Source organism: Phragmites australis, chromosome 17 (genome assembly GCF_958298935.1).
Source record: "Phragmites australis chromosome 17, lpPhrAust1.1, whole genome shotgun sequence".
In the NCBI taxonomy this organism is placed as follows: Eukaryota; Viridiplantae; Streptophyta; class Magnoliopsida; order Poales; family Poaceae; genus Phragmites; species Phragmites australis.
The window spans coordinates 7,687,751-7,759,839 of NC_084937.1; the positions used below are offsets into that span (position 1 = coordinate 7,687,751).

Here is a 72,089-nt window from a genome sequence, read left to right on the forward strand (position 1 = left end):
GGAAATCCCCCATACTTAAAATTCTTATACATTATTTATGAATTGATAATTATTTGTTGGCATTCGAATAGGGCCTACAAGTGGTACGTAACGAAAGGTGGGATACACGATACGGACAAGCCGGATGCGATGACGGTCCGTACACATTTTTCGGTAATAACACAACTTCTAATTCTTGTATCCCACTATTAATGACGAAGAGTTTTATTGAACTAACGAATACGTTGCGTTTTTATTTGTAGTGCCACAAGCAAGGTTTCAATACCGTTCTTTGTGGATACTATGCTTGCAAATTTCTTAGGATAAACGGGAGGTACACAACGAACCCTGAGGACGTAAGTCATCATTGCGCCTGCACATTCTTATTTGGTTATGTTTCCGTTGTCAGTAGTGTTTTAACTCTTTTAGTTGTGTTTTCGAACCAGGCAAGGATGATCCAATGTGCCAACCAAGCTCTCACCGACAAAGAAATCCAAAACGTCAAACGTGACATGTGCCGGTTTATTATGCACGAAGTCATCCACAAGAACGGTAGATTCTTTGATCGCGGAGGCGACTTAGCTAGCCATCCGAGACTTTGTGTGTGGGACAGCGACTCTTAGCTATATAGGCTTGTGATGTTGTAAATATTGTTTTGAAAATATTGTTGTACTTGTGTTAAATGTTGAAATATGGTATGCTATTCATATTGTTATTGAAACTGTGTGAAATCTGGATGGACTAAAATATATTCTAATAATTTTTTTGAAATAAATACATACCACAGACGGTTCTCATACGGTTGCCTGTGAAAATCTTTATATCTAAGGTGGCAGCTAATGTGGACTGCCTCAGGCGGTTGACATAAAGAACCGACTGTGGAAAATTATTTCCACAGGTGGTTTATTAAGACAACCGCCTGTGGAAATCGATTTCCACAGGCGGTCACTTTTACGCCTGACAGACCTTCTGTCGCAGGCGGGTGCGCCAAAGACGTTTTCACCCACCTGTACAGTATCGTTCTGATTCCTGGCACTCATATATAGGTCTCTTATGAAGGTCGGACTTAAGCCCTTATCTAAAAATTAAAAAAAAAAAAGCAGCAGCATATGCGATATTCTTCAACTCACCCAAATAAATCTTATTACTGCTCATTGTCAAGGTTACATACAGCTCATCTAACCCCAGGCATCAATGCATAGACCATAGATCCAACCTCCCCCATGAATAGCATGTTCTAATCACTGTAATTGAAGATTTAATCACTAAATTCTTTTTTTTTGGGAGGTGGGGAGGGGTCTGAAATGTTCAGAATTTTGTAGATTTCAGAAACCCACTAATCAGCTGCTCCCAGCAGCTGAGTTTGGCCCCTTGCCATTCGAATCTATTAGAAAAATTTTATTACACTCTTCGTATATAGATCCATGTTTTTGTGCACGGAAATTCCAAGACCCATGTCCTGCACAGGTTTCCAGACAGATCAATTTAAACATCAATTGAACGAATCATGCTCTGAACGGATGGTGAAGTTTAATAAAGTGCATTTGTGCAAAACTAGAAAGACCCAATTGTGTACATTGATCTAAAATATGACCAGAATGAAAGCTCAACTTGACGAAGAAACTACAACAAATAATTTTCTGCGCAAACCATCCAAGTGTGCTCCACATTTCATTGTTGTCACTTATAGTATGTATCCATCCCTCACAAAGGTAGCACAGATCATGTAGGGGCGGAGCTAGGGTTCTTTACCCCCACGGGAAATCGGTGCCAAGTCCGAACAAGGAGGAGTCGGCGCGTCGGGGAGGAGTCAACGCGTTGGGGGAGGAGCGGCGTCGGCGGTCGAGGAGGTGGCGATCGGACAGGAGGCGACCGTCGGGGAGGAGCGGCGACAGCGGACATGATGAGCGTCGGGAGAAGAAGCGGGCTAAAATGGTGAATGGAGCGAACGAGACTAAGTGTTGATATATATATATACAGAAGCATCAGTGTCGGTTCTAGTTTCTAACCGTCACTGATACATCAGTACCGGTTCTAGTTTCTAACCGGCACTGATGCATGTATCAGTGCCGCTTCTAGTTTCTAACCGGTACTGATGCATATATCAGTGCCGGTTCTAGTTTCTAATCAACACTGATATGTGGAGTATCAATGCCGATTACTACTTAGAACCGGCACTGATAAATATTTTTTTCACTGGAAATATTCTTCTATTGTTAAATTCGGCTGAAAACTTGAAAAATTCATAGAAAAATGATTAGAGTTGAGAAAAATATGAAACCAAATTTGTTGAGTTTGTATTACTGTCAACTACATGATATAAATACTTGCTTACATGAAATGTGCATTGAATTATCTTTATTTCATTAATAAGTATGAAATTTGTTAATTCTGTAATGAAATTATGAAATATCCGTATAAAAAACACGTGAAACTAATTATGTTAAACTTAATTTTTCATACTCTTTATATGAAAATTAACATTAACCACTTGTTATTGGTTAACTTTGTGATTTTTAGCTCTTCATTTGATTTTCTCCTTTTAATCCAATTTGAATTCTAACCAATTCACATTTGTAATATTAATGTCAAAGTTGATTTTGTATACTTTAAATTTGTAATATTAATGTCAAATTTGTAATGTTAATGTCAAATGTAATATTAATGTCAATTTTGTAATACAAAAGGTAATGAATACTTGCATGCATGAAATTTGGACTAAATTTGAATTTTAACCAAATCAAATACACACAAACTTAATAGTTTAGATTTCCAACAAGAGAAAAGTGTGGTGTCACATAAGCCTGATCGCCTAGTCTGACACTCAGATCTGAACTTTCAAAAAGTTACTCCTTATTATGGTCGCCAAATACATGAAAGCTGTTTTCATTAAACGATTAATGTTTCATTATGACCGCAGCGTATGTAGGTAGCTTCCTCAGTGTCATCAATGGGAGGAAGTTCGACATTCTCTCCAAAAGGAGGTAGGTCATCGAATTTGTCACAGTCTTCTTCGTCGACAACATCCTCAACATCGATAATCTTTCGTTTTCCTTAAAGAACCACATGACTCTCCTCTTTGTTAGCTGGATCCAGGTCCTTTACATAGAAGACTTGTGCAATATCCTTAGCAAGCACGAATGGTTATTCTCTGTATCCAACGAGTTTGAGATCCACGGTAGTCATACCATACTTGCCGATCTTAACTCCCCTGGGAGTCTGACCCATTGGCACCAAAACAGAGGGACCATCAATTCGCCATATTCAAGCTCCCAAATCTCCTCTATGAATCCATAGTAGGTCTCTCCGTTGCCAGTACGGTCGTAGGCATCAATACGGACACCGCTATTTTAATTGGTGCTCTTGTTATCTTGTGCTCTCGTATAAAATGTATAGCTATTGATCTCATATGCTTGGAATGTGCGAATCGTAGTTGAGGGGCCATTAGCCAGCAATTCCAACAGAGTATCGTCGGTATCCTTACCCATCATGTGTTGACATAACCAATTACCAAAATTATCTATGTGCTCTCTTGCAAGCCAAGCATCTGACTTCATTGGATTTGTGGAGCATAGTATGCTCATGTGCATATTAACATACAAGCTCACTACAAGTGACTATTGCAGAGCTGCAAAGTGTGCTTGAGTGAATGAAACACAATTTTTGATATGGATTGAAGTATGACCTATCATCCCTTTCCCCTTTAGCCTTCTCTCATAGCGAGATATAGGCATACCAATCGCGTTCAGTTTCATGTAGTTAATGCAAAACTCAATGACCTCCTCCGCACTCAACCCTTGGGCAATGCAACCTTCTGGGTGACCTCGGTTACGAATATATTTCTTTAGAACCCCCATGAACCTTTTGAAAGGATACATCGGATGCAGAAACACGGGGCCAATGCTCTTTATCTTACCCACAATGTGAACAATTAGATGGGTCATTATATCAAAAAATATCAGAGGGAAAATAGTCTCAAACTAACATATATTATGGACTACATCTTCCTGCAGCTTTGCCAATTTGTTCGGATCAATGACCTTCTGTGAAATTGCATTGAAGAACGAACATAACTTTATGATTGAGTTTCAGACCTTATCCGGCAAAATACCTCTAATTGCAACTGGAAGCATCTGCATCATCATCACATGACAATCATAAGACTTCATTCCAACAAACTTGTTATCTTTTATGTTTACTAAGCTCCTGATGTTGGAGGAGTAACCAGTCGAAACATTGACATCACGCAGACAACCATACAAGTGGATCTTCTCTTCCTTGCTCATAGTGTAGCAAGTTGTGGGAAGTTTCTTTTTGCAGTTGTCTAATTGTATGTAATGTAGGTCCCTCCTGAGGTTCATTTCTTCCAGGTCCAGTCATGCATTTAGTGTATCTTTTGTTTTGCCGGATATGTCTAATAAGGTACCAATCAAGCTATCAAACGCATTCTTCTCCACGTGCATGACATTGATTACGTGTCGTACCATAAGATACTTATAATAAGGCAGCAACCAAAATATTGATAACTTTTTCCACATAGGAGCATGGTGCCCAGCCAGGATTTTTGTACTGCCTGGTCCCTTTCCAAGTACAACTCTAAGTGTCTTTACCATCTTAAATACATATTCTCCAGTGCGAATCTTCGGAGCTTGACGATGCTCCATTGTCCCGTCAAAAGCTCTTTTATTCTTGTGGTATGGGTGATTTGGACGAAGAATCTACAATGACCCATGAAGATCATTTTCCAACTGTTCATCAGGTACTGCCCCCCCCCCCTCGTTTCCTCCAAGCACTAAACACATCCATTGTACCCTTTTATAGTCTGCCCTGATAGGTTACCAAGAGCGGCCCAATCTAAGATCGTTACGAACTGCATTGCGCGTAAGGTGAAATTCTCACATTTGTACTCATCACATACCCGTACGCCATCTTTCCACAATACAAGAAGATCTTCAACCAATGGTTTGAGGTACACATCTATATCGTTGCCTGATTGATTCGGCCCACTAATTAGCAAATGCATCATAAGGTACTTCCGCTTCAGGTATATCCAAGGTGGAAGGTTGTAGATACAGAGAGTCACGGGCCAAGTGCTATGAGTACTTCTCGTGTTGCCGAAAGGATTCATCCCATCCGTACTCAACCCGAACCTTATATTTCTCACTTCATCTATGAATTCCTTGTATTTTGAATCGAATCTCCTTCATTGCATGCCATCAGCAGGGTGTCTAAGCATTCCATCTTTCTTACGCTGTTCGACGTGCTATCGCATCAACTCGGCATTCGTTCAGTTAGCAAACAATCACTTCAAACGGGGGATTATAGGGAAATACCAAACCACCTTAACGGGAGATCTTTTCTTCTTTCTCTTCACCCCCACACCATCGCTCTCGATGTCATCAACGTTGCGCTTGTGCGGTGGTGCATTGCAAATGCGACATGCTTCCAAGTCTGCATCCTCACTGCAAAATAACATACAATCATTTCCTCATGCATGTATTTTCTCTACTTCCAATCCCAACAAGCTTGGCACGGTACGTATTTTTGGGCAACATGTTCCCCCTTGGAAGCAATTCCCTCAAGAATTCTAACAATTCATTGAACCCCTTACCGGCCCAACCATTGCTAGCCTTCATTTGCATAAGTGTCAGCACCATATGAAACTTGATGTGCTCATCTTTACAGTTCGGGTAAACTGGTGTTTTAGAGTCCTCTACCATGCGCTGAAACTTTTGATGTTGTCTTTCACTGGTGAAGTCCCACTCCCCATCGCACAACATTTGCTCTAAGCCGTCTTCATTGTTGCCAACAAAAGTGTCCCCTCCATCATTATTGACAAAAGTATCTTCAAATACCGACATATCAAACTCTTCATTAGCTGTCATATCGTTGCTTACGTCTTCTTCGACTGTTGGTTGCCCTTCATGTCCAACATCTTCAAGTTCACCGTGCTCAGTCCAACGGGTATGGCCAGCCTTGAAACCCCTACGAATCAAGTGTGCATGGATCCGCTCTATGTTTGAAAACTGCTTCTTGTTCTTGCAGTCGACACACAGACAACATATATAGTGATCGGCACGCTTCCTTTTTGGCTTCTTGTACACCGCGGCAGCCCTCAGAAAATCCTCAACGCCAACAAAGAACTTTGACCCTCGATCCTTTTACATCCATGACCGGTCCATATGCAAATCATTATAATTAAACACATTCAACTTACAATCATTACACATTTGAAAATCTAGAACAAATTCATTGAATTATCTTGTATCTTGATTGGTCCCTATTTGAGGGCACATCTCCTTCCGGTACTTGGGTCAGGTCGGAAGACCTGCCTTCCAAAGGCTGCCGTGTCCAATTGTGACCCGTGGGTGGACATGCCATCCCTACAAAACAGTATTCTATCAATTGTGTTAAATTGACTATGTTGATTAATGAACAGTGAAAATTCACTGGATTATTATTTAAATTCAAGAATTAGAAAATATACACAAACCACATACTAGAAAATTGGAGCTAGATTTTCGGGGCATTTGCAAATATCTCCCTGATTTTTTTATTCTTTGCAAGGATGCTACTCGAATGAATGTTCTAGTGGTATTTTTGTAATTTTTTAATAGCAATAACAGTTCTTATAGTGGCAAATTTGCAATTGTCCATAGATTAATATATGCACCAACATCTATTTACATGTGACTATCAATCTACTTCTTAAATCATCTACAATGACAAAATATCGATCTTTCTCTAATTTATATCATATTGAAGTTCTTGCTAATTCTAAAATTCAACACCAAAGAACAACCATCTAAATTCAAATCTAGAGATATATAACAACTAAATCCAACTAAGAATTAAACGTAGATCATCTCTATACATCTAACAATGACAAAGTTGCAAACTTTTCCTAAATTAGATCTCAATTGCATCTCTAAATCCAAAATCGTAGAACAAGCACCAAGCATCAACCCTAGAGCAATCTTGTAAGGAACCGTCCAAATAATATTCTAATTAATCACCAGGAGGATCATTATTCATAATCACAACCTCGATGATTAAACAAAATACTATCTCGGTAGTCCCGGTATGTGTTTTGCATCCAAGATCGGAACACATGCCTTCCAACGGTTAGCATCACAACATAGCTTAAGAAAGAGCAAGTAATTAATATTTATATTACAAGTCTTTAGCATGCAACCATTTCCAACAATTTACAACAAAAGGTAGCAACAACTACACAGCAGAAAGTTAAACTATACAACAAAAGAGAACGGCGCCGCATGCCCTTAGGCACCGTCTCAAAACGTCACTTTTAGAGTAAGATGCACTACTCTTACCCGCCACCCTGATCGGTAGGCACGAAGTAGCCAAACATCGGCTCTTCCTCACCAGCAACACCTGAAAACGTAGGCATGAGTACAAAGGTACTTGCAAGACTTAAACCATATAGAGCACATATACATAGCTCGACTCCAAGGATTATGCATTGAGCCATTAACAAGGAAAAGCCGCATGGTTAAGTTAAACGTAAGCGGTAAGCAACCTAGACACATACATGTGAGCAACTAACTTAACCAACAAAACATAATCTACCCTACTATAACCGACTGAACATAAATAACTGAAACCATTAGAACATATGAGTAACAAAGACCAACTCAACCATCTCCCACATATCCAACCATCAACCACAAGCGAAAACTCTACGACTGATGCATATGGACAGAAGCATGCACATGACCGAGAGTGTGGTATTTTGAAATGTGTTTACACCCTACAGGGATACTCCTAGACCCACACGACTTGAGGATCATACGGCTTGTATGACCACATAGATCCATATAAGGGGGTAATTATGTCAATATTTTCCAACAAGCCCCGATCATTTGAAATATGCATCGCTCGGCGCAGCGATACTAGAACTACTCCCGGAGCAAACTAGTACTGCTACAAACCCACCCGCTCACACCGTCGATGTTCAGACCCCAAATGACCACAACTACAAAGGTATTCGGCTCGCCTTACCATTAGATCGGCATGTGGTGAGTATGATAAGTGCTAAAGTGGACTACACCGACCATCGGTGCTTAAACGACGCAAGCGGTCTACGGTGTCCAGTTTCCTCTCCCGCCCTACCCAGGGGAACTCCACATCTGGGCAGGATAAACACCTCCTAGCACCGCCCACATCTCGTCTCATACTCATCACTCATACAACCATCATCATCTCAAATCAAATATTTGCTATCATTACGAAAGTAAATAACACCTATGATCGCGAACGATAGGACAATTCACCGCTCGACTTCTACCAAATGACCTATGCATTGCTAAGCATTTTGATTTAACTTGTAATCTAGACATCAACAACATACTCAAGGCTACAAGGAAAGGATAAAAACATTTTAAGGTAAAAGTAATGCATTCAACATAGGATCTACCCACTTGTAACCAACCTCGACTAGACACATGCAAACATACATAAGCATAGTTTATCAATTTTAGACTTTATTTAATTGAACAAATGTGCAATATGCTTAGTTGCTTGCCTCGATGTTCAGGTGCCTGCCTATAATTACCCACACAACACTTGAAGAAATCTGGAAGATTGGAGTTGTCTTCAACTGCATCCGCGCCACGCTTGGACCCTCCGGGTGAACCTCCAGAAGAGGCGCTCGGTTACTGCTCTTTTATTTGACTGGCCCGGAGTATTCGGGTGAATCCGGAATATTCGGGTTCCGGAGTATTCGGGCCATCCTCTGGAGAAGGCTCTCGGTTAGCCACTACTCTAGCTTAACCTAGAACCTCCGGGTTGGTCCGGACTATCCGGGATGCGCCGGACACTCTGAGCGAGGCTCCGAACGAAGCTCTCGGTTACTCGATATCACAACTACCCGAAGTCTCCGGGCTTAACCGGATTATCCGGATGATACAGACTTGGGTTCTTCACAACTTTCCCTCAAGTGATTCGACTCACTTTACAAACCTGTGCTATACAAACGTGCATATGCCCCATCCAAAGGATTCTAAACCAATCTCGTCACATAATTCAACGGATAATTTCTGCTGAACCCGGAGTATCCAGTGAGTCCGGAATATCCGGGTAAGCTCAGAAAAGCTGTTCTTGAGTGGATTTTTGGTCGATTTGAGTTGCGATCTTTTCCAAGCCAAAAAGGAACATGTTAGGGGTAGTCTAAGGGTCCTGGAACTTATTCATCAACTAGCAACACGACTCTAGAACTCATTTTCGACCAAAACTCTATTTTTGCTCTAAAAAGCTCAAGAACGCCAAGAACTTCAAGAACTATTCGATTCTTCCATGAAAATAAAAATGGATTCAATAGATTAGTAGCTAATGAGCTAGAGAATGCAATGGTACCACATGCACACCTTGAATCCTCCACTTGAGCTCGGATTTTGGGAGAAAGGGAGAGGGAGCTTGAGTGGGAGAGTGAGAAGGGCTGCTGCAGCTGAGCTGCTAAGTGAGGATGTGTGGAGTGAGGGAGGAGAGAGAGGGAGCAGGTGGGGCTGTCCCATTTGTTGGTTGGAATGGTGGACCACTTGTGGGGTTCACATGTTATAAAAAATGGGTATTTTCAATGCAATTTCTATTCTTTTTCCCCCAATTTTCTTTCTCTCATCCAAATAATTTTAAACGAATTTCTCTAATGTGCCAAAATAATTTCTCTCGAATTTAATTATAATATTAATGACACATGATTAAGTTTAATCACACGATTACGGAATTTGAGACGTGACAAATCTACTAAGTAACTCTATCTAAAAAAGAAATATAGAATATCTTATTAACCTTAGAGTACTTGACTACTCCAAATCTTGATTCCTCCCACCGTAAAGATGGCAAAAATGGCAAACGTCGTTATTCTGGTGGGCATGCGGCGGCTTTGATCGCGCTTATGGGAGAAGGAGGGCTTTATAATGTAATGCCCCATCAGTGTCGGTTGGTATATGGAACTGGCACTGATAGTGTCTATCAGTACTGGTTCTTAACTCCTCAGTGGTTGTTCGTCCGCGGGAATTTAAGAATCGGCACTGATACATCAACAATACCGGTTACTATTGAACCAACATTGATAGACTGGCACAAATGTGGCATTCTGTAGTAGGTTAATGTATTTTTTAACTACATTTTCTAAACATTGTTGTAAAAATAGACATGTTGCTTTACAAAACATAGAAAATATGATATTACCAATTTAAAGGATAAAATAACTATTTTAACAGTCCAAACCATTTAAATTTATTGGGGTGCTAGTCTAGAAATGAATTTTCAAAATCCATAGCCCTTTGCCATACAATTTTAAATAATAAATGATATTATATAGTCTTGATACCATTCACTATATGCTTTTAATAGTTCTTGTTCTTTGATTGTTAATAGAAAAATGGTAGCCCAAGCGTCACTTTCGAACTGCCCTGACACACATTTGTTTATATGAAATGAGACGTAAGAAGAAGTGCACGAACGCATATAGCACCATAGTAATTTCCCTTGCTCACTTTACAAATGGAAAACCAAAAACAAGGCAAACAACTTAAAAAAAAATAGAAAACACTAGGAACATAAAATCAACTTAAACCAGAGCAATCAGAATGCAACATGACAAAGAACACACGCCCTCGCATACTTTGCTTTGCTTGTAATCATGCACGTGTTACACGCACAACATGTACGTATAATCAATAATATTACGATAGGATAATAATTTTAACGGAACAAAGATGCATCCCTAAAACTTCTCAACTTAAGATAGCGAAAAGATGAATAAATGACACATAAATGAAGGAAAAGGAAATGACATGAGATCAAGCTAACCTTCGATACGCAGCATGACGAAGCGGGCTCGGTTGAATGAGATCATGCGAGACATGAGAGGTAATTGGTTGTTGCCTGGGGGAGACAACGAATTTAAGCCGTGTGATTAAGGCTCATGAACAATAGATATCAAAAGATAATGCACAACTCTTGTATTCTATATTTAATTATTACAGACGATATAGATTGTGTGCATTTAGCGCCAGCACTAGCGTCGCATCCTTAAGCAGCGCCTTAAGGTACCCCCAATGCTCAACCGGTTCACCCGCAACCTCAATAAGACATGACGTGGATTAGACAAAATGCGCATGGTGACATTGGAGGTATTAGATTCTATCAAGAGAGGTTAGAATGAGTGCTCAACATCAAACGCATTCGTGCCTTTATAGTTAAGACTAGCATTCTGCCATCCTATTCTCTATCCCTTCTTATGGCAAGGTAAGCAAGTATGAACCTAACCTCACTCTCTTTATCTTACGTCCCTTCATGGTCAATCGAAATTTGTGATGTCAGTGTTAGAAATTTTAGTACTCATCAATTGTTAGCTTGCTAAAAAAACACCACTTCAAAACCGACCCTACTTTCTCCATCTCTCCAACACTCAGACTTGTTTGAAAAAAAAAACACCACTTGTTTATCTAGAAAAGAAAGTCCAAAAGAATACTAGCAATATTGATTTCCATTTTCCACTTTAGAATAATATCAGTACAGGAAGGCTTCCAAATCACCCATTTGATAAAAAGCACATACATGAAAATTCAAAATAATCAAGAAAGCCCTTGCTTAATTGGAATAATAACTAATTCGATGCATAGCTAAGAAGCTTGACCAAAACAACTTCTTGTTCCTCTAATAAAGAAAAAAAAACAATGGCAGTTTTAAATATCCAATATCTGTTACATGGATGGAAAAGGGTGTAAAATGTTCCAAAAATATTTTGAAATACTGATTTTTCTCCTTGAAAAAACATTTTTCTTTCTCCAAAAGGAAAAAGGAAAAACCCACGTCAAGCAACCTTTCAAAAAAAGCCATTCATTTTACAGGGCCATATAGCAAAACTTCCCTAAAAATCACCAAGAACCGATTTAACACATGGCTTAGAACCTGTTTGACATAGCTGAAATTTATAGGCTTTTGCTAAAAAATGGTATTTACTAAAAGCTGCTTATAACTTGGTTTTTGACTGTTGTTTTTTATGAGAATTTTTTAAGATCTCAACACATCAAAAGACACAAAAGTCACTATCAACCAATTTATCAATTTTTAATTTATTTAATTAAAATCAACATTTTAATTTTTCAAAAATCAACAATAAACAAAAGCAAACATAACCTTAAATGCCCAAAAGCTAATCAAACATCTCCTTACACCTCAAGGAAGCAAAAACCAAAACCCATGTAAAATAAGATGCCACTCACATCATCACCTTCATCCCCCACGCCCAGCTCTCTCGCTTTCCTCCTCTCTTTCTCTCTCTAAAACGACAACACAGCGGCACAAAACCCTCCCACACCATCGCGAGGCGATCGATCCGGCCCCCGTTTCTCTCTGCTAGGGCTCCGCTGCCTATCGGAGATCCCTCGCCATGGCGGTGGCGGAGATCTCGGCGCTGCTCGACCTCCTCCTCGCCGCCGCCGGGGAGCGGGACCCACCGGCGCGCCGCCTCCGCACGCCCGCGGCACTCCCGGGGCTCGAGGACCTCGCAGGGGCCCTCGCCACCGGCCCGCCGGCCGACCCCGCCGCTGCCCGCGCCGTCCTCGCCGCCGCCCGGGCCGTCGTGTCCGCCGTCCTCGCTGCCTCAGGTGAGCTCCTCTGATCCCGCGCGAACCCCTTCCGCCTCTTCCGTCTTGGATGTTCCCCGAGGGTTGTCGCGTTGCTGCTATCGAGGGTTCTGGATTTGCTTAGCAGGTTGTGATCTCGCAGCTGTAACCTTAGGGTGCGAGATGCAGCTGCTGCTACTGCTGCTACTGGCTTGTGTTACGATCCTAACTTTGCTTATGCTTGTTGGGGACTAAGATAGGTGTAGTCTTTCGGTTGGTCGGTGGATGATAACTTTCATGTCTCATCTTTCATCACCTGGTTCAGTTGCTGTGTTCTTGCTTATTGGGCAGGTTCGACGGCCTTTAGTTACTTAGTTTCCCCTTCTTTATTTTGGCACGATATTACTCTAGACTTCGGATTATCTACTGTGGCGTTTGGTTTCCCTATCACTGTTTGAGCTGTTCCCTTTGTAGCTCAGGCTTTTGTTTACTTCATTGTTGTATCATGCTTCAGTCTTGAATTGTTCATCAGGAAGGTTATGTTGTATATAATGCGATAAAATGAGCATTGATATAATTTCACATGTAAAAATACAAGAGCATAATAGAAAGAATCTTTTACACATGACCTTTGGATAAGCAGCCAGCAAACCAAAGAAAACAGTACTCATCATCATGTGTATAACGAGTATCGGACAACACGTAAGAAACATGAGTAAAATTGCTCTCAGGAAGAAACTAACAGTTGGCCCCAGGACATTAGAGAACCTGCTCCCTAACTGTTCTATTAGAAACAACATAGACTGGGAAGATTTCTAAGATAACAACCAGTTCAAGAACCTGAACAAGATTTCTCTAGATTTATATCATCATTCTGAACAGTGGTGCTGTCCAACAACAGAGCATACAAAAACTAACCAGACGAAACAAAAATATAGCAAAGACAGTAATAAAACTGAACAGCTAATTCAGCTACTAACTCTAGAATCAAAAAGGTTGAGTAAACTCTGCACCAACAGCAGCACTGAGATCAGGAATAACAACAAGCAGCCCACTGGAGCATCAACCAACATATGTTTTTATCAGTGAACAAGAACATACCAGAGAAGTTCACCGATGATAACCCCAGGGGATATCACAAATAGCCAATCAACTAGAGAATGCACAAGTCTAACTATTGTACTAAAAAATATGCCTAGTTTCAGCACAATCATTCATCATCGAGCAAGAATGTGAATCTACCTGATCCGTCCAGAACAAGGAAAAGAGGAGCAATACTCATAGTGCAATCCGCAGAAATGCACTGACAATAGGGGCAAGGCATGACTCTCTAGCCGCTATCCTAGAAATCCAATCACCTGCCAGTTGCCACCGACGAGAGGGAAGACGGAGATACAAAGCCTCAACTGCACAACCACTGCAAATGCGGATGAGCCTCGACACACGCAGCTCCAACCAGAGCCAACACAAGTGTTCCCCCAACCAATCTCTTCCAGCTCAGAACCACTAGACCAAAGCCTGTGAAGAGATTTGGCTCCAGCACAATAGATGATCCCAAACCCACCTGTGAGAATCAAGAGGATGGATGGATTTTTCGATTGTGCACACATAGAAGAGGGAGGCGGCCTACATATAGAAGCAGCCACGCCATCCAGCACACCTTGACCCCCCTGAAGGGATCGGGGATGCGGTTACGCTGCCGCCATTGCCAAAATGGGTGCTGCCGCCGCCTCTCTCCTCTGCTCTCTCCTTTTCCATCGCCAACCCTAACTAGATCCCCCTAGCTCTTGTAAGCATCACCGCATGGGCCTAGGCTCAACCAAAGCAAAAGGGCCAGCCGGTCTAGCATGGAAAAAGGCCCACGAAAACATTAAAAATTCCCATTTTTCTCAACAGGTTAAACCATCATCAACATCCTTTCTGTTTCACGTATATGGCTGTGCTCGACTTCTGCATTCTGTTTCAGTTCCTTATGTTTGTGTAATGGGTGTACAAGTTTGCTTGTTCTTGTTATCTTCTACCATGGTTACTCTTAGTGCTGCAAGGTCATGATTGTTTGCACTTTCTGTGTGCAATTTTTGTGAATCTTTTGGTACCATGAAGAGACTCATTTGAGTTAGTTGCAGTCACTTGACAATTTTCTACCATTGCACATTTGCACTTTAGATGCACGCATGCATGCACAGACTAGGTTCACTATACTTCCTTCCCTATAGCCTAGTGATGTATCAAGTCTTATTCTCTTTTTTCTAGTATTGTACTGGTTGTTGCTGGTTGCTCACTTGACAATTTTCTATCATTGCACATTTGCACTTTAGATGCACAGACTATGTTCAATATACTTCCTTCCCTATAGCCTAGTGATGTATCAAGTCTTATTTTCTTTCTTCTAGTATTGGACTGGTTGTTGCTTGGTTGCCAGTATCAGTTCTCAAATGTACAGTGTCTGAATTGCATGACTGTCAGTCAGTGGGGGTTGGTCACAGATTTGCCTTTTGCTGTTCTTAATAATTTGGTAGAAATTAATGCAATGGTGAGTTGTAGTTCCAATTTATTTTCAAATAAGGAGTAAGGTCTTTATATTTTGGAACACTGCAGAGATTTGCATGAGTATGTAAGAATCATATGTATCTTGGAGTAACTTGTGGTTTAAAGCCAGAATGTTCCCTAAACAACCAGATTATCCCTAGTTCCGGTTTATGGCTGTAATTGTCTAGTTGCTGTTGGATTCAGAATAATACATCCAATACCAGATTTGTCTTTCAATACATCGTTGCTTCTACGAACGAGCAAAACAAAAATATTAGTTTCCTTGTTAGCTGGGTTAATTTCCTTGTAGATATATACCACATGTTAAGAGATAATTTTCCTTGGATTAAGAGATTGTTCATAGGGGTCAAATCATCCAAATAACAGGGGTAGCAATGTATTTATTATGTGTCAAGCAAGAGTAATTAATTGTCATTCCAATATGTGTGTATCCCTCTCATCTATAGACCCTAATCTCTTTCAAGTCATGCTGTTTATATGTGTTCTATACAGTAGTTCACATCATTCTCATTCATCCACTTTTCTGCTTAGGAGACAACATTGAAATGTGAATTCAACCCTGCAGTATTTTTTATTCACCCTTTTGGCATTATTTTATTAGCTTGTGGATTACCCCCTTGTTAATCTGTGTCTTATTTACTGTGTGGTTTTCTTTCTCTTTCTGCGTCAGGTAACCTTTAGAGAGGGAGTCTGATGTTTTCCTTCATCTCTCTTGAGAATAGATGTCACTTCAATGCATTCCCTTGCCTTATTTTGAGCTTTTGGATAGGTGCCTTCTTAATTCGGTGCTCTTCAGTACAGAGTATCCTGCTGCCTTTAGTGTTATGTCGGTGTATTGAGTAAAGGGGTATCTTGGCAAACGGGTCTCATGAGGGATGTAACGGCCAGAGGCGTATAATTTCTAAAACTGGTCGGTCCGTGACCAGGGTGTGGTTCCCACGACCAGTACAACCAGGGTGTGGTTCCTATGACCAGTATGAGGCGTACGCAACTAGTCTCCCTGCACCATCACATAAACCCTCGATAGGTCTCACTGGTTGCAGGGCCGGATCTGATACAACCTGTCCAATCACATTTATTGACATCTACTTAAGTGTTTTTCTTCCCCAGAAGCCAACTCCAGTGGGTGAAGTCATGGACGGCGTAGAGGGGCCTTGTCCCATCTTCTAGCATTAAATGCTACGGAGTGAGACTTTTGCAAGTCGACGTGGCGCTGCACGACGGATGAGGCGTTGTCAGCAGGTCGATCAAGCAACTGGTTGGGGACGATCCTCTGTAATGATGGCTTGGGTTAGATATTAGGATGAGTAGAGTCTTTTGTTTGGACCCACACGTAAGTTCTCCCCCTTTCTGCTATATAAAGGGATGAGAATCCTGTTTGTAAAGGAAAACAGATAAAGTCTGGTAGTCAACTAGAATTACCTCTGTAATCAATTGAGATCCTCCATAACACAACACACAGGACGTAGGGTTATTATTCTCCGAGAGGCTTGAACCTGTATAACTCTCTGTGTCCCTGAGTTCATTGTACGCGCACACATCGATTCTTGAAACGCCATTGTCCATCATACTCCGAAATCACTGTCAAGGACTAACCCTCGACTTTTGGCGCGCCAAGTAATGGGGCGTGTTTTCGTCGTTTCATCAAGTTTGAAAAGCTTGATCAGGTTACCCATGGCCGGATCCACGACAATCACTCAGTCCCGTTCCGAGCACTCGGATCGTCGCGAGGCATTCGTCATGGGGTACCACCCGGATGAACCCGTTGTGCTCCAGGCATGGGATACCGAAACAGAGTCTGGGAGCTTCGAGATCCAACGTGAGGTCTGTATGGTGGACAATGCAACAGAGGGTGCTGGAGGCCCTCACGTCCCAAGCGCCGATGGCGAACCCTCGGCTATACGCCCAGAAGGAAACCAGTCCGGCGCCGGACAGGTAGGTGCTTCGAGACAGCCCCCACATCCCTAGCGTTGTCTTGAGGAGCCCCTACACAGGGTGCAGTCTAGGGTGGCGTCATAGCCTAAGCCATCATGCTGCCCAAGTGTTGAGGGCGCCCCCTCGCGACTTATCACCGCTCCGCGCCCAGCGTCTCGACTACGAGACCATGATGCCGGCGTAGAACCTACAGACCTTGCGAATGCTCCTTAGCCACCCATCGGTACTTGTACCGGAGGGCTCGCATGTGGCACCGTGGCTGCGTGATCTCGCCCTCCTGGTTGAGACCGCCCGACGTCAGACTGCGTCAACATGCATCGTGTCCATCGCAAAGGCTAGTGAGGGTCACAGTTTTCAAAGGTCACGGCAGGGCCCGCGGTGGAATAAGTCTCGTGCTCCCTCAACCACAGGGGGTACTCATGGACCACCGCCACGTTGGGACAGTCAACCTTCCGACCTACGCGACTCTCTGCGCCAACGTGACCTCTGTGGCGTGATCCAGAGCCAGGTGGCCACTAAAGAGCAGGTGGCCTGGGCTAGGCGGGAGCAGGAAGGGGTCAAGTAGAACTACCGCATGCCTTCCCGTGCAGGGAGGCATCAGACGGCTCCACCTTGTCGCCGGGACCCTGAGACCGCAACCTCTCCCCCCGGGCGTGTGCCGCCCGCCCAACAACGAATGGCTCCCCGTTACGGGACAGGGTGCAACGCCCTATCCGCCCGGTTATGGGAGGTGCGCTGGACGGACAAGCTCCGGCCGGTCATAGCCGAGAAGTATGACGACTCGACCAATCCGGAAGAGTTCCTGCAAATCTACACCATGTTGCAGACTGCGGGAGGCCATGGGAAGGTCATAGCTAACTACTTCCTACCGTCTTGACTGGTTCCGTCCGGTCCTAGCTGATGAACCTCCCCCACGGATCAGTTCACTCCTAGAGGACCTGCGCGACCAGTTCAGAAGTTGGCCATTCGGGTGATCCAAACCACATCTGAGCTCTTCAAGCTCGCGGACAAGTGCGCGCAGGCTATCGAAGCCCGAGAGCAACAGATCGACGCTAAGCCGCGACCTACTTCTTACCAGCTCGCCTCTTCCAAAGGGGTCGGCCGGAAGGACAAGAAGAGCAAGCGCAAAGCCGGACCTCCTGAGGTCTTAGTGTTCAAGCAAACCAGCCTAACACGTTGGCGCTTTGAGAAGAAAGACGGGAAAAAGGGTCGGGGCTACTGCCCGATCCACCGTACAGACGCCCACAACCTGACTGAGTGCAAGATCGTTCGAGGCATCATCGACCAGGAGCTCGAGGAGCGTAAGCACAAGCACGGCAAGGACGATGAGAACAGGGCCGCCCCCGACCAGTCGGTAGTAGGATACCAGTAGGCCGATCACATGGTCCACATCTTTGGAGGCGCCGCGATATATTACTCTAATAGGGAATACAAGTCGGTGGTTCGGGAGGTGTGGGCGACCGCACCGGACCCAAGCCCACGAGTGAAGTGGTTGGAGGTCCCACTCACTTTCAGCCAGCCCACCATCTCTGTGCGTCAGATGCCCTGGTCGCTACCCCATCATGGTCGAATCCACAGTGCAGAACGTCTGGCTGGGCTGAGTACTCGTCGATGGGGGGAGCTTGATCAACCTCCTCTTGGCCGACGCGCTGGACGCCCTACAGATTCCAAGGAGCTCGTTGAGGCCATCTCCACCCTTCTTCGGGATCACCCCAGGCTCCTCGGCTAAGCCTCTAGGGCAAATTGAGCTGTCTATTACCTTCGGCTCGCCGGACAACTTTAGAACCGAAAGGGTCCTGTTCGATGTGGCAGACTTCGGGACCGCATATAACGCGATCCTCGGACGACCAGCGATGGCCCAGTTCATGGCCATTGCCTACTACGAATACTATGCGATCAAAATCCCTAGGCCAACAGGGGCCATCACCATTATTGGCAACGCCAAAACGGCCCTGCACTGCGACAAGAGTAGCCTCGACATGGTCGAGCTAACTCCCGGATCGCAACCTGTGACCGTTGAACCTAGCAGGCGACTGGTAAAGGTCCATGTCGTCGCCAGCCCAGACGATCGGCTTAAGGCAGTGAGCCTGGATGACACCGACACGACCAAGTCGGTCCAAATAGGGGCCTCACTGGATCCCGAATAGGGACTCACGCTCATCACCTTCCTTCGGGTGAATACTGACGTCTTTTCATGGAGTCCGTCTGATATGCCAGGAGTTTTCAGGGATGTGATCGAGCACAAGTTGTCTGTGTGTCCAGACGCGCGACCAGTAAGGCAAAAAAGCGTGTCGATTCGCAGTAGACCGGAAGGAAGCGCTTTGTCAGGAGATCAACAAGCTCCTGGAAGCAGGCTTCATCCAGGAGGTGTAGTACTCAGAATGGCTGGCTAACCCATTTATGTTCCGGAAGCATAATGGCAAGTGGAGAATGTGCGTCGACTTCACCTACCTTAACAACACGTGCCCAAAGGACGTTTTTCCTCTTCCTCAAATCGACCAGCTAGTTGACTCAACGGTTAGCAATGATCTGTTATGTTTCTTAGATGCTCGATCGAGGTACCATCAGATTAGTATGTTTAGGGAAGATGAGGAAAAGACGACTTTTATTACACCCTTTGGGGTCTTTTGCTATGTAAAAATGCCTTTTGGCTTAAAAAGCGCCGGTGCAACTTACCCAACAGTGTATTCAACTCATTCTTTGACCACAGCTCGGAAGAAACGTCGAGGCATGTGGACGATGTGGTTGTCAAAAGCATGACCAAGATAGACCTGGTCGCAGACCTTTAAGAAACGTTCGACAATCTCCAGAAGTATCACATGAAGCTGAACCTGGAGAAGTGTACATTCAGGATTCCGTCAGGGAAGTTACTCGGATTCCTCGTGTCTCACCGAGGGATAGAGGCGAATCCTGACAAGATCAGGATCATCGACCAGGTTAAAGGAGGTTCAGAAACTAACAGGATGCATTGCTGCTCTGAGTAGGTTCATCTCAAGGCTAGGGGAGAAAAGACTGCCGCTCTTCAAACTCCTGAAGAAAAACGACCATTTCCAGTGGACGTCGGAGGCAGAGATGGCATTCCAGGAGCTCAAAAGGTACCTCTCCTCCCCTCCCGTTCTAACCGCGCCTCGACCTGATAAGGAGCTTTTGCTCTATGTTGCCTCACCACAGGTCACGAGCGTTGTCCTTGTCGTCGAGCGGCAAGGTCTCCAGCGACCAGTGTATTACGTCAGTGAGGTCCTGCATGACGCGAAGTCTCGGTACCCACATGCTAAAAAACTACTATACGCCATTCTAATGACCTCTTGTAAGCTCATACACTACTTTCAGGCTCACAGAATTAAGGTGATTTTCTCGTTCCCAATTAAAAAAATTCTCCATAATAGAGATGGGACAGGAAGTACAACAAAGCGGGCAGTAGAGCTCAGGGGATTCAATCTCCAGTTCATCCCTACACCATCACATAAACCCTCGACCGACCTTACTGGTCACAGCGTCAGATCTAACACAACCTGCCCAATCGCGTTTATTGACATCCATTCAGGTGTTTTCCTTCCCCAGATGTCAACTCCAGTGGGTGAAGTCACGGACGGCGCAGAGGGGCCTTGTCTCGTCTCGTAGCATTAAATGCTATGGAGACTTTTGCAGGTCGACGTGGCGCCGCACGACGGACATGATGTTGTCAGCAGGCCGATCAAGTGGTCGAGGATGGTCCTTCATAATGATGGCTTGGGTTAGATATTAGGATAAGAAGAGTCTTCTGTTTGGACCTATACGTAAGTTCTCCTCTCCCTGCTATAGAAAGGGATGAGGACCTTGTTTGTAAAGAAAAACAAATAAAATCTGGCAGTCAGCTAGAACTACCTATGTATTCAATTGAGATCCTCCATAACACAACACATGACGTAGGGCTATTATCCTCTAGGAGGCTTGAACCTGTATAATTCCCTGTGTCCCTGAGTCTATTGTACGCGCACACATTGATTCTTGGAACGCCGTTCACGCACCCGCTATCCAGCATACCTCGAAATCACTGGCAGGGACTAACCCTCTACTGCATACTTTCTAAAGCAGCTCCATACAATAAGTTCTCTCCCTTCTCTTTCTTTTCTCTTTGGATAGACACTGTTTTCCTCTCCAATGCATATTTTTGTCATGTATTGTTTGTTGGATTTTGTGCTAAGCAATGCCACTTGAAGACACTACTCTCTCTCTCTTCCTCAACTTTTTACTTTTTGCACACCATCTTGGATCCCATGTGGATAGCTTATTAATATCCATAGACACTGTCTAGCATGGAGCATTGGGAGTGCCCTTAGGAACACAGGAGGGACCTCTTGCATGTCACTGAAAGAACTGAAGCTTCAAGTCCTTTCTGATGCATGTGTTGAATAAATAAAATGGTACAACTTGTCATCCCGTTGATGCAAAGTTGTATTTCTGGGAAATCTTTTTCTTTTTATTGCTTATCATGATTGGAGTGCTCCTTTACATTTCTCAGATAATAATCAATACATTTTCTCCAATGTTATTCCCTCCTTTCTGCTGTTTCCTGCCTTTCCTTTAACCATTAGAAACAGATCTAGCACATCTCAAAGAAAATGAGTATGCCTACTTAGGATTTGATCTGTTTCTCACTTCTATTTTCTCCTCTCACTTTTTGTTATCAGTGGAACAAGTGGAGCCAGCAGTTGTGGAGATTGTGGAGAGATCTTTGGAATTCTGTCTCTTGTATCTAGAAAAATCATCATATGCGTGTGATGACTTTGGCTTACTGGTAAGTTCTGTTGGCTTGGTTTTAATTCATGAGAGATGATCGTTCTGACCTATCAAAGTTTACAATGTTGTGTTATCTTAAGAGTACTTTGATATGCTATCACCAATCATGTTTCCATCTTGGTTGAGTCAGCATTTTGCAAAGATGCTTAGAGTTCTCTTAACTTAGCATTCTTTATATGATAATTATGTTTTGCATCTTTTCAGAATGAAGTTGCTTGTTTTATGGAATCTGTGCTACATAAAGGTACTCACAGCAAGGTATACTCATTGGAGCCCAGCATTAAAAATGACATCATTGAGCAGTGGACATCTGTTCAAATTGAAACTGAGCGCTCGAGCCCACAAGAGAAATATTTCTGCTATCTAAAAGGTAAACTCCTGGGGTCTTTGCCGTGTAAATGTGATTTGATATTTTATGTGCTATTCTTCTTCATTTGATGACTTCTCACTTATCTTTGATACCAGGCTTCAACTGCTCGAAAAGTGGAGATGACCTGAAAAGGTTTTGTTTGGCCTTATCACCAGAATACTTGCGACGAGATTATGTTATTCCAGAGAATACCGAATCGTGCATTGCAGCATCTCCAAATGGCATGGTGCCATTAGCGCAGCATTTTGCAGTTGTTCACTTATATTGTATACCTCGCCTTCTTACACTGGTTCAGAAGCTTTGCCAGTCTCCTGCTTTGGAAATGGTTGAGGATATAAATATTAACTTGAGGTTGTCTTTCACCCAGAGAATTTTGAAGTTAGTCTGTGGTCTTGCTATGGAGTTTCCTTCTGATGCTTCTGATGCCATGATGTTATCCTCAGTAGCAAGATGCACCAATAGTCTGCCAGCCTTGTTCAGACTGAAGTTTAAGTTCTCTAATCATGACAAAGTGTTTTCTGTGGATGGTGTTGGCACTACCTTGCTGCAGATACTTGAAGAATTTCTACAGCTAATGCAAATTATCATTTGCAACGGTGATATCTGTTGTACAGTACAAGTATGTATACTTGCATCCATGTTGGAAATCTTTAGTCCTAATATATGGAGATATGAAAAATCTAGTTCTTGCTTGATGCCTCCTTTAGCTTACTCTCCTCATGTTGTTCAATATGTGCTGAAACTTCTTAAAGACACCAGACGATGGACAAGTCGTGTTGACAGGGACAAACCTGATAAAGATGTCCTAGATTATTCATGCAATCATGAGATAGATGGTCTGTCTTGTTATGTTCGTTCAGAGGAAGTACCATTGCTGAAGAAATACACATGTGAGGAGTATCTACAATTTATCTTCCCTTCAGGAGAACAATGGTTGGATGGTTTGGTACATCTCATTTTTTTCCTCCACGAAGGAGTGAATTCAATTACAAGTGAGAAGCCCCAGTTGAGTTGCACAAAACAAGCTGTCGTTTCAGAGTTGGAGTCTGTGGCTAGTCATGAAGAAGAAGCACTTTTTGGGAATCTTTTTGCTGAGGTACGTCCTACAGGAGTAGCTGATAGTGTTGAACAGCCAACTTCTGTAGGGAGTGGTCCATCAAGCAGCCAGCATGGGCCTATTCAATTAGCTGCTGATTTGATACGCTTTATGAAAATCTCCATCTTCTCTCCTGAATGGTGCGGTGCTACATATATGGATGCTTGCAGAAAGTTCAACACCTCTCATCTAGATCAGTTTCTTTCAATACTCAAGTGCCAAGCCTGTTTCCCTGATGAAAGTAGCACTGGAAATATAACATATTTTTCTTCTGAAAATAAATTACTGCACATCAATGCAGCCTGTTTTGAACTTCTACAAATGTTTCTTGTTTGTGATGAATGCCCTGCTTCTTTAAGGGAGGACCTTGTGGAGAAAGTGTTTAATGTTGACAATGGGAAATACACTTATAACAACCATACACTTGCTCTAGTTGCGCATTCTATGACTTACGCAGAAAACTCAGGATTTAGTCTGGCAAAAAAGATTTTTGTTCAGTATGTTGGTTATCTTTTGGGGAAGGCAAATGATACATCATCCAGCTCATTGAATGTTAGTGATTTCTGCGCAAGTCTTCCTTGTGCTTTTCATCTGGAAATTCTTTTGGTAGCATTCCATTTAACCACAGAGTCAGAAAAGGCTGATTTGATCAAAATTGTGCTTTCTTGCCTAGAGAAAATGAAAAAGCCCCCGCTTGGAGTAACTGTGGCTGGACTGACAAGATGGGCATTGCTCTTATCGAGACTTCTGCTCATCCTGCGACATATGTTGTTGTACCCCTTAACACATCCTTCATGGTTGTTTATGAGGTTAAGATCCAGATTGAGGGATATCCAATTGAAGGAAGATCAGTCACATTCCATGAATGATTGCTTGCCATCCTTTGCAACTGTTATTGTGGAGGATTTGCTTGATGATTCTGCCAAGAAGTATGCTGTAACTAGTAACTTGTTACCTCAGTTGATTGATGTCACTCCAGCTCATGCTGAGTTCTATTTTGATAAGGCCGCTGTTGAAACTTTGGGCTTGAACTTGGCTGATTTGGGTGCAACTATGTCACAAATCCTTAGTTCTTGGAGTGGTAGGAGTGCCCAAGTTGTGGATGATCTCATTGTGGAAAGATATTTGTTCTTGATTTGCTGGAGCACTCTCTCTGGTATAGGCTATTGTGGCAATGAGACTGTTCTCCTGTATGATGGTTTGTTGAATCCTGACTTCGCCGATGTCAACACCTTCCTAACGTTTGCTCTCAGTATTAGCAATGGTGCTTTATCTCATGCGGGTGTTGATCTACCTGCATTAATATTTGGACTCCTGAAGTTGTTGCACTCTGATATTCTTTGTTCAAGTGACCTAGAGAGTTGGGATTTTTCCAGGAAAGGAGTATGGCTTTCTTTTATTCTCTCTCTCATTAATACTGGTCTTTGGAGGCAGCAAACAGGTGGAAAAACTGAGGTGAATTCACACCAAAAGCAGGAGGTTCACGGTGAGGAGCTATTTGCTCTTGGGAAGAGTTTGTTTACATACATAACTGAGAACAGTGGACACTGTTTTGATGTCTTATCATCTCTTTTGGAGACCTACCTTCATACTTTTAAGAAAGCATATCTGTCATTTCTTGACAGTGGAAAGCCTTCCTTGGATAATTGTTATCCTTCCCTGCTTCTCAAGCATTCTGCCTTTGACAGAACCAAGCATCATCTTCTTTTTGAGAAATCTGGTTCATATTTGGAAATGCTGGGACCCATATACGAGCTTTCGTCAAGGATAGATGGAGTCACCTCAAAACTGGGTGACGGACAGAAAATATATTCTTTCCTGAAGTGCTTGTTACATGGATTTCCATCAGATTACAATTCAAGCAACAGTGCCCTCCTTTCTTGCATTCTGGTGATAAATGAGATCATACAAACCTTTGATGGATCTATAAAGGTCACAGGAGTTGATGAGGGTATTATTTCCAAACTGCTGGGTATGGTGATGGCTGTAAGATCAGATCGAATATTCAAATCTGTTCACGGACAGTGTGATTCTATATTTATGAGTCTAATTAACAACAGGGATGATCTTTCTAGATATAGTGAACTGTTTGGTCTGAAGCAGCTAGAAGGATTCCTGGCTGACATTAACTCTAACGAAAGCATGGATAGTGGGGTGAAAGAGATTCTAGTTTCTGTAGTTGTAGATCTAGTGGAAGACCTTAGATCTAAAAGAGAAGTATTTAAATTCTTCCTTGGTGATCCAGATGGAGCACCTGAAGGAGCAAGCCGTATTTTTGCCTCTGAACGTGCTGATATGTCAGTCTTTATTGATGTTTTGGACAAATGCAAATCTGAGCAGGTTAATTTGAAGATTCTCCACTTGTTTACTGATATATTAGGCAATGGTTTTTGTCCTGGTCTTAAGCAGAAGTTGCAAAACAAATTTGTTGGAATGGAAGTGCCCTGCTTTTCGTCTTGGTTAGAATTTGTAATATTGGGGCCTTCTGTAAAAGTTGAAGGCACAGATGGTACAGTCGGCCCTGCAACCCGAGAATTAGCAGTGGATTTTTTTATGCATCTCATATGTCCTTCATCTGAAACATTGACCAAAGAACTTCAACATCACCTTTTTAACTCTATGCTACTGTTACTTGATACAGCATTTTTGTCACGTGACCTCCAGACTGCCAAAGCATATTTCCATTTTATTGTTCAACTATCAAATGAGGAATCACACTTCAAGCACTTGTTTGAAAAGTCTCTGATGCTGATGGAGACAATGGTTGAGGATGAGGGTATGCTGCACACTTTGAAGTTTCTGTTTTCTTTTGTGGAGGCAGTGTTTGGTGATACTGGATTAAATAGAAGTGCCCTTAAGAGACTTTCATCTAAAACTTCTGGCAACAGTTTTGGATCTGTATCTCTCATCCCAAAGCAGTTAAAAAATTCAGAAAACCTTGTTATTCACACCAATCAAGAAAGTAATCCTGCTGTTGATTGTGATGCTAGTTCTGGTGAGGAAGATGAAGATGATGGTACATCTGATGGGGAGTTAGGGAGCATAGATAGAGATGAGGAAGAAGATGGAAACAGTGATAGAGCTCTAGCGTCAAAAGTGTGCACATTTACATCCAGTGGAAGTAATTTCATGGAACAGCATTGGTACTTCTGCTATACGTGTGACTTGACAGTTTCCAAAGGTTGCTGTTCTGTTTGTGCTAAGGTGTGTCATCGAGGGCATCGTGTTGTTTACTCCCGATCGAGCCGTTTCTTCTGTGATTGTGGGGCTGGAGGTGTGAGAGGAAGCAGCTGTCAGTGCTTGAAACCTCGGAAATTTACTGGCACCTCTGCTGTACCAACACCTGCTGCTAGCAGCTTCCACCCCATATTACCTTATCATGAGGATGTGGAGCAGGTTGTGGACAGTGGCTCTGATTTTGAAGATGACATCTCCACTGATGCTGATAATTCCATGAAGCTATCTGTGCCAAAAGGATTCAGCGATGGGCTTCCTTTATTTCTCAAAAATCTGGATATTGAAGTTAGAATGCTTGAAATATGCAAGAAGTTGCTGCCCACTATACTCAGCCGAAGGGAGTCGAATCTTTTGAAAGACAGGAAGGTTTTGTTAGGAGGTGATGTGCTGGTGTCACATTCCTCTGATATCTTTCAACTAAAGAAAGCTTTTAAAAGTGGATCGCTAGACCTGAAGATAAAAGCTGATTATCCTAATTCCAGGGAACTTAAGTCACAACTTGCAAATGGTTCTCTTGCTAAATCATTGCTCAGTATCAGCACTCGAGGTAAGCTTGCTGTTGGAGAAGGTGATAAGGTTGCTATATTTGATGTAGGACAAATTATTGGACAGCCTACTGCAGCACCTATTACAGCAGACAAAACAAATGTGAAGCCTCTGTCCAGAAACATTGTCCGCTTTGAAATTGTTCGTTTAGTTTTCAATCCCTCAGTGGATCATTACCTTGCTGTTGCTGGATACGAGGACTGCCATGTGCTTACACTAAATAGTCGTGGTGAAGTAACTGATCGCCTTGCCATAGAACTTGCTCTGCAAGGAGCATATATTCGTCGTGTGGAATGGACTCCAGGTTCTCAGGTACAACTCATGGTAGTAACAAACATGTTTGTGAAGATATATGATCTCTCGCAGGACAACATTAGCCCCATGCATTATTTCACTGTAGCTGATGATATAATAGTTGATGCGACCCTCATCCCCTCCTCAATGGGGAAGTTGGTGCTGCTTGTTCTCTCTGAAGGGGGCCTTTTGTATAGGCTGAATGTTGCATTGGAGGGTGATGTTGGTGCCAAAATATTGACTGAAACAGTTTTGATCAAAGATGCAGTATCTATGAATAAAGGTTTGTCATTATACTTCTCGTCAACCTACAGGCTTCTATTTGTGTCTCATCAAGATGGTACAACCTTCATGGGGCGCTTGGATGCTGATTCTTCATCAGTTACTGAATTGTCATATATATGCGAGGAAGACCATGATGGTAAATCCAATCCAGCCGGGCTTTACCGTTGGAGAGAGCTAGTAGCTGGCACTGGGACTCTTACCTGCCTATCAAAATTTAAATCAAATGCTCCTCTTGCAGTGTCATTGGGTCCTCACGAATTGGTTGCACAAAATATGAGGCACAGTATTGGTTCAAATTCCTCAGTAGTTGGTGTTGCTGCCTATAAGCCTTTATCCAAAGATAAAACACATTGTCTTCTTTTGTATGATGATGGCAGTCTTCATATTTACTCACATACACCTAGTGGAGGTGACAGTTTGACAAGCCTTACAGCAGAGCAAACGAAGAAGTTGGGCAGTAGCATCCTCAGCAGTAGAGCTTACGCAGGCACAAAACCAGAGTTTCCACTTGATTTTTTTGAGAAGACAACTTGCATCACATGTGATGTGAAATTTAATAGTGACACAACCAAGAGTGGTGATTCTGAAAGCATCAAGCAAAGATTGACATCAGATGATGGGTGTTTAGAGAGTCTGACATCTGCTGGCTTCAAGGTAGGAAGTCTGATTTTGTTCATACCATTGATGACTGTTCGGTGAACTTTTTACCCTGTTATTGGCATCAAATGACTTATTTGCATTCCATTGTTTGGCTGTAGGTGACTATTTCGAATCCTAACCCTGATATAGTCATGGTTGGTTGTCGGATCCATGTGGGCAACTCATCTGCTAGCAACATTCCTTCTGAAATCACAATTTTTCATAGAGTTGTTAAGCTGGATGAAGGCATGAGATCATGGTACGATATTCCATTTACTACTGCTGAATCACTTTTGGCTGATGAAGAATTCACAATTACTGTTGGTCGAACGTTCGATGGTTCATCCATACCTAGGATAGACTCTATTGAAGTTTATGGTCGAGCTAAAGATGAATTTGGATGGAAAGAGAAAATGGATGCTGTGCTTGATATGGAAGCACTGGGTGGTAATTCTGCTGGAGGAAGATCAGGAAAGAGACCTCAAATCGTACAAGCTGCTCCTATCCAGGAGCAAGTTTTGGCGGATGCTCTTAGGATTCTCTCACGTATATATCTGCTATGCCGACCAAGTTGCTTTACTGACACAGTTGATACAGGCATGGAGTTTAATAATCTAAAATGCAGATCTTTATTGGAAACCATCTTCCAGAGTGACAGGGAGCCTCTGCTGCATTCTGCTGTGTGCCATATCCTTCAGGCTGTGTTCCCAAAGAAGGACATGTACTATCATGTAAATATCAGTCTTCTTATACTGATCTCAATACCTATGGGTCAATGTTTTCCTTTTGCTCTGCTATTATTTGGTTGACTTATGGCTCATGTTTGTACAGGTTAAGGACACTATGCGCCTTCTAGGGGTAGTAAAATCACTTCCAGCAATAACTTCAAGAATTGGTGTTGGAGGTGCTGCATCTAGCTGGGTGATAAAAGAGTTTATATCCCAGATCCATACAGTCTCCAAAGTTGCTTTGCACAGGAAATCAAACCTGGTCTCTTTTCTCGAGACACACGGTAATAATTATACTTCTGCACTTGTTTAATATGGTTCTTGATTTCCATGTATCAAGTTTTAAGATTCTATTCCTGATATCCCGGAACTGACTCACCTTTTACGCATGCTGGTCAAGCTTTGGAAGTTTGATGTATGTATATGGGGGCGGCTAAAAAGCCACTACCTCACCCATCTTTCTATCTAGCTCTTCTCCACTGCTACCACCAGCCTTGCCTTTGTGCCGCCACCCATCACATCTGCCGGTTCCGCGGCTGCCCACCTCCTCATCCACCACTGGCGGCCAGCGCGCCCTGCTGCCTTCTCTCTTCCTAGCCACCCTACCCAACGCTGGGCTGACCTCCTTTCCGACTTCTATAGCCTGGGGGAGACAAATCCCCCACCCCCAATGTTCACCTAGACGCTAGACGTAGACAGACAGTCAACCTGTGACTAGCGTCTAGGCTGTCTAGACGACGACTAGACGGTTTAGATGCTTTTGTACTATAACAGCAAAAATGCAAACAAATAGCTTTATGTTCCATACTACAATACTAAATTGTCATGTGAGATTTGATGCATACCTTCCAAAGACAGAAATGCAACTTCAATCATCTATTGTCCTCTAGTACCTGGAGGAATGAAGTAGCAAGTAGTGTACTTGTCAATGGCGGAAGAGGAGCTGTGACCTATGGAGGAGTTCACGGTCGATTGTCGAAGAGGAGGGGCCAAACAAATGGAGGAGGTGCGAAGGAGTCCATGGTAGAGGAGCAGGGGAGTAGAGCACGAATCCAACGGAGAGGAGTTGCAGAGAGGAGGGGGCCTAGACAGTTGGACCCAACGGATGACAACATGGGTGCTAGTGCGGTGGCGAGGCGTAGGACGACTTCAATCGGTGGCGCGGCGGCGGCGTTGAAGACAGAGGATGAGGAGAGACCGAGAGATGCAGATGGGGAATGAGTCAAATCGATTTGGGGCCTCTGTGTGGACGATTAAAGCCTAAAGCCTATGTGATGGGCGTGGACAAAAAGTTTCCTCATGTGGTCGAAAACTTTCCTCCCACGTGGTTGTGCCAAGCAGCTCCATCGTCGGGACGGCCGACTAGTCGCTCGTCTGGCCACCTAGTTGCGTTCATGTATCGTCTAGCGCCATCAACTAGATCATCTTTGACCAATGTTGACCGTTTAGACGGTCTAGCTATCTAGAGGTGCGACTACCCCCTAAACTGGACGCCAAGCCCTCGACTAGCGTCTAGTCGTTGTCTAGCGCGGACACTGCCCACCCCTAAAACCTAAATGGCACTCTGCGCTCTGCGCCTCTCAACCACCGCTAGAGCCAATGGTGCTAGCTAAAAGCTCTTAAGCAATTTCTTTATATGTTTCTAAACATCAATATTGGCCACAATAAATGGCTTGGGAATTTCTCATCATAAGTACTTCTGTAATATGATTATTTTATATATTTTTATATAAGGGATAGCAACAAAGATTTGAAATTGAAGTTATGTAATTGGGACTGCACCAAGTAAAAAAGTGACATTGTTACCGGAAAATAGACTATAAGAAATATTTCTAAACTTTTTATTCAATTGTTGATATTTACTGTTTTTCAAGAGACTGTTGGATACTATAGTTACTGTTAGTTTTGACGCTATGTGTAGGGGTAGCTAGTCTATTTTCTTACATGCCTTTCATTACTTCCTCTGTTTCAGAATAGTTGTTTAACTAGCCTATGCACGCTAAACCAATATATTATTAGACTAATTACTATTGGTAAAAAACAAATTTACTTTTGAAATATGTGTTTGCCTTGGAAGATAAATGGAGGGATTAGTTCTGCCAGGAGTAGGAAATGTGTCTCTTTGACTCTTGTGTATTGACTTTTACAAGGATTGGATATTCTATTACTGATTGGCTGTTGATTTGTTTCCCCTTTTGCATGTTGACTTCTTTATGGAGTGGATATTTCTTTTACTGGCTGACATTTGATATTTCCCCAATCAGCATAATGGCATAGGTTACATTCATGTGTTGTGGGCCCTACATGCGCATAAAAATACATGTTGGAATATACTGATATTCCAATGTGCAACTACAAATTTGTTTGAATCATGTGCAACTACACAGATGTCACAACAATTATCCAACTTGCGATTTTTATCTATTAGGTTGAGCATAAAATACTGTAAATGGTTAGATGTAATAACCTAGCACTGAAATGTGAAGCATATTAACATAGGCCCTTTTGAATTGCACACTTGCAAATTTAAAAATATTTTCTAAAATATAAATATTTAATGAAATATCTACATATTTTGCAGGTACAGAACTAGTGGATGGCCTCATGCAAGTTTTCTGGGGTATACTAGATTTAGACAGGCCAGACACACAGACGATAAATAGTCTTGTTGTACCCTGTGTTGAATTTATTTATAGCTATGCTGAATGCCTGGCTCTTCATTCAAAGGAAAAATCTGGAGTTTCAGTGGCACCTGCAGTTGCTCTACTGAAGAAGCTACTCTTTGCACCATATGAAGCAGTACAGACTTCTAGCAGGTGATCTTCTCTTCTATTGCCTATCTATCAAATGGAGTATTATTAACATTTGCTAGTTTTTCTTTTGGTCTTTCTATCATTTTCTTAACTGTTTTTTTTTTTTTTTGTTATTGTTGCTGGTTTTCAGTTTGGCTATTTCATCTCGATTTCTCCAAGTCCCTTTCCCAAAGCAGACAATGATAGCTAATGATGATGCTCCTGAGAACCAAGCAAAAGCAAGTGCTTCTGGTATGAATTCTGCCAGTGGAAATGCTCAGGTTATGATTGAAGAAGATCCTGCCACATCGTCAGTGCAATACTGCTGTGATGGTTGTTCCACTGTTCCAATACTTCGGCAAAGGTGGCACTGCAACATATGTCCAGATTTCGACCTATGTGAAACTTGCTATGAGATACTTGATGCAGATCGTCTACCTGCACCCCACTCAAAGGATCATCCCATGTCAGCAATACCAATTGAACTTGATACATTTGGAGGTGAAGGCAATGAAATTCATTTCTCTATTGATGAGCTAACGGATTCTGGTGTTCTTCATGCCCCTGCTGATAGAAGTGTTCAGACCTCCCCATCATCAATTCATGTATTGGATGCAAGTGAGTCTGCAGACTTCCCTGAGTCTATTACAGACCAAACAACTGTTTCAATTTCTGCGTCGAAACGTGCCGTTAACTCATTGCTACTTAGCCATCTAATTGAAGAGCTTAGAGGATGGATGGGGACCACAGCTGGTACTCGAGCCATACCTATAATGCAGTTGTTCTACAGGCTTTCATCTGCAGTTGGTGGTCCTTTCATGGATAGTTCAAAGCCAGATAATTTGGATTTGGAAAAGTTTGTGAAGTGGCTCATGGATGAAATCAACATAGATAAACCATTCCCTGCCAAAACACGATGCTCTTTTGGAGAAGCATCGATCCTTGTTTTCATGTTTTTCACACTTATGTTTCGTAACTGGCATCAGCCTGGGAGTGATAGTTCTCATTCAAAGTCAAGTGGGAGTTCTGATTTGATAGAGAAAGGTCCTGTTCAGGTTCTGGCACCAAGCACAATAACTCTTCCATCCTCTAGTGGTGACCAGGATAAAAATGAGTTTGCTTCTCAGTTAGTTCGTGCCTGTTCTGCCCTCAGGCAGCAGTCGTTTTTTAATTATCTAATGGATATTCTGCAGCAACTTGTTCATGCTTTCAAGTCATCATCCATAAATGGAGAAGCTGGTTCTTCTAGCTCAGGCTGCGGATCCCTATTGACAATAAGGAGAGAGCTACCAGCTGGAAACTTCTCTCCCTTTTTTTCAGATTCATATGCTAAATCTCATCCAACTGATCTGTTCATGGACTACTACAAATTGTTGTTGGAGAATACTTTCCGGCTTGTATATAGCATGGTTCGACCAGAAAAGGAGAAGTTAGCTGAGAAGGATAGAAGCTACAAGGTTCCCAACACTAAGGATCTAAAGTTGGATGGATATCAGGATGTTCTTTGCAGCTATATTAGCAATCCTCATACTACATTTGTTCGGAGGTATGCAAGGAGGCTCTTCCTTCATTTGTGTGGCAGCAAGACTCACTATTATAGTGTCAGGGATTCGTGGCAATATTCCCATGAAGTCAAGAAACTTCACAAAATCATAAACAAGTCTGGAGGTTTCCGAAACCCTGTGCCTTATGAGAGAAGTGTTAAGCTCATAAAATGTTTGTCTACTCTTTGTGATGTGGCTGCAGCAAGGCCAAAAAATTGGCAAAAGTTCTGCTTGAAGCACATGGATCTTCTTCCGTTTCTTATGGACAATTTTTACCATTTCAGTGAAGAGTGTATTATTCAGACTCTCAAGCTTCTAAATTTGGCTTTCTATTCAGGAAAAGATGCCAATCATAGTGCACAAAAACCAGAGAGTGTGGATCTTGGTGGTTATACAAGAACTAGCTCACAGTCTTCAGATTCAAAAAAGAAGCGGAAGGGCGATGATGGTTCTGAAGGTTCCTCAGAAAAATCTTGCATGGACATGGAACATGTTGTAGAAATGTTCAATGACAAGGAAGGTGACGTGTTGAAGCACTTTGTTGACATATCCTTGCTAGAATGGAACTCAGCAGGTGTCCGTCATGAGGCTAAATGTGTTTTATTTGGAGTGTGGTACCATGCGAAAAACTCGCTTAGGGAGACTATGTTGACAATTCTACTGCAGAAGGTGGTATATCTTCCCATGTATGGACAGAACATTGTTGAGTATAGTGACCTCCTGACCTGTTTACTAGGAAAAGTGACTGACTCTAGTGCAAATCAGAATGACTCTGAACTTGTGAATAAATGTTTAACATCTGAGGTTATAAGATGCATTTTTTACACGCTCCATTCGCAGAATGAGTTATTGGCAAATCATCCAAATTCTCGTATATACAACACGCTGAGTTGCTTAGTGGAGTTTGATGGCTATTATTTAGAGAGTGAGCCCTGTGTTACCTGCAGCTGCCCAGATGTTCAGTATTCGAGAATGAAGCTTGAAAGCCTCAAATCCGAGACCAAATTTACCGACAACAGAATAATAATAAAATGCACTGGAAGCTTTACTATACAGTCAGTGACAATGAATGTTTATGATGCTCGTAAGTCTAAGTCAGTGAAAGTACTCAACTTGTATTACAACAACAGGCCTGTGACTGACTTGTCAGAATTGAAGAATAATTGGTCTCTTTGGAAGCGTGCTAAGAGCTGCCATCTTACATTTAATCAGACTGAATTGAAGGTTGAATTCCCCATCCCTATTACAGCATGCAATTTCATGATTGAGCTTGATTCATTTTATGAAAATCTTCAAGCTTCTTCCCTTGAGTCATTGCAATGCCCACGGTGTAGCAGATCTGTCACTGATAAGCATGGAATATGTAGTAACTGCCATGAAAATGCATATCAGTGTCGGCAGTGCAGAAATATCAACTATGAAAACCTTGACTCTTTCCTCTGCAACGAGTGTGGATACAGCAAATATGGTCGTTTTGAATTCCATTTCATGGCAAAACCTAGTTTTTCATTTGACAACATGGAAAATGATGATGACATGAGAAAAGGATTGGCAGCAATTGAGTCAGAGTCAGAAAATGCTCATAGGCGGTACCAGCAACTGATGGGATTTAAGAAGCCTCTCATTAAACTTGTGTCAAGCATAGGTGAACAGGAGATAGACTCGCAGCAGAAGGATGCTGTCCAGCAGATGATGGTGTCCTTGCCTGGGCCCACAAGCAAGGTAAATCGCAAGATTGCACTTCTTGGTGTTCTGTACGGTGAAAAGTGCAAAGCAGCTTTTGATTCTGTGAGCAAAAGTGTTCAGACATTACAAGGGCTGCGCCGTGTTCTAATGACATATCTGCAACAGAAAAATTCTAGTGATACCAATGCATTACCAGCTTTTTCAATACCAAGGACTCCAAGTAGTTGCTATGGGTGTAGTACTACGTTTGTTACACAATGCCTGGAGTTATTACAAGTGCTCTCCAAACATGCAAACTGTAGGAAGCAACTTGTAAGTACTGGAATTTTATCAGAGTTATTTGAAAATAACATCCATCAGGGCCCTAGGACAGCACGAACTCTTGCTAGGGCTGTGCTATCTTCTTTCTCTGAAGGTGATGCAGATGCAGTTCAGGAATTGAACAACTTGATTCAGAAGAAGGTGATGTATTGTCTTGAGCACCATCGTTCCATGGACATTGCAGAGTCAACACGGGAAGAGTTACTGCTGCTATCAGAGACCTGTGTTCTTGTGGATGAGTTTTGGGAGGCAAGACTTCGTGTTGCCTTTCAGCTCTTGTTCTCTTCTATTAAGGTTGGAGCAAAACATCCTGCAATTTCAGAACATATTATTCTTCCTTGTTTGAGAATAATTTCTCAGGCTTGCACACCCCCAAAATCCGATGGTGGGGACAAAGAGGCAGGCTTGGGAAAATCTAGCTTGATGTTGCAATCGAAGAACGATGATACAACTGGTAACACAGCAACTAATATACCCAGTGCTAATATTCAATCAGATATATCTGGAAAAAGTCATGACGGAAATCGACGAGGCCAGGATATTCCACTCCTGAGCTATTCTGAATGGGAGAGTGGTGCATCATATTTGGATTTTGTTAGGAGGCAGTACAAAATATCCCAGGCAGTGAAAGGAGCTGTTCAGAAGACACGTCATGATTCACAAAAGCCTGACTACCTGGTTCTTAAATATGGACTCAGATGGAAGCGTCGCGCATGTCGGAAGTCATGCAAAAGTGACTTCTCAAAATTCGCCTTGGGCTCCTGGGTATCTGACTTGATTTTAAGTTCCTGTTCCCAGTCAATAAGATCTGAGATATGCACTCTCATAAGCTTGCTATGCCCATCAAACTCTCCCAGACAGTTTCAGTTATTGAACTTGCTCATGTCTTTACTTCCTCAAACACTCTCAGCTGGTGAAAGTGCAGCAGAGTACTTTGAGTTACTTGGGGCCATGATCGATTCAGAAGCTTCACGTCTTTTCCTAACTGTTCGTGGTTGTTTGACAACATTTTGTTCTTTGATAACGAAAGAAGTGTCCAATGTTGAATCACAGGAGAGAAGCCTAAGCATTGATATATCACAAGGATTCATTCTTCGTAAGCTTGTTGAGCTCCTGAACAAGTTTCTTGAAATTCCAAATATCAGAGCAAGGTAAAGCTCCTGAATAAGCTTCTACGTTTGCACATACGCTCCCAATACATCTGGTTGCTTTTCGAGAGCCTTACTTTTTTCCCTCATGTTACAGGTTCATGAGCGATAGGTTACTATCTGAAGTGCTGGAAGCTTTTCTGGCCATCCGTGGGCTAGTTGTGCAAAAGACAAAGTTAATTAATGACTGTAATCGTCTTTTGAAAGACCTTCTTGATAGCTTGCTTGTCGAGAGTACTGAAAACAAACGCCAATTTATTTGTGCTTGCATCTCTGGATTGCAGAAGCATGTGAAAGAGAAAAAGAGACGGACATCTTTGGTACAAGCACAAACTTTAATACCTTGATGTTGTGCTTAACTTATAGTTTGATAGGAACTCTGAAAATAAATGTAACTCATTTATTATCTTGCCCTGTTCCCTTATCTGGAATTTTCTTTTACAGTTTATTTTGGAGCAACTCTGCAATCTGATTTGCCCAGTGAAACCAGAGCCTGTTTATCTTTTGATACTGAACAAGGCACATACTCAAGAAGAGTTCATCAGGGGTTCTATGACAAAGAATCCATATTCCAGTGTGGAGATTGGCCCTCTAATGAGAGATGTGAAAAACAAAATATGTCACCAACTTGATTTGAATGGACTTTTGGAGGATGACTATGGTATGGAATTATTGGTTGATGGAAATATAATCTCACTTGATCTGAGCATTTCCCAAGTCTATGAGCAAGTTTGGAGGAAACGACATGGTCAAACTCAACATTCTTTGTCCAATGCCAACACATTAACTGCCGCTTTATCTGTCAGAGATTGTCCTCCAATGACAGTGATCTACAGACTGCAGGTTAGCTATAGGGGTTAGGGTCAGGATTTTTTTTTACTATAACTTTTTCATTTTTTATAAGAACCCGTTAGTTCTGAGGGATTTTAATATCTTGATACTTATTTATAAACTGTTCATTCATTAGCCACAAACAAGGGATTTTAATTTTAATATCTTGATACTTGTTTATAAGAACTGTTCATTCACTACCCGCAAACTATCTAAGTTGACCTTGTATATTCATCCGCTAATATTCTGAACTGCAATGTGTTGTTTATTTGCATATATATTATGCGCTTCTAATTATGTCCCCTTTTAACTTCAAGACCTTGATTTCTTGTGGGCATTGCATACAGACTCCTAAGGTCCTAATACAGCTTGTGTTGTTAAAACTCATTGCTGTACAATAATGGACTGATCTGGAGGGTGGTCTTCTTGTTTTTCTATTACTTAATAGTAATTGTGCTTGGTGTGATTCTCTGCTTCTTTGGGTTAGGACTTTAAGGAATTTCTTAAGACATGTTTATTTTCTGACCAGGGTTTAGATGGTGAAGCTACTGAGCGTATGATTAAAGAACTGGAAGAGGAAAGGGAGGAGTTACAAGATCCTGAAATCGAGTTTGCTATAGCAGGTGCTGTTAGGGAATGCGGAGGTCTTGAGATTATTTTAAGCATGATTCAGGTATGCTCTTTTTTAAGCTAACTTTGAGTGGGTTAGCTTCATCCCTTCTCTTTTCTTTTGAGAAGAGGTTAGATTAATCAAGCAGCTATCAACATGAACTTGAACAAATTGTGTGTATTTTGTGTTCCAACATTGTACTTGTTAATGACGCTTGGATTGACCTTTTGCGTATCAATAATCTAATCTTTTTGGGCAGATCCTGCGTGATGATGAGTTAAGATCTAATCAAGAAGAGTTGGCTTCCGTTCTTAACCTTCTGAAGTATTGTTGCAAAATCCGTGAAAATAGATGTGCTTTATTACGTCTGGGTGCTTTGGGTTTGCTGCTTGAGACAGCTAGACGTGCATTTTCAGTGGATGCAATGGAACCAGCTGAAGGTATTCTATTAATTGTAGAAAGTCTTACTATGGAAGCTAATGAGAGTGACATAAGCATTGCCCAAAGTGTTTTTACAACTAGTAACGAGGAAACTGGTGCTGGTGAAGAGGCCAGGAAAATTGTTCTCATGTTTTTGGAGAGGCTATGTCATTCTTCAGGTGCCAAAAAATCAAACAAGCAACAAAGGAATGAGGAGATGGTGGCAAGGATCTTGCCTTACTTGACCTATGGGGAGCCAGCAGCTATGGAAGCTCTTATTCAACATTTTGAGCCCTACCTTAGGAACTGGCATGAATTTGACCAGTTGCAGAAGCAACATGAAGAGAATCCAAAAGATGATAGTATAAGCCAAAAGGTGTCGACACAACAATCTGCTGTCGACAACTTTGTTCGTGTCTCAGAGTCACTCAAGACTAGTTCGTGTGGTGAGAGGATGAAAGAGATTATTCTAGAGAAGGGCATTACAAAAGCTGCTGTTGAACATGTGAAGGAAAGCTTTACTTCTGCAGGACAGACTAGCTTTAGAACAAGTGCTGAATGGACAGCTGGCTTAAAGCTACCATCTGTTCCGCTCATTCTGTCAATGTTGAAGGGGCTAGCGAAGGGCCATTTGCCTACACAGAAATGCATTGATGAAGAAGGCATACTACCACTGCTTCACGCTTTGGAAGGGGTGCCTGGTGAAAACGAAATTGGTGCAAGAGCAGAAAATCTTTTAGACACACTGGCCAACAAAGAGAATAATGGTGATGGCTTCCTAGGAGAGAAGATCCAAGAGCTGCGTCATGCTACAAGGGATGAGATGCGCCGCCGAGCTCTTAAGAAAAGAGAGATGCTACTTCAGGTAACTCTTGTAGTTTCATCAGCTTCTATGTTTGTGCTGTTAGTCCTGCTTTCTGAAGTTATTTTCTACGTTTTTTCTAGGGACTGGGAATGCGGCAAGAATTTGCTTCCGATGGAGGTAGACGTATTGTTGTCTCTCAGCCTATAATTGAAGGTTTGGATGATGTGGAAGAAGAGGAGGATGGGTTAGCATGTATGGTTTGTAGAGAAGGGTATACTTTAAGACCAACAGACATGCTAGGGATCTATGCATTCAGTAAACGAGTGAACTTGGGTGCAACAACTTCTGGTAGTGGCCGTGGGGACTGTGTTTACACCACAGTTAGCCACTTCAACATCATACACTACCAATGCCATCAGGAAGCTAAACGAGCTGATGCTGCACTGAAGAATCCCAAAAAGGAATGGGATGGTGCTACCTTGCGAAACAATGAGACATTGTGTAATTGTATCTTTCCATTGAGGGGGCCGTCTGTTCCTCTTGGGCAGTACACTAGGTGTGTTGATCAGTACTGGGACCAATTGAATTCTCTTGGACGAGCAGATGGGAGTCGTCTCCGGTTGTTGACATATGACATTGTTCTGGTATGTCATGCTGACTTCAATTACATATTCTTGTGCTAAAACATTGCAAAAAATCCCAATCATGCATTACACTGTGATACAATCCGTGTGAAGTGCATTTCCTATTATTGTATACATCTAGGTTTTCCTTTATTTTACTTCACGCGCAGGTTTGAATCCTCTTACTGAAAAGTTTAAACCTACTGTGAAATTTACAGTCTTATTTTTTATTTGGCCCTGAGAAATCCATGGTTGCATTGCTATGTATGGATAGAAAACCTGTTTCTGAAGATTCTTTCCAGGTTGGATAGCATATTGATTATTCTTGTTTTTGTTTTTCTTGCATGCTACAAATATTTTCTTGGACATATATGTTGCCATCCACCCTCAGTTCCAAAAAATATGTCGCAGTGAATAGTTCCATAATGATTTTTAAAATCATATATTCATCTTACACATGACTGATCACAGAAAATGGTGTTTTTGTTTCCACTAGATGCTTGCCAGGTTTGCGACAGGTGCTTCTTTCAGCACTGACTGCAAAGGAGGGGGGCGAGAAAGCAACTCGCGGTTTCTTCCATTCATGGTACAGATGGCTTCTCATCTTGTAGATGGAAGTGGCAACCCGCAACGTCTTGCTATGGCCAAGGCTGTCACCACGTACTTGTCCAGCTCTCCGTCGACACCAGAATCTCCTATTCGGCTTTCAGCATCTGTCTCTGGATCTCGTGGTAGTTCAGGTTCCTCAGAGGAGACCGTACAGTTCATGATGGTTTATTCCCTTCTGTCGGAGTCATATGAGAGCTGGCTCCAGCACCGCCCCGCTTTCCTGCAGAGGGGTATCTACCATGCTTACATGCAACATAAGCACGGGCGATCGACCCTCAAGCTGTCCTCTGACTCGTCTTCCACGGTGGTTCGGTCCGACGAAGGCTCATCTGGTGATACAGACGAGAACAAGAAACTCTTTGCCATTGTCCAGCCGATGCTGGTGTACACTGGCTTGATTGAGCAGCTGCAGCAGTTCTTCAAGAAGGGCAAACCATCCGGCTCAAGCAAGTCTAGCGACAAAGATGAATCTGGTGGCAGCCATGAGAAATGGGAGATCCTGATGAAAGAGAAGCTGGGCAACATGAAGGAGATGGTGGGGTTATCCAAGGACCTGCTGTCCTGGCTCGAAGACATGACCTCATCTGATGATTTGCAGGAGGCCGTCGATATCATGGGCGTGTTGACCGATGTGTTCTCGAGCGGTCACACGAAATGCGAAGAATTTATCCGGGCGGCCATACACGCCGGCAGGAGCTGAGTGCATGAACCGAACGGACGTTGTACGGTGTTGTGTGTTCATATATATATATATTTGCCATGGGCCTGTCTGTTTTGTATGAACAGGCAACTTTTGTGTAGGCAGCTGTAAACACTATAGCCCTGTTAGATCGAATTTAAGGATGCCAATCGAGTATGATAGGTACAGATAATGTTTACTTATATTTATATCTACTGGTTTTTTACCCGTCTGTGAGTATACACTCAAACGCCCACGGGTGAAGGGTTAGCATTAGATTTGTTGCATGGGGGTGTGGGACGGTGGGGCGAGCTGGGTGGGGCAGTGGCAGTGGCAGCGGGGCGAGGAGGGAAGGGAAGGGAAGGGAAGGGGAGGGTGGGGTGGGATGGCAGGGCCGGGCAAGCTGGGGTGGGGGTGGTAATATTCTCATGGCGAGGTGAGTTGGAGAGAGATTTTTCTAATTTAATTTAAATCTTATCTAATTTTTTGGTTAAAGTTAATTTTTTTTCTTAAATCTTATCTAAATTTGAATTTAAATTTCTTATCTACTCTTATTCTTATTTAATCTTATCTTTTTTTTTCTCTTAGAATTCACTCTGAATTCAATTTAAATTTAAACCTTATTTATTTTTTTAATTTTTTTTTTAAAATCCTAGGTATGCCTAAAGTATCTTTGAGCCCAATCTATGCTGTGCACATGGTGTAAGGGGCCATGCATCTACTAAATGTCGAGGAGGGCGGGGCGACGGCGCGAGACGATAGCGACAGGGCGAGCTAGGGTAGGGTGATGACCCTTGGCGATGGGGCGAGCAAGGGTAGGCGGGGAGGGAGGGGTGAGCTGGGTGGGACGGCGATGAGGCGATGGGGAGAGCTGGGGAGGGGAGGACGGGGCGGGGTGAGCAAGGGTAAGGCAGCAGGGAGGGCATGGTGATTGGGTGACGGTGCGGGACGATAGGGAAAGGAGGGCGGGGCAATGACGTGGGATGGTGGGGCAGGGCGAGCAGGGGCGAGGTGGGGGGAGAGGGCGAGCTAGGGCGGAGGGGTGGGTCAAATGCATTGGATGAGTATATGTATGTGAGGGGTTAGGGTTTTGAAGTAAAATGCCCATCTGTTATAGATTTATACAGGTAAATGTGTATTAAGGGTATGAGTATGTCTTATCTATATCTAGATCTGTATAATCGTCAGGTAGTATTTTTTGTTTCTGAACATACCCGTAAGTACTAAATGCTACCTATATTTTATTCTATTTGAATATTTACCTACAGATAAATGAATAATTAGGTTGCATCCCTACTTAAACTGGTGTTGACGACCTCCATTCTCGTTTGTTATGCTAGCTCCATTCGGCCCACATGTTTCCTTCCAATTGCAGTATTTTTGCTTCGTTGTCTATACTTGCACGAGTTACTACAGACAGCAAGTGTTTCATGCACCACATATCAGTGGGACCGACATGTCAGGTATGGAACACACCGTAGCAGCTTTGATTCGACGCAGCAACAGCCACTCGTTGAAAGCCCTACCGGAGTTTGGTCTGTTGAGAGACAAAAGTAATTGAGACAATCGAATAGATAGTGTGAATTCTAGTTGATTTCATTGACTCAGTGGCGTATATTTATACAAGATAAATAGATGTCTGTTGGGGAGACATCTCTCCCCAACGAGCAGGAAGACAACAGACGGTTGCGGTTTTCTCTCTAAAGAGATCAAATGCAATGCTCCTAATTTATCAATTTATCATTCGTATATTGATCAATAAAGAACTCTTCTATAAAATCTGTGAAAAAAATATGAGAAAAAATGTGATTGTAATATACCATTGAAAAACTTATTGAAAACTCAGTGGAGAAAAAACTTAGGAAAAAATGATATAATATATATGCTTGTATTGATATTGCCATATTAAAAATCTTATATGAGAAACAAAATTAGAAAAACTCATAAAGAAAAATAGTGCTATATATATATGATTTGATGATCAACATGTTATCAAGAGTTTACTCCCCTGAACTTTGCAAATCTCGTAATATTCTCATACTAGTCCTATGTGCATATTTTTGAAATATAGATTTCGGTAGACTTTGTGAATAAATCTATAAGATTATCATATGATATTGTTTGCAAAGTATCTATCTCCTCATTTCTATAATTCATGCGGATATAATAATTTTAAGGTAATATATTCTTGTGATATTGCTCTTTATATAACCTGTATGCATTTCGGCAATAAAAGCAACATTATCTTCATATATAATGATAGATGATTCTGATAAACTAATACCACATGTTTCTTGTATGTGGTTAATCATTCAGTGAAGACATATATATTCATACGATGCTTCATATAATTAGAATATTTATCCATGTGTTTTAATGGATATAATATATCCATATTGAATTTCATCAATATCTTCTGGATATATACAGACTACTCTCTTCGGTTATAAATACTTGTAGCTTTTGACTTTTCACGGTCTTCGACGTGCATCTTTGACTATTATTTTTTATTAAAATACATTTATAATATCTAATAAAAATATAATATTATGGAAGTATGTTTCAAACAAATCTACATATTTATGAAAGTCTGATTTTTATGTTTCCAAACTAAATATTTTAAAAGCTATTAATGGTCAAAGTTTTAAAAGTTTGATGGGATCTTGGTCAAAGCGATAAGTATTTATGACCACAGAGAGTAGTATATAAGTATTTCTGAGGAAATATGATCAAGTTGTAGATCTAAGCAAAATTTGATTTTACCCAAATATTTAATCTCAAATTCCATCTTAGATGATTGTAAGCTTCTTGTGTATTTCGAATGACATTGAGATCATCTACATACACTGAGATGATACAAAATCCAATTCAGTCGGTTTTTACCATATTTTATCCAACTATTTTAAGTAATAACTTTACACAATATATGTTGTGATTTACTTTAGAATTCAGAATTTTAAGTCCTTCAAGGACTTTTTTTATAGATTTCCGAATTAAATGACTAGATTCTGCCAATAATATTAAATATCAAAACATTACTCCACTCATAACTAGAGGTTATGTTACATCAAAATTAATGTCGGGTCTCTATGTGAACTCTTTTGCTATAAGTCTCGCTTTGTATCTCATCATCTTATTGTTTTCATTCTATTTGCAGACAAAAACCTATTTTGATCCCATTGGGAAGGTATTTTGGGGAGTAGGTATTACTAATGTAAATACCTCTATTTTCTTAAGCGAGCGTAATTCTGCATCAATTGACTCTTTCATTTGATTTAGTCAAAGTGCTTTAGGCACTCTGCCATGGTATTTCATTTTGGATCTACTTCGAGGTTTGGGCTATTTTGGGGAGACATAAATGTCGATAATTATAGTCTTTCTCTTATGTGATTCTCCTAAATCAATATAATTTATGAATATTTCATTTACCCCTTCTAACTCCTCGTGATCTCCCAAAATTATGTAGTTAGGGTGTTCTGATGTCACAGCATCTAAAGTAGTGTGCACATTTATGATGGGTCTTAAACGTAGAGCATCCGTAGGTCTTGGATATTGAGTATTCATAAGGTGCCTATCAAATTCACGTTGATTTGCATTTACTGTTTTAGAAGTTAACTCTCTTTATTTCCGCGAATACTTTTAACAAACAATATCCCTTGTGACCGTACTATATCCTTTGTGACCATACTTCTCCCCATCTTATTTTCATTTGGAAGTTGAGTGGTTTTATTATGTATCTCCACTTCTTCTGGCGCACTGAGTGCGGAGATATGATTTGATGACACCTTTGTTGTCAGTAAATGCATCTGGTAGATATTTGCAATGTGTTGCAAATTTATGAATCCTTGAACTTTTTGTTTAAATTCTTTAGTACGTGGATCTAATGACTAATTGCCTTTATCTAAGGGCTGAATGCATGTGACATTCTAATCTATTTTCTGGCATTCTATGTGGTACTTGTGATCTCCCCCTAATGCTTGGAAAATATCCTCATCAATGTACTGGGCTGTGAATAAGTCCCTTGTTTGGGACTCAAGGTATTTTATGATTGACGGATAATTATACCTCAAATAGATCCCTAATTTCTAGTGAGGGCCCATTGATGTATGCTGCGGAGGTGATATCGATATGTATATTGTGTAACTGATTTTTCGTAGATGGGAAATACTTATTTGATTTCCACATACTAACTGCAACGGGGAAGCCATATGATATGCAGTTGGTCTTTATTGAATTAAGTCTACGGCGTGTAAGACCGCATGATGAAGGGATCGGTGACATTCTAAGGGGGGGGGGGTGAATTAGGACACTTAGAATCTATTCGGCTCTAAAAACTACACAAGATAAATCTATATCAAATTCTATCTAGATGTGCTCTAGATTTATCTAATGTGTCTACTCTACCAATCAAAGTGCTTGCGACCTATCTAAGAAGGTAAATTGCAAGAATGTAAATACGGAAACACAAATAAGGTAGAAAGAGCAAATTCAGCACAAGGATGTTTATCCCGTGGTATCGATGGCGTGAATGCCACCCTAGTCTATATTGGAGCTTCACAAAAGATATGTTCTCAGTCAGCACCCAGTCACGACTCTTGAGCCACCAAGTCACAAAGACAAGACGTCCACCTGGATGAGCAACCAAGCCACCAAGGTAAGATCTCACCACTAGCCTCTCTTCCGGTCCCTTGCCGCTGTGATTACTTGGGAGCTTGAGCCACCAAGGAAAGGGTCTCCGCGTCCCCGTACACGCTTCTCGTCGCTGCTCCACACCAAGTCAGAGGGTCAACAAGCTTGCCGATGAGTCACCATGACCCTAAGATGTCGGTGTACAACTTGGTACAAGGTTAGATCACTCCTTGATCCACTCTCTAGGTAGCAATCACCTAGCAATACTCTCTCTAGGCCTATAAACACTAATCACTCACTAATCTTGTGCTTAAGCACCTTAGATAATCACTTTAAGCACTCTGGTGGCTTGGATGTTTTCTCGAGTGTGTATGAGCTTTCTCTAGACTCCAGCAGCGTGCCACTCCATCAAATGACTGAGTGGAGAGGTATTTATAGCCTCAAACCTATGCACTAGCTGTTAACCCAGCGGCTTAGAAAAGTTGTTAACACCGAATGATCCAATGAGAACAATAGTACTAACACTGGACCATTCGGTGAGTACACTCTCAAAAACTAGTCGTTGGAACTCCACTCAAGCCTCTGTAAAACACAAGATACTCCGGTGTATACTTCATCTCCATCACTAGACTATCCAATGAGTTATCCTGAGCCATCAGAGTCTTTCCTTATTCTATATGTAAATTGCTCCGGTGAAAGCATCCGGTGCACATTACTTCATCACCGGACTATCCGATGCATTGAACTTCGTTCTGCCTCTTTGCATTGTTCATTTTCTGGTGTATTGTCCAGTGTTGCCTTGCTTCATCACCGAACCTTCCAGCGTGTTGATCTTGAATCTTTCATGGCTGCAACCTTTTCTGGTGGAAGTGCTCTGGTGTGTATCTTCCTCTGATCACTAAACTATCCGGTGGGTTGTTCCATTCTGCCTTATGGACAGAAACACTCTGGTGTTACCAGGCTTTGATCATCGGACTATCTGGTTAGATTTAACCTTCATTTTTTAGCACGACACTCTTTTCTGGAATAATTGCTCTGGTGAGCACACTTGCTAATCACCGAACCTTCCAGTGAGGTCTTCAGGCCTCTCTCCTCCTTTGTCAAATATGCTGTGAGGAACCGTCCAAATAGTATTCTAATTAATCATTAGGAGGATCATTATTCATAATCACAACCTCGACGATTAACCATAATACCATTTCGGTAGTCCCGGCACGTGTTTTGTGCCCAGGATCGGAACACATGCCTTCCAACTCAAATATCACAACACAGTTTAATAGAGAGCAAGTAATTAAGCTGTATTACAATACTTAAACATGCAGCTGCTTCCACAATTTACAACAAAAGAGGAACAACAACAACTATGCAGCGGAAGAAAAACCTATACAACAAAAGAGTATGGAGCCGTATGCCCTTAGGCTCCATACCAATAGCGCCGGAGTTCGGAGTAGAAGGTGCTACTCCTGCCCGCCACCCTGATCGGCAGGCACAAAGTAGCCGAACACTGCCTCTTCCTCTCCAACCTGCGAACTTGAAAGCAACTTAAGGGCAGCACCCCTTAGTACGAAGGTACTAGCAAGACTTACACAGTATGAGTATATATATTCTCGACTCCAAGGATCATGCATTTGAAGCTGTAGCAAGGATTAAGACATGTTTAAGTTCATTAAGCGGTAAGCAACCTAGACTCTAGGTGTAAGCAACTGACTTAACCAACCACCGACTCAAACCCTGCCAACCAACTGATCAGAACAGATATATGAACAACAAGTGTATAAAAGCAAACCATTCCCCCCAAACCACCAACCACATACCGACCAAACCACCCCAATCAAACCATGCCACAACCCACATCGAAACTCTACGACCAAAACATGGTCGCTCGGTGGAGATAAGCGATAGCGATGCTCATGATCGAGAGCGCGGCAGTTCGAACTGGTTATACACCCTGCAGGGGATACTCCTGGACCCACACGACACAGGGACCATACGGCTTGTGCCACCCGCTAAGATGCACACAAGGGGGTACCCGTGACAACCTTTCCCAACCAGGCCCAACCATGTGGATCAACCATAGCTCGGCACGGCGGTATTAGAACTACTCCCCGAGCAAACTAATACCGCTAAAAGCCCGGACTCAAACCGGACTCACACCGTCTATGACAAGGCCCACATGACCACGTTTGCGAAGGTAATCGGCTCGCCTACCATTATATCAGCATGTGGTGAGTAAGGTATGTGCTAAAGCCGACTACACCGACGGTCGGTGCTTAACCGGTGCAAGCGGTCTACGGTGTCCGGGTTCCCTCCCTGAACTGCCTGAGGACTCCTCGTGAGCAGATGACACCCCTAACACCGCCCACACCTCATCTCAACTCACCACTCACCAAACCGACTCATCATCAACACAACCACAAGTGTGAACAAGTAACAAGCCCTAAGCTCGCGACAACGGTGGACGCCGTCGTCGACTTATACCGGAAAGCCTAAGTACCACTAAGCATAGCGAACTAAAATTAGACCGCGACGACACCACTAGGCTCCTAGGAACAACACATGACATGTGACCGAAATGGGACAATGCATCGGCATAGGTTCTACCCAACTCAGTACCCGACACATGCAATGTATACATAAGCGTAGATAACATATTAAATTTTCAAGTAGACACGGTGCAATATGAACGATGCTTGCCTTGCTGCCCTGGATCAGAAAGGTGGGACGCCTCACGATCGCCCACGGCCTCCGGGATCGACGGATCGACGTTCACTATAGAGAGCAACGCGTGCAATGTAATGAGCATGTATGAAATGCGACCATATAAGAAAAATATGCTCCACAATACATGACAATACTTTTCCCAGATCACACTATCCGAACCAGAATTTTCCAAGTGGTCTCATAAAGTTTAGAGTTCGTACAAATTAACTACGAATTTTACAAGCTATCAGCTATCAGGAAAGCCTAATAAACCGTGCTCGGGGTGCCCGGGATGAACAGTACTCACGGGGTAATCGGGATAAACAGTACCCGGAGTGCTCGGGTGAACAGTACCCGGGGGTGCTCGGGGTGAACGGTACCCGGGGTGCTCGGGTGAACAGTAACCGGGGTGCTCGGTGGACAGTACCCGAGGTGCTCGGTGAACAGTACCCCCCGGGATTGGATCTGCTAATGGGCTTTAATATTGATTAAAGGACCATTAGAGTTTAGAGTCATAATGAGCTTTAATGTTGATTAAAGGCCCATTAGCGTGCTCTATATAAGGATAGGCAGGGGCCAAGGCGCATTGAGTTTTTCCGAAAAAGAAACAGATCTTGCCACCAAAAACCCTGGCCGCCTCCTATTCCCGAACTCCATTCGAAACCCTAGCCGGGCGCGCAGTGCCAGCACACCGGCGCACGGCGATTCCATCCTTGTACGTGTGGATACCGTAGAGGCGCTACTACTATTACAGTGCTGATCTACTCAGGATATACTCGTGAGTACTCGGAAGGTGCTCGGGACGTGCTCGGGACGAGGTTGACGATCGACTACTTGACGCGCACGACGTTGGATTGGTCTGCTCCAACTCTTCTTCCGCTGCACTGCTCGTCAAGTGGTAACGATTCATGATCCCCTACTCGCATGGCTTCCTGGTTGAATGCGGTAGAGAAAATTTATTTTGTGCTAGCGTAGCCTACCCGCAACCCTTCAGTGGTATCAGAGCCATCCTGCGTAGTTTTCGATCTGGATCAGTCACATATAGAAGATATGTGATAGAAATAGATTAGATCTATTGTTTTTGATCAGTTCATATGATGGATTGATCAATGCACGGTTGGTTAGGTGAATGAGAGATCGGATGAGATGCCAGTCGATGAAACCACATAGCCAAAAAGATTAGCTCGATCTCCCACCTGTTTTTGTGTGCGACTTGCCCCTACCGGTTGGAATCACCATCGGGGCTAACTGCGTGCATCGCGACATGGTCGGGAGAACAGCAGATCGAGGTCGTGTGTGCTGTCATCGTTTCTGGAAAAACCTCACGCGATGATCAATGGGATTGATCTAATGGAAATTGAGGCATTATGAATGACTCGGAATTGGCTCGATATGATCGATCCAATGAGATTTTCATAGCGATTTCATAGATGCGATCTATGTATTTCCGAGAGGTTTTCAGGGCATAGATTGTTGTAATAACATGATCCCATCATGACATTAGAATTCGATTCTTCGCTTAACTCGTTTTTGCAGAGAATGTTGTGACTGGTATGGCCTTGTGATATGTGATGCATGTGTGTAATTTTTCATGGCCTGCGTGTCATGGTTAATTGCAGCCCAAGGCTGTCATGTTATTGTATAACGGCCTGCGTGTCGACTTGTGATGCTTCTTCTCATGTAATTTATCTAGTGCTATTAGGTGTAATAGACTAGAACAAGATCATGGAGATTTGAAGCATGATGACCCGGAGGACAGGAACCGTGGCGATGAAGATCACCATGTGAAGAGGCCATACTATGTCACAGTTAATATGATTGCCTGTGATGTTTTTATGTTCCTGTCATACTATTCTTTCATATTTTATATGTGGTGGATATGATTTTCATGATAGAGTAGTTTCCCTCAGAAAAATCAAGAGTAATTGATGCCCTTCCAATAGCTGCACCTACAAAGGTTTTGATCATTGTGTGGTAGGTCTGCCAAAGCAGGGTGCCATCATTTATCTTAACCAGTTAGAGTGGATGTCGGACATCCACACGCACAGTATTGGTTTACTTGATAAAGCTATCAAAACGGTTTTGGGCTTTGGGGCATGGTGTTGGGCGCCGGGGCATTCGATGCCACCCAGCAAACAAGAGTCACATAGGGATGTGATTAGCAAGGCGTTGCTTACCTATGTCACTAAGTTTCTAGCAGTGATGCCAAAGCTCACTAGAACTTAGTTGAATATGGATCTTGATCCTCTATATGTTGTTAGAGGGAAAACACATATAGTGGAGTATCTTTTGTTAAATTGTTTAATAGAAGATTCACATAGGCATAGTGCTGAACCTGCATTTTCTGTTGTAGATCATGGCACCGGCCGCTAGTAACACTTCCAGTTTTAATTTGCGATCGATTCTTGAAAAAGAGAAGCTTTCTGGAACAAACTTTATTGATTGGTATAGAAATCTGAGAATTGTTCTCAAACAAGAGAAAAAGGAATATGTTCTAGAGGTCCCCTATCCTGATGAACCAGCTGATAATGCTCCTGCCGCGGATCGGAGGGCTTATGAGAAGCACACTAACGATTCACTGGATGTTAGCTGCCTCATGCTTGCCTGTATGTCCTCTGAGCTTCAGAAGCAATATGAGAACAGGGATGCCCATGATATAATTGTGGGACTCCGAGGCATGTTTGAGAACCAAGCTCGGGCCGAGAGGTACAACACCTCAAAGTCCTTGTTTGCGTGCAGGTTAACAGAAGGCAGTCCAGTCAGTCCTCATGTGATAAAAAATGATTGGTTACATTGAAAGCCTGGAAAAACTTGGTTTTCCCCTTAGCCCTGAGTTGGCTACGGATGTAATTCTCCAGTCGCTCCCTGCGAGCTTCGAGCCGTTCATTTTGAACTTTCATATGAACAGCATGGAGAAAAGCATGGCTGAATTGCATGGGATGCTAAAAACTGCTGAGGAAAGCATTAAGAAGAGCTCTAGTCATGTGATGATGGTTCAAAAGGATAGCAAGAAGAGAAAGCGCAAGGACAAGGCTAAAACTTCGGATGAGATCTCGAGTTCTAAGCCTAAACCTGTTGGAAAGCCCAAGGCTAGCCCTGCTGCTTCTGACACTTGTCACCACTGCCATAAGACTGGTCATTGGCGGAGGAACTGCAAATTGTACTTGGAAGAACTCAAAAAGAAGAAGGGAAGTAAGACTTCCTCTTCAGGTATAAATGTTATTGAAATTAATCTTGCTACTCGTCCTGATGATTCATGGGTATTTGATACCGGATCAATGATTCATACTTGCAAATCGTTGCAGGGACTGAAAAGGACTAGGAAGTGTGCAAGAGGCGAACTGGATGCTCGCGTCGGCAATGGTGCAAGAGTTGCTGCGTTGGCCGTTGGCGTTTACTCCTTATCGCTACCCTCAGGATTAGTTTTGGAATTAAATAATTGTTATTATATTCCTGCCTTGGGCAAAAGCATTATCTCTTCTTCATGTTTGGAAGAAGACGGTTATGAATTCATAATAAAGAACAAGTGTTGTTCGATATTTTTGAATGGTATGCTCTATGGTAATTGTCCATTAGTAAATGGATTATATATATTGGATCTTGAGGATATAACTATCTATAACATTGATACAAAGAAGCCTCGGCTTAATGATTTGAATCCCACTTTTGTTTGGCATTGTCGATTAGGTCATAGAAATGAGAAGCGTATGCAGAAGCTCCATAAAGATGGTCTTCTACATTCATTTGATTTCGAATCATTTGATACATGCGAGTCTTGTTTACTTGGCAAGATGACTAAGACGCCTTTCACTGGTCAAAGTGAGAGGACAAATGAATTATTGGCCCTAGTACATACAGATGTATGTGGACCGATGAGTTCTACAGCTAGAGGTGGTTTTCAGTATTTCATTACTTTCACCGATAACTTTAGTAGATATGGTTACATCTACCTAATGAGGCACAAGTCTGAATCCTTTGAAAAGTTCAAGGAGTTCCAGAATGAAGTACAAAATCATATAGGCAAGACAATTAAATTTCTGCGATCAGATCGTGGAGGTGAATATTTGAGCCATGAATTTGGTGATCATCTAAGGCAATGTGGAATCGTTCCACAATTGACTCCACCGGGTACGCCACAATGGAATGGGGTGTCCGAGCGGAGGAACCGAACTTTGTTAGACATGGTCCGGTCGATGATGAGCCAATCTGATCTTCCATTGTCCTTCTGGGGATACGCTCTAGAAACTGCTGCTTTCACGTTAAACAGGGTTCCATCTAAGGTTGTAGAGAGGACACCATATGAGATATGGACCGGGAAGCGTCCCGGATTGTCTTTCCTTAAGATATGGGGTTGTGAGGCTTATGTAAAACGTTTGTCGTCTGATAAGCTCACTCCCAAATCTGATAAATGCTTCTTTGTAGGGTATCCTAGGGAAACCAAAGGATATTATTTCTATAACCGGGAAGAAGGCAAAGTGTTTGTCGCCCGGAATGGTGTCTTTCTTGAGAAAGAGTTTCTCGCAAAGAGAGTTAGTGGGAGCACGGTGCAACTCAAAGAAATTCGGGAACCACTTGAAAGTGTTTCACCTCCTATTGAACCACAACTCGGTATGCAAGATGTTGCAGAACCTGTTGTCGAGACACCAGCCCCACGTCGGTCGGAAAGGTTCAGTCGTGCACCCGAGCGGTTTATGTTCCTAACCACGGGGCAGCGCGACATATTATTGTTGGACAATTATGAACCTAAGACTTACTCGGAAGCAATGGTGGGACCAGACTCCGAAAAATGGCTTGGAGCCATGAGATCCGAGTTAGAATCCATGCGAGAAAACCAAGTTTGGAACTTGGTCGATCCACCTGATGGTGTGAAAACTATCGAGTGTAAATGGGTTTTTAAGAAAAAGATAGACGTTGATGGAAATGTTCACATCTATAAGGCACGATTGGTGGCGAAAGGTTTTAGGCAAATTCAAGGTGTTGATTATGATGAAACGTTTTCGCCCGTCGCAATGCTAAAGTCTATTCGGATTCTCCTAGCAATTGCTGCATATTTCGACTATGAGATATGGCAAATGGATGTCAAAACGGCTTTCCTTAATGGAAACCTAAGTGAGGATGTGTACATGACACAGCCTGAAGGTTTTGTCAATCCGAAAAATGCTGGGAAGATTTGCAAGCTGCAAAAGTCCATCTATGGACTAAAGCAAGCTTCTCGGAGTTGGAATCTTCGTTTTGATGAAGTGATCAAAGGGTTTGGTTTCATCAAGAATGAAGAAGAGCCTTGTGTTTACAAAAGGACTAGTGGGAGCGCACTTGTGTTTCTGGTCTTATATGTGGATGACATATTATTGATCGGAAATAATATTCCAATGCTCGATGCTGTCAAATCTTCATTGCAAAAGAGTTTTTCAATGAAAGATTTAGGAGAGGCAGCATACATATTGGGCATAAAGATCTATAGAGATAGGTCGAAAAGACTAATCGGATTAAGCCAGAGCACGTACATTGACAAGGTATTGAATCGGTTCAATATGCAAGATTCCAAGAAAGGTTTCTTGCCAATGTCACATGGCATCACTCTCAGCAAGAATCAATGTCCTAAGACATCTGATGAGCTCGAGAGGATGAGTGCGATCCCGTATGCTTCTGCTATCGGGTCCATCATGTATGCTATGTTTTGTACACGCCCAGATGTCTCCTATGCTCTAAGTGTTACGAGCAGATATCAATCGAACCCAGGTGAATGTCACTGGGCTATAGTAAAGAGTATCCTCAAGTACATGAGAAGAACTAAGGATATGTTCCTAGTCTATGGAGGTGAGGAGGAGCTCGTTGTAAATGGTTACACCGATGCTAGCTTCCAAACCGACAAGGACGACTCGAGATCGCAGTCTGGTTTTGTGTTCTGCTTCAATGGAGGTGCGGTGAGTTGGAAGAGTTCCAAGCAAGAAACGGTTGCTGATTCCACAACGGAGGCCGAGTATATCGCAGCTTCGGAAGCTGCAAAAGAGGCTGTTTGGATCAGAAAATTTGTTTCTGAGTTGGGTGTGGTCCCTAGTGCGTCCAGTCCAATGGACCTCTATTGTGACAATAGTGGTGCCATTGCACAAGCCAAGGAGCCTAGGTCGCACCAGAAGTCCAAGCACATACTTCGGCGCTATCACCTCATTCGAGAGATTATTGATAGAGGTGATGTAAAGATATTGTAACACCCAAAAATTCAAATTTTTGCAATAATTTAAAACTTTCTTAGAATTAACTCAGGTGTTGCAACTTAGCTCAATAGGAAATTAATTTCTAAAATTAACATGGCCTAGGATAATTGTTGATTGCATTCATGCCGTTGTAGATGCAATAAGGTTTTATTGGGTTGAAAAAAAGTTTGCAAAATTTCGCTAGGTTTCGCCGCTTTAAAACCCCATTGGAAAATTTGTTGAAATTCAATTAGAAAAAGTTTTGGAAAATCAGAAAGCACTCTCGGACCGAATCCTCCTTCTCCCTCGGCCCAAACCCCCTCCCCCTTCTCCTTTTTTTTCTCCTTCCCTCCCGCGTGGGCCGCTGACCTCCCCTTTCCCCAAGCCGGCCCACCGGAGTCCTGAGCCAGCGCCCGCTCTCGCAGCAGTGTGGGCCCGCTGAGCCCCGAGCCGAAGCCGGCTGCGCCGAGCCAAGCCGACGGCTCCTCTTCTCCTTCCTCTGGCCACGCTCGTGCTTCAATGGCCGCCGGCCAATTCTCTCTCTCGGCGCCCTCTCCTCTCCCTGTAACCGCCGAATTCAAACCCTTAAGCTCCACCAAGCGTTCCCCGGCTGTTTCCCTTTCTTTCCCCCTCTCTATTGCGCGGTGATTGCAAGAAACCGCCGGCCATTAAGGCCATGGCCGCCGCCCCTCCCCCTTCAAATTCCGGCCACCCCGCTCACGCTTTCCCCTATTTAAGCCGCCCTCTACCACCTCGGCGAGGTCCCGCACGCCGCCCACCCGCTCGCGCCTCATTTTTCCGCTCGGAACGCCGTCGCCGCCCCTTCTCTTCTTCGGCTCCGGTGAGATGCGCCGCCGTCGTCGCCCATCGCGTGCGCGCCCTCTCCGGCTGAGCTAACCGCTCCTTTGGACCTGCAGGACCATCCAGAGCCGATTCTTCGGGTCACCGTCGTTGTTCGGGCGCCGGAACTCCCCTTATACCGCAGCACCGACCGCCACCACCGTCCTTGTCGTCGGTCGGTCACCCCGACAGCTCTCCGGTCTTCCTTTTGCTCGGGGTAAGTTCGCCGGCTCATCCTCATCGTTTTCCGCCGCTCACCGGAGCATACCGGCCACCGGAGCCTGATTCTCGGCCAAGTCCGGCGGCCCCCGCCGTGCCCGCCGCCGTGCTGGGCTGTCAGCCCCTCTGGTCCATCACGGTCTGGTGGACCAAGGGCCTCCCCTCCGGTCCACGGCCCGTGGACCCGGTTCACATGTTTTCCAGTAGCAATTCTTTTTATTTATGACGTCAGCAGGTGCAATAAATAGGATTTTCAGTATAAAAACAATTCGGTAATTCTCTGAAATTCAAATAATTTGCAGAATAGCCCCTGGAACTTCAAAAGCTCATAACTTTTTGCTCGTAGCTCCGATTTAGGCGATCTTTGCGCTCATATTCTCGTAGCGACGTGTAGAATCTGTTTATAGGGTTTTTCTCTAGTTTTAGGAATGTTTGGTGTACTGTTCTCATGTTAGATTGTGTGCTCGTGTAGACGATTCAGTCCAGGAGTTTGGCAATTTTCAAGAAGAAGATTTTGAAGGACCTGTGCAACACTTCGACGAAGGCAAGTGTCTTGACCATGTTGCAAACCCAGCTTTTACATCAAGTAGTCTTTCTCAAAATATGCATGATGCTTTACAAAAATGGGTAGAATAGCAAATACTAGTGTTGGATGTAGATGCTTTATCCATACAAGATCATCATGTTTTTGCTTAGCCATGCTTTAGATGAACATGTAGCGTGTAGGATGATAAATCTTGAGTTATGAACTAAAAAGAATTGATATAGGAAGAATATCATGGAAAATTAATGTTGTTAAGGGAGTTAACAACGGTGATAATTGGGGTTCTGGGCAAGAAAGGGGTACTTTTCCCGACATGGTTGGTTGTTTGGTTGTTGGGTAGTATACCCTTATGGGGTTATTGGAGGTCTTGCCCAGACCATTTTAAGGACCGGTTCGTGCAGCGAACACCCATGGCAAACAAGGCAACCACGAGACCAATATGGTACGGCTTGGCCTAGTAACTAGATGTTCTCCCAGGGTTGTATGAGCCAATCGGATGTGTAGATAAGGAAGGGTTACTTCCCGATTCTACCCGGCACAAGAGGGGGCCTCTGGGGTGGAGGGTTACTCCACTTATGTACGGCGGTGAAACCTCAGTGGGCAAGTGCATTCTGGGAGACTCTCTGGAAAAGCCTCGTAGTGATCTCTTGGCGCACACCCCGGAAGTGTGTAAGGTACCATCAGGTGCCGGCAACAGAGAAGATCACGACTCGTGGGTAAAGTGCACAAACTCTGCAGAGTGTCAAACTGAATATTCAGCCGTGCTCATGGTTATGAGCAGCCTGGACCCTCGCATGATTAGTCGGGGTGGGTGTTTTTCTTGGTCTGGGAATTGGGTTGAATTCCCGGAGGTTAAAGAAAACCTTTGGTACATCTTTTCTCGGTTAAAATAAAAAAATTTGTTTCCGTAGTTCAGGGCTAAAAACCAGCTTTTATGCAAATGAAACCCTAGATTAGGAAAACCTTGTCTCAAGCCACCATAGTAGATTCATTTGTTTTCCCCCACTTGTTGAGTATTGGAAATACTCACGCTTGCTGTTTCAGAAGGTGACGCATTTGAAGATTTTCCTGAGGATGACTTCCCCGAGGATGGCACCGAGTTCTAGGCTTGTGGAACCTCTCGGTCGGCTGCCTGTTGGTTTGGGGCTGTGCCGTTCCCTTTTTCCGCTGTGGTGTTCTTTTCTTTAGACCCGTGGGTGGTCATTTTGTAATATTCTAGCGTTGTAATAAGAAACACTGTGTCTGTTACACTAATGAAGTCGCTATATGTATGAATAACTGATCCTGGCATACATATAGTTTACATCTGGTTTTGGTCTTTAAACCGGGTGTGACAGATATGCAAGGTGCACACGGATTCGAATATTGATGATCCGTTGACGAAGCCTCTCCCACAGCCCAAGCATGAGGCACACTTGAGCTCTATGGGTATTAGATACTTGCGGGATAGACTCTAGTGCATGTGAGAGAATGTGTTCTGTCTATGCTAATGTACTTTTGGATAATTGTTATCTGGTTCCATGAATAATTATCATTTACATTGATCAGCAAGTATGTGACTTGTTTGTGAAACTCTTTGTTTTTATGATGTTATTCTAAATAGTCCCTAATCTCATATCATTGTGTGGGACAATAATGATTTATAGATTAGCACATTTGACTGAATGATGATCATGTTTCACGGATCATAGATATGGAGATATCAAATCAGTAATGTGGACACATGTTAGAGAACATGATGTTGGATAGACCCACCATGAGATACTGCTAGGATTGTTATTTTTAATGTGCCATCAGTTGTTATCTCAAATGGTGTACCTACAGAATCCTTTGACCTGAGATCATCATTGATTCCAGAATGTGTAGTAACACACTTAGGGGCTTCCAAACGCTATTCCGTAACTGGGTAGTTATAAAGGTTGCTTTCGGGTATGTTATGAAACATGTCGTGGGATGTGAGTGATCAAGATGGAATTTACCCCTCCTAAATAACGGGAGAGATATCTCTGGGCCCCTCGAGGTAGTTGGATTGGAAAGTGCATGGCCATGCCAATGTGATTAAAGAGTTAATCATGGTGAATCCACTACTTGATCGAGTGAATGGTCGAGCTATCACAAGGGTGGCACGAATCTCGCCTTGAGCTTGACTGGTATCGTGTGGTAAAGGGAATGGTGCATGAGTATATCAAGGTTCAGCCGATATGATCTTTGTGTGCATTCGGGAGTCAATATGTCCTGCTAGGTACCGCTATTGACTTGCAATTCGGAAAAGAGTTTCCGGATAGCGGCCGTTTACACATGAACCTAACGGGTCACACACTTAAGGGGATGGAATATAAAACTTGTACTGACTCTAGTGCAAGTGGGAGATTGTTGGTGATATGCCCTAGAGGCTATCGAGTTTGCGGATTGGATCTGCTAATGGGCTTTAATATTGATTAAAGGACCATTAGGGTTTAGAGTCATAATGGGCTTTAATGTTGATTAAAGGCCCATTAGCGTGCTCTATATAAGGATAGGCAGGGGCCAAGGCGCATTGAGTTTTTCCGAAAAAGAAACAGATCTTGCCACCAAAAACCCTGGCCGCCTCCTATTCCCGAACTCCCTTCGAAACCCTAGCCGGGCGCGCAGTGCTAGCACACCGGCGCACGGCGATTCCATCCTTGTACGTGTGGATACCGTAGAGGCGCTGCTACTATTGCAGTGCTGATCTACTCAGGACATACTCGCGAGTACTCGGAAGGTGCTCGGGACGAGGTTGACGATCGACTACTTGATGCGCACGACGTTGGATTGGTCTGCTCCAACTCTTCTTCCGCTGCACTGCTCGTCAAGTGGTAACGATTCATGATCCCCTACTCGCATGGCTTCCTGGTTGAATGCGGTAGAGAAAATTTATTTTGTGCTAGCGTAGCCTACCCGCAACCCTTCAAAATAAACCTACAACTAATAAACCTTGTAGGTTGTTCATGGGTTAGAGATAAATACAAACAACCTACCATATGAAAACTTACACTAGACATTATAATAAATTGAAATAAGCTAGAAGCAAAAAACAAAATGCATGAACATAAGTCTAGCTACCATTTACCTCTTTTACCTACAAATGGGGATTTGGGTATACGATGATCATGATTTTCATCAAAACGCCCAAACTTGTATACTTGACTTCTTTACTTGAACCTTCACTTCATCTTGTGAACCAAGTTTCCAAATCCCCGTAGCTGCTTTGGGCTACAAGGCTTCTTTGGAACCCAAACCGATTGGGGCCCCTTCATATTGGTAATGACTTCCTTAGGTATCCAAATGGGTTGGTTCCACCTCCAATCCTTTCTCCCAACCATGTGTGTAACCACCTTGCCATTATCCTTCTTCTTGAACTTGTAGTGGTTGGTCTTGGTCTTAAGCTTGTAGTTGAGCTTGGTGTAGAGGTTGGAGGTCTTATTGGAGAGATTCGTCATTTTTTCTCCTCCTTGGTCTCTTTCTTCACTTGTTTGCGTTGGAAGAACTTGTGGCCTTCTTGATGGCATTTGAAGCATGTTATGGTTGACCCCTCCGCAAGCTTCTTCACCATGAAAGAATGATTATCTTGAGGAGGTTGGATATATCCTTTGCCCTTTAAACTCATTAAGTTTTTCTTAAGCTTCTCCACTTTTTGCTTAAGCTTATCATTCTCTTGTGCAATGAGGTTGTTAGATGATTCTACAACAACATTCTCAATATAAATCTCATTGCAAAATAGTGAGCTAGATAAAGCAATTAAATCATTACAATAAGTAGAAGCATCTATTAGGATTGAAATTAAATAGAGAGGTAGATTTCTTCAAAGAGACCTTAGTTTGAGATTCAATACACTCAAATTTACCCTTAAGCTCATCATGCTCCTTGTTTAGCAAATTGAATTTGCTCAATAATTGTTCAAATTAGAAACAAAGGCAGCATGAATGTCATCAAGTGCATTGAATTTCTTAAGCTATTTTGATTGTTTCTTAAGGGCCTTTTGTTGCTCATTGATCAAATGAAGGAGTTCATCATAGGAGGAAGAATCCTCATAGAATTCATTATCACTTACATCGCTATCAATACCTTTGGCCATAAGACACTTGTGAGATGGCTTGCGTGTCGACTTGCATGATGATGACCTTGAGGAAGAGCTCTTCTTGGAGGGGAGGATGGTGAAGCTTTCATCACTTGAGCTTGACTCTTCATCGTCGCTCACCCATCTTCCTAAACTTGTGAATGCCTTGGCTCTTCCCCTTGTCTCCCTCTTGTTCTTGGTCTTCTTCTCCTTCTTGATATGATCAATTTTGTTGACCAAATCTTTAATGGAGATAGGATGATCAACCTTAGCATTAATCATCTTCATGTTCTTCTCTAACTTTGAGAATAGCTTGGCCATGTTAGGATCAATTTATTCATCACTTGATGTGCTTTGATCATCTTCTTTATAGCTCTCTTCATCTTCATCTCCGTCATATTCACTTGAGCTTGACTCTTGCTTTTGTCTTCTCATCCTTACCTTCATGTGTTGGCATTGAGCTTGCTTACTTGTGAGAGCAAGGTTCTTAGTATCGGATGAGGAAGAAGATCCCACCCCCATATTCATTGTCATCTCATGGACGGTGATCTTGCCGAGCACTTGACTTGGAGTTATCTTCTTCATGACATTGTTGTCGTAGATGATGGAGACTATTAGCTTGTACTTTGGAAGAAGAGTTTGAAGTATTCTTCTCACCACTTGATCATCTTCAATTGGCGTCAAACCTAACCCATTGATCTCATTGACAAGAATATTCAAATGTGAGTACATGTCATTAGCACTTACATGGGGTAGTTGCTTAATTCTATTGAGCTTAGTAACAAGCACATGATAATTCTCATTGCGCACATCCTTTATGCCTTCATGTATTTCAATGAGATTAGTTCAAATATCATGTGCATTGGTGAGAGAATAAAGATAATTAAATGCATCAACACATATAGATGATAAAAAGATACTCTTTACCAATGCATCTAATTGCCTCTTCTTGTTGGTGATGCGTTGCCTCATCCATTCATTGGTGACTCTCCTAACATCTAACCCTCGGGCTTAAAAATAACAAGTCATTATAATTTTCCACCGAGGGAAGTTTGTGCCATCGAGAAGGGGAGCACTATGGGAATCCATCCTAATCCCGGACATCATAACTCACTAGATGGTGAATCCTAACCGATCACAATGAGATTAAGACTCAAATGCCACTTGAATTGGCGAAACCTTATGAAAGGTGTGAATCTCTAACACAAATTGAAGAGCTAGATGTGAGCCCTAGCCCTGATACCAATTGAAGCGATCGGTGACGTCCTAAGAGGGGGGGGGGTGAATTAGGACACTTAGAATCTATTTGGCTCCAAAAACTACACAAAATAAACCTATATCAAATTCTATCTAGATGTGCTCTAGGTTTATCTAGTGTGTCTACTCTATCGATCAAAGCACTTGCAACCTATCTAAGAAGGTAAATTGCAAGAATATAAATGCGAAAATATAAATAAGGTAGAGAGAGCAAATTTGGCACAAGGATGTTTATACCGTGGTTGGCATAAATGCCACCCCTACTCCATATTGGAGCTCCACAAAGGATATGCTCTTGGTTGGCACCCAGTTATGGTTCTTGAGCCACCAAGTCACAAAGATAAGGCCTCCACCTGGATGAGCCACCAAGAAACTAAGGCAAGGTCTCACTACTAGCCTCTCTTCCGGTCCCTTGCCGCTGTGATCACTTCGGAGCTTGAGCCACCAAGGCAAGGGTCTCCTCGTCCCTGTATACACTTTTTTTCGCCACTCCACACCAAGTCGGAGGGTCAACAAGCTTGCCGGTGAGTCACCAAGATTACAAGGTGCCGACATATCACTTCTTGATCCACTCTCTAGACAGCAATCACCTAGCAACAGTCTCTAGGCCTATAAGCACTAATCACTCACTAATCTTGTGCTTAATCTTCTTAGATAATCACTTTAAGTATTTTGGTGGCTTGAATGTATTCTCAAGTGTGTATGAGCTTCCTCTAGACTTTAGCAGCTTGCCACTCCATCAAATAACTAAGTGGAGGGGTATTTGTAGCCTCAAACCTGCGTACTAGACGTTAACCCAATGACTCAGAAAAGTTGTTAACACTAGATGATCTGGTGAGAACAATAGTACTAACATCGGATCATCCGGTGAGTACACTCTCATCCGTTGGAACCCCACTTAAAACCTCTGTGAACATCAGACACTCTGGTGTATACTTCATCTCCATCACTGGACTATCTGGTTATCATGAGCCATTTGAGCCTTTCCTTCTTCTCTGTGTAAATTGCTCCGATGATAGCATCTGATGCACATCACTTCATCACTGGATTATCTGATACCTTGAACTTCATTCTACCTCTTTGCACTGTTCATTGTCCGGTGTATTATTCGGTGTAGCCTTGCTTCATCATCGGATCTTTCGGCGTGTTGATCTTTGATCTTCCATGGCTGCAACATTCTTTGGTGGAAATGCTCTGGAGTGTATCTTCCTCTAATCATCAGAATATCCAGTGGGTTGTTCCATTCTGCCTTCTGGACAGAAACACTCCGGTATTTCCATGCTTTGATCATCAGACTATCCGGTGAGGCTTAACCTTCATTCTTTAGTACGACACCCTTCTCTGGAAGAATTGCTCCGATGAGCACACTTACTAATCACCAGACCTTCCAGTGAGGTCTTCAGGCCTCTCTCCCCCTTTGTTAAATATGCTCCGATGAACTCAACATCCATAGCACCGGACCATCCAGTGAGACAAATCTTCCTGGGACTTCTTCAAGTCAACCAAACTTTATTCCGGCTATGGTGGCTTCTTCATGTATTGCATCCATGAGACCTACTAACGTATTCTTGACAAACATGTTAGTCCCATTGATTATGTTATCATTAATCACCGAAATCACAATCATGGCCTAATAGAGCCATTTTCGCTACACATGACTTCCAACATGAGGTTGGTTAAATATAATTATGAAGTAATGGTCATGCAATTAATTTACACTCTATTTGATGAGAGATTTCAACTAGACTATTTAGAGTGTGCACATAAGGTACATAATGCTCTAAATTAATGCATAAGGCTATACAATAATTATTGAAAGCATGTGAACTGAATTCAAATGGCTTATCCATTTCAATTGATTTTATCCTGTGTTCAGGATAATTTGCTCTTATTTTGGTAATTTGAGCAATAAATTTATAGATGCATCTATGAGCATCATAAAGTATCTTAATGGTCCATATAATGGCTGAATATGACCACATATATCTCCTAGAATGCGTTCAAGGAACATGAGTAGATCATATTTAATTTTAAGGTAAGAGGGTCTTAAAATTAATTTCTCTATGACATATAGGATGCATACAAAATCTGATAATTTTGTGAAATTTTGCAACATTGATGTTGTGACCCATAGAATTACAGATATTTTTTCTTGTCATCCCTAAACTCGGATGACCAAGGTGATCATGCCAAGTCTTGAATTTATCAAGATTCTGAAAATTATCTTGAACGTAACATGTGATACGAAATTGATATATGTATGATAGAATTCAAATCATAGAAAAGAAATTTTCTCAAGCATTTGCTTGTTATATCCATTGGATTTGATGAGAAATAAATATTCATCACCATTCTCAGTTTGACATATGAAAACTATTTAGACTGATGTCTTTATAATTAAGTATGGTATGAGTTGAATCAGGATACAAGAGTACATTAATAATCACTAAGTATGTACCCATAGGGAGAAAATTGCGGCTCAATCCAAATCCACAATTAACATATCGCATTTAGCGATAGTCATAGCATTTCCTTGTTTCTGAGTATGGAAATATATTTGCTCCCAGAAAATTATATCAGTACATCTTTCCACAAAACAAATTTCATCTTCCATCTGATTGCTTACCGTGTGTGTGTGTGTGTGTATATATATATATATATTATATGTATGTATGTATGTATGTATGTATCTATATATGTGTATATATGTATATATATGTATATGTGTGTGTATATATATATGTGTGTGTTATGTGTACATATATATAGTGGTATAAAATATACAATATCATGTAGGATAATAATAGACTTATGATATTTAGGGGAATATGAGGAGACTAATTGAGGTTGCCCAAAATATCTTGAAAAGTAAATTCCACAAGCATGTTATATAAACTAAAGATATCATCCTTCTTCTGTCGGACCATTCCTTCAGAGGAATGGTTTAAGAAATGTTCTCCTTCATTGAAGTGAGCTTCAATCTTACTCCCTTTAACTTGCTTGGCTTTCCCAATATATTTGAGATACAAATACACCCGAAGTTAGAGATTCTAGTATTTGTTTGTAGGATGATTCATACATCCACACCATTGACAAACTTGAGAGAGTTGTCTATATTATCATTTTTGCTGAAACAATCCTTGCCTTGTGCAACCCCACTCTTTTTTCTGCATGTTGGAAAACTTTCCCTTGGATTTCCTGTTGTTTCCTTTATGGCCATAGAATTTATATGCTGAGTGTTAGCATGTACTTTAGGAAGGGGTGTTGCACTCGTTGGGTGATTTTGAAGATGATATTTCAGTTGCAATACCTGGAACGATGGATGAAAAGTGTATAAAGTTTTCACAATCATTTGAAATTGTGTGATCACTGAATCTCAACGTAGAGCAGATTGTGTAAACTTTGGGAGTTGTAATATGTTATGGACTTAAAGTTCAGAAAATGAAGGTGAGACAATTCGAGTTGAACTTCAGGTAGGATAACATATTTTTATTGCTCATAACACTCCTTGAGGGAGGTCCAAAGAGCGAGTGGATAGTCCTATATTAAATACTCAGATTAGAGATCTGGATGGAGGTGATGTAATAAAAATGTAAAGTTGCATATTTGGAACGCTCAGGAATATAATCATCATTCTCTGTTGATGGAGTTATGGTGGCAATATATTTATGAGCAGTCAAAGTTATGTTGACATCTATGGCCTAGGTTAAGTAATTGTTGTCATTCAATGCAAGTTATGTGAATTCTGTTGTGGAAATGTCAGTCATGTCCCACATGAAATACCATAAATTTAATTAATTTACTAGAGAGTAAGTTAAGTATCATGGAAATGTTGAAAAAAAATGCAAAATTAAAAGTCAATATGAGTATTGAATAATCATTGATGTAGACCTTCATGACATGCGAAATATTCGTTGCTAATATATTGGTCTCCGCTTCTAAGGAAGTAGGTAACATGTAGTCACTGCCAAGTACATAGACTTTGTACATGTAAAATATTGGGAAACACATTGAAGGTAATATGGTAAAGACATGTGCATGGCAGTGGTAGGCAGCTCCCCTTTCTTAAGCTGAGAGATATGGACCATTGGGTGAATTTTGATTTCCTGTGGTAGACGAAGCTTGTATGCGATAGTACCAATCCCGTGCTTCCACCTGAAAGGGACCGTAATAGCAACATGACAATTTATGGTTAGCTCGGTTAGAAATTGTTGACTGCATGTACGGTTGTAGCCTCAGATAGACCCAATCACCAATCTTGAGCGAGCGCTTCGGTCGGCGCTTATCGGCTTAGTGCTTCATCTGCTGTCGCGCTCGCTCAAGATGTCGCTTCATCAAATTGAGCTTGAGATTTAGGTTAGTGAGCCACTGTTGTAGGTCTGGCACTGCACAAGTGACTGAGTCATTCAGCTCAAAGTGCCACGGAGGGTGGCCGTATAAAGCCTCAAATGGGGAACACCTAATTGCTGAATGATACACCATATTGTACCAAACTTCACCAAGGGCAAGCCAAGAATACCACTTTTGAGGCAAGTATGCTCCAAACAGCGTAGGTACCCTTCAAGGCATTGGTTCATGCACTTTGTTTGTCCATCGGAGTGTGGGTGATATGCAGAGCTGAGTACCCACCAACCTGAACATTTCCTTCTAGAACAAGCTAGTAATGACATGATAACGATCGAAAATGAGGGATTTAAGCACACTGTGCAACTTGTAGACCTGCTAGATGTATATTTGAGCGACTTGGTCAGTAATGAATGGATGTGAGATTGGCAAGAAGTGCGCTTACTTGGTGAACTTGTCCACCACCACCAATACACAGTCATATCCTAAAGAACAAGGAAATACCTCAATAAAATCTAGCGAGACAACTTGCCACGCACCGTCTAGGATGGGTAAAGGTTGAAGGAGCCCTGGGTAGCGCACCCACTCTGACTTTTCTTAGAGGTCACAAATTTCCTGACCCCCTGCTTCATACCTGGCCAATATAACAGTTGTCGGATTTGGGCATAGGTTATCTAGAGACCAGAGTGCCCCCTGATCGCACTAGAATGCAGCGCTGACAAAACGGAGTTGTACACCGATATATTTGCACTGACCTAATCCTTCCCTTACATCCTAGTCTTTGAATTGGAAGTTTGATGAGGACATCACTATTGTGGATACAACCACAATAAATGATCCTCCGAAATATGAGAGAAGACAGCTCGAGCGAACCCTTGTTGGGGATTCTCGAAGCTTGTTGGGAGCTTGTTGGAGCTTGTCGATGCTTATCGGGAGCTTGTCGGACTTCAAGTCTAGTTCCTACTCAGAATCCTGAGTTCCAAATAAGCTAGTTGGGTTCCAAGGTAGTTCCAACTTGGATTCAACAAACAACCATGCAACAAAAATAAGATATCTCTATCATATGGAGTCTAATGAAAGTATTTAGCCACAAGTTGGAAAGATTATATCATGATCTTTCCAACGGATCCAACCCCATCAACAAATTCCTCATGACTGACTTGGAAACCTCAATGAGTCGACATTGTAACAGATAGAGCTAGAGTCCAATTTTGTTTCCTTAGTTTGTTAGGTAGCGTCTAGGGGGGCTTGCATGCCCATAAATAGAGGCCAAGTGCGGCCATAATTAGTCGTGTTTTGTTGAAGCATTGTTTTCGGCTAGGGCCAAACAACATTGTCTCTACGTATGTCTTGCGACCACCTAGTTGACTACATTGTAGAACTCCACCTTTATCAATACATGGTTCTTCATCTAGATTCGCAATTTTGGATTGCCTTTAATTATTCTTGCTTGTTCTTCAATTGCTTGCAGGGATAAGAACTCCGTGTTCAAGCTGATCATTCCTACGGCAAGGTCAGTAACCTTCAGGAGTTAGTTTAGCGATTGCCAAGGTGCTCCGTCGTCATACGAGTGTAAACGGATAGTCAAAGTCGTCTCCACCAAACTGACGAGTGTTTCTCATCAAAATATCAGGACACCCAACCCCATATCAGGGGCATATCATGTGGTATCAGATTTTTAGGTTGATCAATGAGAGATTTTTGTTTCTTATAGTAACTTGTTCTTTTACCTGTAGTCTAGAAAAGCCCAACAAAAATATATAGTGTTAGATCATCTGCTGTCCAAAACCTTTATGCCTTGTAATTTCGTTTTGATATTTGCATTGTTGAACTTTTGCTGCATCGTTTTGTCGAGTTGCTGGTGTTTGAGTCTAGCCTTTAGAGTTTTTGGTTCTTGTCACGTTTTTGTCACATCGCTGCTGCACATACCATCATCACCGCTTTTGACACACCACTCAAAATTTTGCTTCCGCTCATATATTTTTGCTACACAACACCCATCACCTGCATGTTCACTGCTCATACATATTTGCTATGCAACACCCATCATCCACCGCTCCACACTTCATTGATCATATTGTGCACAAGGAAGGAGAAATAATTTGTTTTGGAATATAAACATATCAAGGGAAAAAAAAGAAACAATTGTTTCAAAGTAAAAAATGAGAGAGAAAAAAAAGGAAATGAAAAGAAGGAGAATTAGAATTGATAAGGAAGTCAAGGTGAAATCTGTTTGGAAAGTTGATTTCGAATTTTGTGAAGGTTTGATCTTGGATTTTTGTTTTGATTCAGTTTCCAGTGTGCTTGGAAAGTACCACCAACTCCTTATCCTGCAGATTGCTCCACGCTACACATTACTATCTTTTCGCATCATTGCTTCACGCCACTACCACAATCTGAATTGTTGCCGTCTTTTGGGTTGTGTCACACTATGATACCGTTTGTCTCTAGGCTCACGTCTCACATGGTTTAGTTTCGGACCAGCAAGCTTGACTAGTACTTTGAACAGATTTTCAACATGCATTGATGATTTAAATATTGCTAATCCTTGCTACATATTAAAAGCCTTATCCTAGCTCCTCAAAATTCTACCTCGTACGGATTGTTCGGTCACTGGGCAATTGCTTCATCCAATCTTCAATAGGACTTTGACACCACCAACGGTTGTCACTCCTTATTTTGCTTGGTAGGAACTTGTAAGAATTTGTGAACAGCTTGAGAGTTGAGCGACTTGTCACCACAACCTAGTAGCAAATAGGAATAATACACTTGTTGTTTTGTTTTCTTGTTTGCTACTAATGATGGCAGGTTTTCGCAAGAACAAAGTGGAAGATCATGTTTATGGTCAATTTTGTCATCTTGGTTGACATAAGGTATGTGATAATGTGTTAGTTGAAATCGACTCATCGCAGCCTTTATATACCGAACAATTTGACCTTGATACTTATATTGATTGGGAAATAGCAGTAGACAATATTTTTGAAAAATATGAATTATTTGAAACAAAAAAGTTAGAGCTTCTGCCAGTGTTTTAACCGACAAGCATTAATGTATTGGAAGTATTACTACAGACATGGTAAAGAACCTAAAACTTGGAATACTATGAAACAACTTTTGAGGGAAGATTTTGTTCCCTAATATCATGCTACTTATATGGTAACCAAATTGAAAAGCTTAAAAAAAGGTAGTAGGATAGTAAAGAAATACTACCATGATTTAAAAACTTGTTTGTGGTGAAGTGGCATAGAGGAACATGTTGAAGCTAACAAAAATATATTTTTAAAATGTCTTAATGCAGAAATTTAGGATATGCTTGCTCATGAAACATATAATTCACTCTCTCATTTGTTTATGCTTTCTTGCAAGATTGAGGAAGATTTGAGGTTATCTAATACGTTGGAACAAGTTGATTCTCGTTTCATAGATGTTAATGTTTCTGAATTTTCCGAACCAACTTGCAAAGATGTGATGCAAATAATGGAGGACCAATTCTTTGTATTTTCCTCCATGATTAACCTTTTACAGAATGTTGAGAACAATCCAAAATAACAAAATGAGTTAGCTCATCCATTGTATTCATCGGATGAAGAGGAAGAGGAGAAGCTTGTTGCAGTTATATCATGTGAAACGTACTTGAAAGGTAATACAAATGATTCTGAACTCAATCCAGGCGAGTGTGATAGCGATAAACAACAATTGTCTAGTTTTCGTGCCATTGATGATATGGTTGATTTTATTCCTGAAAAAAGTATCACATGTGCTTCCATTGATCATATGCCTATTGACTTTCGTGCACCATGTGAAATAATTGATTTAGATGCTAATTTAGGTGCACCATGTATTGATATGAATGATTTGCATGCTGCTTTGAATGAACTATTTGACAAGATAGATGAATCTGATTAGACATAATGAAGTTTTAGTGAAAATTTTCCCTACTACTACTTTGTGTTACTATAATGAGGACATCACTTCTGCTGATATGCCCATAATTCCTTTGGACACACATCTGACAAGTCCAGTTACACAAGTTGATGCTTCGGTTACGCCACACTTACCGGCCGGTTACACCTGTTCAAGGACCGATTACGTGAGCTCACGCCCATCAAATTAATTATCAGGTGAACTCGTTCCTCATTGTCTATACAAATGTTTCTAAGGATTGGATGCTACTAAATTACTGTGATGATTTTATTATCCTTAGGAACCTGAGAGAAGAGTCATACAAGCACAAGTGTAACCGAAGGGCTACCGCGCATAAATCTAGTTCTGTCCATGAGATCAATTCGGATTTGGAACTCCAGACATCACCAAATTCAAATGACCATAACCCTTGAATCTAAAAGGTGGTGGAGGCACATGAGTACTTGTTGGAAAGGTCTCAGAGTCTACTTTCACATGGATCTAGTCTCATCTCCAAATGCCTTCTGTGCTGTCTAGAATCTGCAAAAGAAGTCATGTCGCTCTTCCAGTCTGAATCAGATTGGACCTTGGGCCTTGTAATTGAGTTGTATTTGACCTCCTTCTGTTTTGGCCCAATCCTTTCTCCTTCTAACTTATAAATAGATAGTCGCTCCCTCTTCTAGGGTTTGGGTTTTGTTTAGATCAAAGTTAGCTACTGCTACTTTCTCCTGTAATCGTGCATGTCGACTAGATCGCCCGTTTAACTCATCTTCGGAATCCCATCATATAGTGTTTACAGATTGGAGCTTCATCAATATTTGAAATTCAGTTGCTTGTTAATCTTGTTCTTGTGTGTTCTTTGATTGCTTGCAGGGACAACGACCTTCGTGGTCAGGTTGATCCGGTAGGATCAATAACACTTCTAGGGTCGATTGCTAAGGTGCAATGTCATGGTCTGTTGTAGTCGGATTGCCAACGTCTACTCCACCTAAATCAAAATCTACCTCCTTTCATCAAAAGATTGGGACCACAATTTCTATCAATTGGTATCAGAGATCGAGGTTTATCGGTGAGAGATTTCTAGTTTTGGTTCTTTTCCTGCCTACAGTCCAGAAAGGCCAAAAATAGTAGATTGGTTCCTGAATCCTAGAAACACTTTGAGCATTTCACTATTTCTTCTTGGTCTGTGTTTGTTGAGTTTGCTATTGCATCGTCGTGTCGAGTTGCTAGTCTTAATGTCTAGTCGTTTAGAGTTTCGAGTTCTCATCATGTTTAGGTCTCGTTGTAGCCGCGCCTTATCTTTTTCCCTTAGCCATTACCGCTACCACCACTAATTACATCAATCCACCATTAATTACATCCATCACCACCATTTATATCCATCCTCATTTATGCCTACCATCATATACAAATTGCAATTGAGTCCGAGTTGAGTTTTGAGTTGTCTGTTTGATTAAAAAACAATATGTAGACATGTCTTACTCGAGAGTCTTAGTTTTGAGAGAGAGAGGGAGGTTTATCTTGTTTTTACCTTTATACCCCTGATAAAAAAAGTATATGGTGTGAGTTGCTTGTTTCAGAGCTCTTTCGATTACGAGCTCCTAAAACAAAAAAAAAGAAAAAGAAAAAAGAAAAATGTGAAGAAAAGAAAGAGGTCAGAAGCTCTAGTTGCTGCCTTTCTTTGTGTTAGCGAGTTGGTGCCACTCCGTGACTACGTTTATGTCTAGGTCCGCGTCTCTATCACGTTCTAGCCTAGGACCAGCACGGTACCATCGTTGAGCATTTATTCAACTTGCTTTTGACTAACATGGTTCTAGATTTTCCTTGTCTTACTTTTTAGCCTACCTATAGCTCCACATATTCGACATAGCTTACATGTATTAGTGACTGACATTGATACATCCAATATTGGAAGTTGTTTTGTCTTGTTGGTTGTTGTCACCTTTTGCACAGGTTAGTAAGAATTTGTAAGAGCTCGGTTGAACAGGTTGAGAGTGAGAGAATTGACAAAACCACACTCGAGTAGTTCATAGGGCATATTCTTGTGATTTTATCGCTTTGCTGTTTTTGTTGGTTTTCCACTAACAATGGCAAGATCTCTGAAGAACACTACGCCACCACATTCTCCTCGTACCAGGGGTATCATACAACACTTTGAATGCCAAGTAAAACAACACACTGAAGGTCTAGATGAGGATGTGCAAGTGACAAATGAACGACTTAGTCAGTTGGAGGCCACTCAAATTGACACAAACAATAAGCTTGCAACCTTGGAGACTTCC

At 42.1% G+C, this 72,089-nt stretch overlaps 1 protein-coding gene across 1 annotated transcript; it reads left to right on the top strand.

Annotated features, from left to right (window-relative positions):
* Nucleotides 1-12,249: 12,249 nt before the first annotated feature.
* LOC133897226 (auxin transport protein BIG-like) lies at nt 12,250-41,327 on the top strand. Its single transcript, XM_062337871.1, has 14 exons — nt 12,250-12,614; nt 21,728-21,834; nt 22,041-22,206; nt 22,302-28,318; nt 28,423-29,034; nt 29,135-29,315; nt 31,613-31,847; nt 31,975-36,525; nt 36,620-36,842; nt 36,967-37,365; nt 37,883-38,026; nt 38,223-39,248; nt 39,329-39,832; nt 40,308-41,327. The coding sequence occupies exons 1-14, from the start codon at nt 12,398-12,400 to the stop codon at nt 41,118-41,120; spliced, it is 15,195 nt and encodes a 5,064-aa protein (XP_062193855.1). The 5' UTR covers nt 12,250-12,397; the 3' UTR covers nt 41,121-41,327.
* The last annotated feature ends 30,762 nt before the right edge of the window (nt 41,328-72,089 follow it).

Bases quoted from the DNA above. Each gene is read 5' to 3' on its own strand.
- LOC133897226 (XM_062337871.1), top strand. From the start codon at position 12,398: ATGGCGGTGGCGGAGATCTCGGCGCTGCTCGACCTCCTCCTCGCCGCC. The intron at 21,835-22,040 runs GTAAGTTCTGTT...GCATCTTTTCAG, and splicing joins GTGATGACTTTGGCTTACTG to AATGAAGTTGCTTGTTTTAT. The intron at 38,027-38,222 runs GTATGCTCTTTT...CTTTTTGGGCAG, and splicing joins TTATTTTAAGCATGATTCAG to ATCCTGCGTGATGATGAGTT.